This window comes from Arvicanthis niloticus, chromosome 19 (genome assembly GCF_011762505.2).
Source record: "Arvicanthis niloticus isolate mArvNil1 chromosome 19, mArvNil1.pat.X, whole genome shotgun sequence".
In the NCBI taxonomy this organism is placed as follows: Eukaryota; Metazoa; Chordata; class Mammalia; order Rodentia; family Muridae; genus Arvicanthis; species Arvicanthis niloticus.
In genome coordinates, this window is record NC_047676.1 from 6,738,175 (window position 1) to 6,802,363 (window position 64,189).

General features: G+C 40.9%; 3 protein-coding genes across 5 annotated transcripts; all 3 read left to right on the top strand.

Moving 5' to 3' along the window:
* The first annotated feature begins 597 nt into the window (after positions 1-597).
* On the top strand, positions 598-19,596 carry LOC117723897 (uncharacterized). Of its 2 annotated transcripts, none has more exons than XM_034523478.2 (4): positions 598-661; positions 9,060-9,186; positions 9,674-9,769; positions 18,159-19,596. In XM_034523478.2, exons 2-4 carry the CDS (start codon positions 9,063-9,065, stop codon positions 19,526-19,528), a joined length of 1,590 nt encoding a protein of 529 aa, XP_034379369.1. In that variant the 5' UTR covers positions 598-661; positions 9,060-9,062; the 3' UTR covers positions 19,529-19,596. The 2 variants fall into 2 exon arrangements, with proteins under 2 accessions (XP_034379369.1, XP_076772483.1); XM_076916368.1 differs by having other exon boundaries at positions 611-739.
* Positions 19,597-29,932: 10,336 nt separating this feature from the next.
* On the top strand, positions 29,933-40,978 carry LOC117723900 (uncharacterized). Its single transcript, XM_034523483.2, has 4 exons — positions 29,933-30,056; positions 33,914-34,040; positions 34,509-34,604; positions 39,549-40,978. Exons 1-4 carry the CDS (start codon positions 30,051-30,053, stop codon positions 40,556-40,558), a joined length of 1,239 nt encoding a protein of 412 aa, XP_034379374.1. The 5' UTR covers positions 29,933-30,050; the 3' UTR covers positions 40,559-40,978.
* A 4,312-nt stretch (positions 40,979-45,290) lies between these two features.
* Positions 45,291-63,405, top strand: LOC117723899 (uncharacterized). Of its 2 annotated transcripts, XM_076916377.1 has the most exons (5): positions 45,291-45,420; positions 49,157-49,283; positions 49,753-49,848; positions 53,159-54,156; positions 62,717-63,405. In XM_076916377.1, exons 1-5 carry the CDS (start codon positions 45,415-45,417, stop codon positions 63,041-63,043), a joined length of 1,554 nt encoding a protein of 517 aa, XP_076772492.1. In that variant the 5' UTR covers positions 45,291-45,414; the 3' UTR covers positions 63,044-63,405. The 2 variants fall into 2 exon arrangements, with proteins under 2 accessions (XP_076772492.1, XP_034379373.3); XM_034523482.3 differs by lacking the exon at positions 62,717-63,405 and having other exon boundaries at positions 53,159-57,691.
* The last annotated feature ends 784 nt before the right edge of the window (positions 63,406-64,189 follow it).

Below are 64,189 nucleotides of genomic sequence, written 5' to 3' on the forward strand. Positions count from 1 at the left end.
TATCTCCTGTGTGAGATATGTTCCAGCCCAGATAGCCCGTTACTCACTTGGGCTTGCTTGGACTTGTCTGGGCATGCCCTTGTATGCCTTTATTTTTTGTCACCCTGCCCCTGCAGGGGCTTAATATTTTTATTATGACTATATTTAACAAATTGTTGGTGGTCTTTGCTGACCATGAATTTTTGTTATTGTTACAATGCTGCTTTCAAATTTTGTTCTCACAGTCTTGCTTGTTCCTTGACAATTTTCATGAATTGCATTGCTAGTTCCTCAACCTAGAACTGACCTTAATACTTGCATGCAATTAAAATGGTATAAAAACAGATTGAGAAAAAATATAAAAAAAACAAAACAAAACAAAAAAACCTTTTTTAAAATTACAACCTGAAATGACTTGTAAGCCAGAAGTTTCTGTCAAAGGCTCGACTCATATCCATACATCTCCGTTGTGGTTCTGGGGTTGGAAACCAACTTCATTACCCATAACTATTCTGCAGATAAAGCTTAGTTCTCCCACACTCCAATGCGGGTTACTACACCTGGGACAGTATAAATCACCTAATCTGGGTTCAGGAATTTCCTTCGCACAGACTTCTGGGAGATGTAGTCTGCCCCATTGTGACCACATGGAGTCTTCCAGGAAGTTCCATTCTGACTTCAGGTCTGTCCAAGTGGGTCTTCCTCAAAATTGGGCGGAAATCTTGTGCGGCTGTCCATTCCTGTTGTCTGTGGCATGGAGGTTGGTCCAGGGAGCAGCGTAGCCTGGGGTTTCTGTGCGGGAAGCAGGGCTCGGTCTCGGAGGGAGCGGACCTGGGCTATGTGGGACGGGGGAAGAAGCCGCTTGTACTTGCTGTGCTGAACTGGCTGGGACACGTGAGGTTGGAGTTTCGGAGTGAGGGTACAGGGCGTTTGGGATTGCGCCCTGAGAGAAGGTTTCCTTAGGACACTGCGTGCAGCTCGAATCTGCCGTGGTGCTCTGGTCCACCAGGGCAGCTTGGTTGTGGGGGGGTGGATAATAGAGAGAGGACGAGGATTACTAGCTAATGGTCACCGCACTGCCTGCTCCTGAGAGAGAGCAGGGGCTCACAGACCTGCTTTGCTGGGAAGCACAGTCCCCTGGCTGCTCCATCCTCACATGGATGTTGCCAGATTCCTCAGTATCTTTAGAGTAAATGGTGTTTCTGGTCCCTCCTGTACTCTGTAGCCGGCCTGTTGTAACGGTCTTGATTATGTTCATTTTCTCTGCTACTTAAAGAATTAAGAGTGAAAAAAATGTGAGGCGCAACAGGTGGCGTGTTGGGAAATTCTGGAACACAGCAGAAAGATCTGCCAGAAGGAGCCGCTATAGAAAAGCTTTGATCAGGGGGCGAGAGAACACACATAGGCAACACTTGGAGGAAAAACAGGGTACCAACTAGGGAAGATGCATCCTGTTTTACCTTGAGGGCTGGTTTTCTCAAATCTTTGAAAGGTCTTCCATTCCTAATTTAGGGTTGAGTAATTTGGGTCCGGTTGGGGGTGTGGGAATGGGAAGACAGGATGTCTGGTTAGCCCATAATGCTTGCATCAACATCAAATTGTTGAGCAAGTACATGAGCAGGGTGCAAAGCTCCCATGTCTTGTTTTAGGGGAGCAGGCTTTTGTGTCAGGTCAGCAGGGTGAGGAGGTACTCACAGACCTGTGTGCATTCATGTGATTTAAAGTCAGCAGACCTGTTGATGGAAAAGAAACTTGAGCCTAGTCTGAGGTACATCCCTGTCATGTCTGCATTTGTGAGGTGGGGTGGGACCCTTTCTCTGGCCATCTCCTGCTTCATAGCAAATTCAAGGCCAATGTAGGCTACCTCAGTTTGTCAGAAAACATTTAACCATACTTGGTGGACATGAGAAATACTTTTTATGTTTCATTTTCTGTCTTCCAGTGAGCGCCATGGCAAATCCATGTTCTCAGCACTTTGGTGTCTTACAACATGTGCTTCCCTCCTGTTGGCCCATTCCAAGTGTGATTTACACTTTGTTTTCACTAGCTTTGTCTTGATAAAGTCAGTATATTTTGGTTATTAATTACTTGTTGGCACTTACTATGTGTAGAAGAATTCTTTTTCTTGCTTGGATATTTTGCTTATTTGCAGTGAATATTCATTCCTTTTGGGTAGTAGTTTTGTGTTAGATTCTGCTATGTCCTGATGATGCTTTCTTCTGGTTTCTCCTGAATTTTTCCAGTTTGCACCTTTTATATTTAAGCAGAGACTCTATCATGTCTTCATTTCCTTCCTGCAGTTCTTGACTGATGCAGGCTACTGTGGTTTACATCCCTGTGTCTTTTTCTGCCTCATTATCTGGGATACCTCCCCGTGTCCCTGTCCCAGCGATTCAGCTGCTTGCAGATGCTTCTTGCACTTAGCTGGAACAAAACAACTTCCTCCACTGTCCCTCACATGCGTACTACTAAAAGAAAAATTTAAAATAGGCCCAAGACTAATAGAACTAACAAGGCCCTCTGATTCCCGGACCTAAGCAGTTAAAAATGCCTGTCAGCAGGTCTGTTAGGCCAGGGCTCAGTTAATTAGTCACAGAGGATATAGAGTTACAGGACAAAGGCCTGTTGAGTCATCCAAGGAGCTGGCTGGCCTTGAAAGATAAAAAGTATACAAGGACATCCTTGAAAGAACAGAGAATGTCCAAATGAGTAATGGGCCATCTGGTATTCTCCAAACTCCCCCTTTGGGCCCGCTCAGCATTCCAGGAATTGTACGTTTACTCGGCATTCCAGGAATTGTAAGTTTAACTAGATGTCCTGCCAACTTAGATAAGTATCCTCACAGAGGCTATACTCTGCCCTGCTCTGCTTACACAACCTGCTAATGTTTTTTTAAATATATGTATAAAGTGTAAATAGTGTGTAGCCTCGTGAATATCTCCTGCTCCCCCCATCCTTTGTCTATAAAATCCCCAAACTTTTGAACTTCTGGGTCAGCTTCTCTGTCTCCTATGTGAGATAAGTGCTGACCTGGATATTAAACTGCCTCATGTGCTTGCATTAAGCCGGTCTCTCGTGAGTCCTTGGGTGTGTGCCTTCCTGAGAGTAGAGTGAGGGTCTCCCTTTGGGGTCTTTCACTACCATCACCAGTAAAGCAAACTGCAAGTGTGGGATGCTTGCCTCTTGCACAATTAAGCCCAGTTCTCTGTAGTGTGTGGTTCTCTCTCTGTCCCCCCAAGATTTCTTAATTGTATCCTAATGTTAGGATGATGGAAGGAGTTTTTTGTCTTTACTCATGCATGAACCTCTCTGTGTTAGAAAACTGGGAAAGAATTTTACTGTGTGATGACGTTCCAAGTCCTGCTGATGTGATTGTGTCAGAGGCCGTGAAGAGAGCTTACAAAAGATTGGAACAGTTGTCACACACGGATGCAAGGACTAAACCTGAGCACTGCAGAACCTCGTCACACTGTCCTTTTCTGTTATGCAAGTGTCTGTCTTCATAGTGTCCTCCACAGTCATTTCCAAATAAGGTGACATGAGTTAAAAGCTGTGTCTGCTTGCCTGGCTGACTCTTTCATATTCTATAGTCCGTAGTTCTCTTCTTTCGAGGATCTATGTAAAAATGTCATCAGAGTGCAAGTCCCTGCTCTTTACTGAACAAACTCTACTTATGGTGCTTTAAGAAGATTCATAAACAATATACAGACTATTAAAATCCAAAAATATAGCTAGAGGCCTAATGTATGGATAAAATGTGGTAGTTATTTTAAAATTAAAATTCTCATTATATAATCCATATTTTCCAAAGGGGTGGCAAAAAAAAAAAAAAAAAAAAAACTCATTACATTTGGTTTTTCATGTTTTTCACATTTTATTCCATTTTCTGAGTCGTATAATTGCAAGATTTGAAGCAAAAATTAATGATTGTATTATGCTATCTTTATGGAAGTAAAGTTCTGGGAGAAAGACCTAGTATATGTGTGGTGTGGGGGGAGTGGCATTTGCCTGCTTTTCTGAAACAAAGACAGAAGGAGGGAGGGAGGGAGAGAGAGAGAGAGGAAGAGAGAGAGAGAGAGAGAGAGAGAGAGAGAGAGAGAGAGAGAGAGAGAGAGAGAAGAAAATCTGTCTGCCAGGCAGACTCAAGGTAGGTCAGGGCCTGTTGGCAGATTTCCTGGCCTGCTGAGGCTTGGAAGGATAGGAGGAGGTGCACCTGAGTGTCAAGGTGGTGGTGGGGGGGCTGAGCATTGATTGTATTGACCTTGGTAGAAGGAACAGGGAGGCCCCTGGATAAGAACAGATGTCTCCTTGTATATTATTTCTGCAGTTGTTTCTGTTATCTCCTTGCTTTACTTCCCATGGTACTGTGGGGTATAAAAAGACCATGAAAAATAAACTTAATGCTGAAATTTGGAACACTTGGTGCCCCCCCACCCGTGGAAGGGAGAGGCTGATTAACATTCCTGGTCAGCTCAGGAACTTTGGAAATGTCTTGCACACTGGCTGGATGAAGGGAGAAACTGATCAACATTCCTCAGACCACAGGGCAGGGAACACACCTATGCTAGATGCTCAGAGCTCATTGATAAGTTCAACAAGGGAGGTCCTTGCCACCTCATTCCCTAAAGACCAATCAGTTGAAAAGTCACACTGTTTTACCAATCATATTGTGCCTACTCGTTTCTCTAGTCTACACCTTAAACTGTATAAAAACTGAGGAAACAGGCTGTCCGCTGTCACGGCCTCTCCTTTGGGTGCAGGACAACCCCAACGTATTGGAACAATATGTTCCTCTTGCTTTTGCAAGGATCCCCAGCTGTGCGTTCTTCACTCAGGAGGTCCCTGGTGAGCTAATGCTCCTCCAGAGTCTTACACTTCCAAGTCTGTTTCTTGGCTCTGCCTCTTTTTTTTCTGCCTTTCCTATCTTTGATCCTCGCTCCCCCCCTCAAAGACTGTTTGACCCTCAGCACAACCTAAGAGCTGCTGCTTTGTGATCTGTGTTGTATGTCTTTTAAGCACTATGTAGTATAGACAGGCTGGTTGGGAATGGAGAGTCCATATTGTTTGGAACCTGATCAGGAATCCAGTCTTCTCTTTGCATCTCATGTTGACTTCCCACCAATGTTTTGCTAATCTCTAGTTCTGCCAGACTCTCTGAAAAGATATCTCTGAGGGCCACTGGCGGGAGATGCAAGAGTTCCTAATATATCTGCTCTGTGCATTCTGTTGTGGCCTTCCTCTAGGACTGGCTTCCATCCAAGTGGAATGTAAATACCGACCCCGACTTATTGTAAGAATATGTAGCAATTGTTAATGAGTGACCGTGTTCCTGCCTCTGGTCAGATATTCCTTGTATTTCTTCCCCATCGAAAGTGGATTTTGGAAGTCTGTAATTACCCTCAAGTGTTTGCTGTTAATTGTGTTGGCGAAAATCCCTACTAAGTGGTGTCATGTTTGCAGGTCCACCGACCTCCATCCACAGCCTCTCACAGGAGAGTGTCCTCAAGAGAACCATGCAGAAGGGAGGAAGGCAGGGCTGGGCCACACAGGGAAGGTTCCTCGTATTTAATTCTCCATTGTGAACATGCTCTGTTTCTCTCACAGAAAGAAGTTTTCATTTTTGCTCTGCTCTGGCCTCTTGCCATTCTCTACCTTGCCGGTTTCCCCATGCACTTGGTGATCTATGGTTAAAAAGAGTGTCATTTGTTTTTTTCTGACTAACTTGTAAAGACAGAATCCTTCCCTACTAGCTTTCAAGACACTTTCAAGACATTTCCTTTTCTTTTCCCTTGAGAAGCTTCTATTCACCAAAATGCTTCATTCTGCAGGTGTTTTGGAGATGTCCTGGCCTCTTCATCGCTGCTGAACTCTGCTCATTAGGCAAAAGACTATTTTCTCTGCAGTTGTCGTTCTTTAAATATTTCAGTTGTCCTATAGAGTCTTGTGACAGTCGATATTCCCTCCTCCCAGTGGTGAAAGTACCTTGCATTTCAGAGGCAAGACTTGGGGGACTGCAGCTGATCTGACCTGAAGATGTGCAGAAGGACGAGTTGTCCATAGTGACTGAAGGTGCTTTACCGGGTTCCAAGGGAGAGAAGCAATAAATAGTCCTGCTTAGCTCTTACACGGCAGTGGGCCACAGCAATGTCCTGTATGGCATTATATCTCTAAAGATGCCACAATGCCATTCACATCTTCACATTAGCAGAAGCTGTCCAGTGGGACTTAAAGTCTCATCAGTAGAAGTCCTATCATGTTTAGAAGCTGCCACAGGTGACTTGTTTGGTTTATGTCTTAGAGGACATGCTAATGGCGTTTTACTAAAGCACTGTAAGTACTAACTGCATCCTGAAGACTTTTCCTTAGACCTACATGTAAGTGTAGCTCGTACTGTTCAAAGCCCTTCTCGCTGGATCACAGAGAGCATTACAGAAAGCCGAAACTTACCAACATACAGAGAACTGTATATGATCTTGTGATCTGACCCAAGAGGTATGTCTGCGATGCAGGTTCTGCACATAATAACCAGGGGATATTTCTGGAGCAGGAGCAGTTGGAGTATGAGGACCAGAGGACCATGTCAAAACCAGAGGCTTGCTTTGAGTTTGTGCCTCCTGGGAAGGGAAGGGAAGCTGCTTAGGCCAACACCATGACTGCCTGAGCAATGACAATGGCACGTGATGCCCTGCAGGGGGCTCTCCTGGCTAGACAATAGAGTATGGGCATCTAAAACCGGCTGAGAGGGAGAACTGGATTTCCCCAGGGATGAACCAACTCACCATCCAGTACCAAGGGTCAGTCCTGATAACAAATACAGGAGACACTGAAGAGACTCAGCCATTGATATTTGCATAGTTATGTGTAGATGTTTATTATATTTATGTGTGTGTGTGTATATGAAAAAATAGAGAAGAATACAGTATGTAGTTGTGATGGAGTGTTGGGGAACAGGAGAGAAGTTGCAATGAGAAGATGGATGGGAAAATGATGTACTTGTTTTTGTTTATTTGTTTGTTTGTTTTCTTTTTAAAAAATTTTTTTTTCCATTTTTTATTAGATATTTTATTTACACTTCAGATGCCATCCCCTTTCCCCATTCCCCCCTTAGAAAACCCCTATCCCATGCCCCCTTTTCTTTTTTGCAATTATACATTTTTTTAAAAATGTTAATCATAGGCTTTATAAGTTTGGTATTGTTCAATCAGAGGTGTAACCCACTACCCAACCTAGATATATCAACTATCTTTGACTGGTGGAGATACATGAACATCTACCTCCCTGTCTCCCCCCTCTTTCTCTCTTTCATCACCTAGCTTCTCCTTTCCTTCTTCTCCTCCTCTTCTTACTCCTTCTCTTCCTCTCAGTACTCCTCCCACCTTAGCTCCTCCTACATATCACTCTTCCTGTTAAAATGAAACTTTTCTCTCAAAATACAATTAGAGCATAATTATGCCGATTTGTACCAGTGAGGTACAAGATAGTCCTAATACCCAGTCCATCATTTTGTTGACTAACCAGAACCTCTGTCATCTCTCTTAACTAAAACATTTAGTTCTGAACCTAAAACTTCCACCAGAGAACTCCTAAAACCTGATAAACAACTTTAGCAACGTGGCTGGATGTACTTGTTTTTTAATCGATAATGTGTCAGGGAAAATATAGTCTTGTCAATTGTAACCATGTGGGTGAGACTGGAACTATGCTCAGACAGAGGAAGCTAAGGAACACCTGATCTTAGGAGTATGTTCAATGTAAAGAATTGTAGCTCACAGAAGTTGGAGGCCTAGTGGTTTTTCCCATTGACCCATGACACGGGGAAGCCAAGGCTTAGGGGGTTCCTGAACAATGGATGCCCTGGAACAGTGTGAAACTCCCAGTCCTGGTGCCCCAAAGGCCGGAAGTGTGTAAGGATTATGTGGGGTATATTTCAGAAGCCAGGAGGATTGCAGAATATTTGGTCACTTTGTGAACCCCAAGATTGTGTTGTTCACTGGAAACCCCTATTTCCGGTTGTAGGGTGACTCAGCTCTTAACATACACCTTAAATCCCTCTGGCTGGAATACAAACGTGCCCTTAGTCCCTTTAATCCTAAACAATGAAGGTAAAGTTAGCTTGTGGAAAGCAGCATCCATGTTTGATAGCGATGTCTAATTGGGGGACAGACAAAGTGATAAACCAGAAAGATTCTACGGAATAGGATATCCTCAACTCTCGTGAGAAGAGACAGGTAAGGAAAGCTACTTCAGAGAACAGGGCAGAGAGAAAAAAAAAAAAAAAAAAAGAGGCCATTTTCCTGGGACAGTTGTACAGAGATGGGTTGCAGAGAGAAAACAAGGTAGACACAGATGAGGACAGAACAAGCCAGAGAAAGAAAGTCAGAAGATTAGAACAGATAGAGAGTTAGTATGTGGCCAAGCAGAGTAATGCGGGAGAAGCTGACAGAAGCCAGACTGAATCAGTCAGCCTGGAGAGGAGTTTGATCCACAAGACTTGAGTTGAACCAGCCAGCCAGAGTTCAGAAAGAACTAGAAAGGGTGAGAATATTCAGTAGCAGGTTTCAGAGGCTGAAGATGTTCTAGGCCTAGATAAGCTTGTACAGAGGCTAGAACCTTCCAGTACTACGCCTAGGTTAGCAGTAAGCCTCAGAGACAACAATTACATCAGGCAAATCAAAGTTACTTTTAAGTGCAAGGTAGTGATTGAGGAGGTGAGCTTATCAAAACTGAGAAAAACAATCCAAAAGCTTACTCAGGCAATCATACAAAATTCCCCATTAACACTTAAATTGCTGATATTTTTATATTAATGAAAAGGAAGAACAATGATTTTTTTTTCTCATATGTAATTCTGGAACTGTATTGAATAAGATGAAAAAAAAAAAACCCCAATTCTGACATTAGATACTTTTGAAATACTTAAAATAGCATCAACAATTATATTTTTCAGCGATAGCACACCCAACAGATATTGGTATTTATATTATTAATAGTTTTAATTAATTTTATCAATGGCCTAATTTATATTATTAATGCTTTTAATTAATTAAAGGTGTGATATTATTCATTGGTCATTATTTCAGGAAATGCTGTCCTTCTGGGATGTGGCCATTGATTTCTCTCCAGAAGAGTGGGAATGTCTGGAGCCTGCTCAGTGGAATCTGTACAGGGATGTGATGTTGGAGAATTACAGCAACCTTGCCTTCCTGGGTGAGCATTGCATCTACAGAGAATTTGGATCTCACTGTGAATATGTTGCTTCCTCACTCAGTACAGTGTCTCAGTGCACTGAGTGTGTCAACAGTGAATTTCATGTCCTTCAGTTTAAGAAAAATTCAGGAGGTCACTGTACAGCTAAGACACATTTTATTGTTTCTCCTCCCTGTGTTTGAAATGTCTGTGTTGGAAGCGTGCCTCCTTCACTCCTGTGGGGCTGTTAGAGATACACCGGCCTCAGGCTTGGAGATCACACTTGTCCATGAAATTCTTTCTCAATTCAATTTTAATGATTTCTCTTTAAAGAAACTCAGAATCCGGATATTATACATTCCTTCATGTATTGTACTGTAACGTGTCAGACACCATTTAAGGAACTAATTGTCTGCAATTATTTATTGTATCATCTCTCCTTATAAACACTGTTCTGGAAGAGAGAGTAGAACACTTAAACAATCTTGCCCTTTATTTCTACAAACAGGTCTTGCTCTCTCTAAGCCATTCCTGGTGATGTTTCTGGAGCTAAGACAAGGACCTTGTGATGTGAAGAGCCCTGCAGCAGCCACTGTGTACCCAGGTGTGTAGGAATGAGGGGGTCTGGGGACAGAGTTCAAGTCCAAAGATCCAACAAAAAGCCAGGCTTCCCCATGTGCCTCGACATATGTATTATGAGAAATGATTGTTTAGATCTCTCCACGTCTCTCAGACAGTTATGGTGGTTCAAGTCTCTTAGGATTTATAGTTTGCAGTGACCTGTGCATATATTTACAGGGACTTTTTGTTGGGTCTCTGTTGTCATGTAACACTCAGGGAAATGCAATGGAATACTGGTCAGACTGGGAGTCATTTATTTGCTAGGGTTAAGGGCAGACTCATGCCAGAAAGATCTCTGTACTGAAGTGAGCATGGCTTGGTTTATAAAATCAACACTCCCGTGACACAGGGGCAGGCAGAAGCAGGGGGCTCAACAGTTTCCATTCTGATGATTAGGACAAATTGGGGTGGGGAGCAGTTGGATAAAAGTCAGACTAAAAGGAGTCACTTTGGACAGGTCATTGCTCACTGATCTTAGGGAAGAATCAAAGCATTGACTTATGATATAAGGCGTTGTTTTGGGCCAATAGGGTCAATAATTTAGCAGAGGCTATTTTGTTGATTCAGCAAAGTTTTAGCACCAGTTTATTACTAGGACCAGACCATAAAAGAAAGATGAGAGGTCTTTGAACTCTTTTAGGTGCTCATCCAACGATCCCCATCAAACCAGTTATGAAACCAGGGATTGTGTGACTCTTTCATGGTTCCATTTTTTTTTTTTTTTTTAAGGAAAATATATCATATACAAGGACTAAGTTTTATTTGGATATATACACAGTCATAAACCATTACAAAATATTCAGAAAACTTTATTTCTAAACCTAGTGTTCCCAGATGCATCAGAGCTAGTAGTCTTTTGTTTATAGAGTCCAGTCATGGGTAGCCATTGTGGTTTTCCCTATAGGAACTATTATGGTTAATATTACTATGATCGTCAGGAGGAAGAGCTCTCATGGTCCTTTCTCTATGTCTCCTGTGTGAATATATCCACTGGCTTCCCGGTTTCTAATGGAGCAGGGCTGAGGAGCCGGTCCAGTCGTCTCTGGAAGGTGACTCAGAGAGACTGCTCTGGGTGAGCCTTTACAGTCCACATCTCCTTCTTCTCAGGCCGGATTACTTTCTTTCCCTGGCTGTGGTTGTCCACATGGAGCACATGCACCTTAGTTGAAGTGAGTCCCACAGCTCAGCCTGCTGTGCTGACTGCCCCTGTGGCAGAGCCTCTGTCATATACTGTGTCACACTCTTCTGAGGACTGCTTACAGAGTCAGACACTTGACCTCTCAGCTCAGGGATTAGCATTATTAGGAGGAGGAGAAATGAAAGCCAGGGGACACGGCATGGCCATTTGAACTTGCATGTAGTTCTCAGACCCTTTGGGTGGCAAGTGTTGGTACAAGGTTCCCCTGTACACAGTATCCTTGGTTATCAGTTTAGGAGACATGGAATGCAGAGTAATTGCACTGAGTGCTTCCATTTGAGACATTGACACTGTGGGTGCTGAGTCTAAGATCCTCCTCAGCCTGAGAGGATTTATCCCCCTGTGTTGTGAAACAGGAGGAGTAATTCCTCTTCCCTGCACCTAAGGAGTAGGAGTTCCTGCTCTGGCTTACAGGCCAGAGGGAGACAGGAGCAGCAGATGCTGGCAAGTCCTCTTCCCCATGCATCCTTATCCCGTGATGAGGCGAGCTTGCCTTTTGCTCTCATCCGTGAGTGTCTCACTGGACAGTGTGCTACTGGTAAGCTGCTCATCCCCCCTGGATGTGTCCTACCATGCAAGCTTAGTGTAGTTTTAGCTGTCTTCACTCAGGCATTCGATTTCAATCACCAGTTTTTAAACTACACAGGATATTGATTACTTCATACTGAGCAAACTGTAAGGTGGCTTTAAATTTGTTTGAGTTCCCTGTTTGGGGCTAAACGTTGACATTTACAGAGGACTGTATACTGGAACATAAATATTAGTCACTCGGCCCAATATTGTCTCTATAAATGAATTGCATTTGTATTTAGCATGAATACAAATATAACTTGGGCACATTGATTATATTTAATCACTCATTAGGTGACTCATCATTACCAATTATGGCTTAAATATATTTGCTATGACATTTTACAGTGAATCAAGTGACTCATCAGATTAGGATTGTAATAAATGAAAGTAATTATCTCTATTAAAAATTTCAGTTTTATTTTTATTTATTCTCACATGTGTCTCTAGAAAAGGACAGTCATACTATTGTCTTTTCTGTATTACTTTTTGATGAAATAAAACAAGGAACATAGACCATCTGGGGAACTGATGAAGACTGTGTAAAGGTGCCTCCTTCTTTGAAGGAATGCTAACATTTAACAAAATTTCAATTGCTGAGACTGGAGAGATGCCTCAGTGGTTAAGATCACTGGCTTCTCTTCCAGAGGAAAGTTCACTTGCCAGCACCCACATGGCAGCTCACAACTGTTTGTAACTCGAGTTTCAGGGGATCTGACATCATCACACAGACATATATGCAGACATGCATGCAGGCAAAACACCAATACAAATGAGATAAAAAAAAAAATAAAAAAAAAAAATTAGAGTTTCTGAACTGAAAGTCTTTTATCTCTAAGTAAAGTTTAACAGAAATGCAGCTGGAGGAACTGGGGATGTCACTCTCCTGATCCTTTTGTGCTGCACCTTTACACAGTCTAGATCAGTCCTCCAGATTGTCTTTGTTTCTTGTTTTCTTTCATCAAAAAATAATACAGAAAATACAAAAGTATGGTTGGCCTTTTGAAGAGATGCATTCAAGAATAAAAAGGTGTACAATGATTGTCATTTCTTGGCATGACACCATTTTCCACAAGCCAAAAGTTTAAGAAAGTTAGCAAGGACTAGTGACTAGATAGGAATCTGTAAGTCAGAAGTGTTTGCTAACATCAATGGAATTTCATAGCTTAGGAACAGAAATAAAATTTGAGATTAAATCTCCTTTCCCAACATGCCTATTTTACAAAGTCAGACCTAATATGACTTAGCCCCATGTTGTTGTGCTTCTGTCCTCTCCTTTATTAATATAATTTGTATTATCTAAAATAATTTAATCCTTTTATTAGAGATATAACTTGAAATATGTATACTTTGTATCTTCTTAAAATGGTTACACTCACCTACACAGAGAAAAGTTGTATGTCAGCACGAGGTTTAGAGAGGTCGAGAGACTCGGAAGAGAGGTCACCTTTTGTAAACACAAAACTGGGAAGGAGAGTACAGCAGTTCAGTCTGTAACTGACTGAAGAATCAACTGAGACATCACCCTCCCTTAGGTCCATGCATCTGATCTTTTACATAAACGTCGCTGGGTTAAGCAATTTCAAATGAGACATAAGAAGTTTAACAAGTAAGCTTAACATTTGCTGTCACAAAACTTCCCCCAGAGTTTGGCTGTTGGGCGATATTTGTTTCCACATGGGCCCTCAGGTGGTGTAGATGTCAGTTTTCCCAGGTTCCTGAGCTCAACCCTGCAGCAGTTTTAGGTTTCCTGGTCTGTATACCTTGCTGTCTCTAGGAAACCTTGAAAGCCCATGAGTTAATGCCTCATTCCATACAACTATCTGAGAGGAAGGACTGGGTACCCAGGTGAGGTTTCAGTGACCTTGCCTGTAGCCTCCTGTTTGGAAGGAATGCTAACATTTAATAAGCCCAGCCATTTAGTAAGTGCTTGTGTTTAGCCGGCACAGCTAGACTTATGAAGATGGCAGTTGTTCAGCTTAGGAGATACTGTGCAACATCAGCAAAATAAAAGTAGGTTCCAAGCAAACTACACAGCGAGTGTAATCCGATGAAGTAATATGATGTGTGCACATACTGGTGAAACATCATGCCTTGACAGTTTCCAGGAAAACTTTATAGAAAACCGAAGATGGTCTTTATGATTTAGGTAGCATGTAGACTTACCATAACCACTAAGTTGATGGTTAAAGCCTCTGTCAGAACTTAGCTATGATTTTGGACTTATAACTAAGACACTTTAGCAATGTGTCTCTTCTGTCTGTTTTAAATATGAGTGTTCTACTAGTTGTTCTTTGTATATATATAATATATATATAATATATTAAAATTTTCATATGGAAATATGAAAATAAATATTGCCCAACACCCAAACTTTGGGGGAAATTTTGTGCATCAAATGTTAAGCTTACTTGTTAAACTTCTTATGTCTCATTTGAAATTGCTTAACCCAGCCACATATATGTAAAAGATCAGATGCATGGACCTAAGGGAGGGTGATGTCTCAGTTGATATATTATATATATAATATATATAATATATATCATATATATACTATATATAATATATATATATATATATATATATACAATTTTACATTCACATTTATCTAATACAATTGAAATGCAAGGAAAAAAAGTGTCTTAATGAGTAAAGGACAGAGCTACCTTGTGAGTGAACCTTTTAAACCTTTCAAATTTTACTCTTAAAACTAATGTTATCCAACAACATTTAAATATCACAGTGTTTCCCCATCAACACTGATGGTCAAGTTACATGTCCGTCGGGAAAATCATTTTTTTCCCTAATGACTAATGCTGCAGTCAAAACTGCTAATATCTTTTGCTTAAAGCACTGATGACTTATGTAAGACAGGGTTGCAACCCCAGTCCCTTGGTGTTTTACATTAGGTTGTAAAAGGAAAAAAAAAAAATGGGGGTAGGAATCAGAGTGGAAGAGAACCTCTTTGTCCTAAGGTGTGGATTGTGGAGGGAATAAGGAATTTGGGGCATATGTCAAGATTAAGAGCTCTATGCACACAGATACATATGGGGTTTGGCTTACATTGAGCTCTTGGGGATTTCTGGTAATAAGGCTCTCTTCTAGCCCTAGGCCTTACTGGTGGGTACAAAAACAGACAAGCAGTCTCAGGCAGCCCCTCCACCAGAAAGCTGTTCTTTTCTTCTTTTTAAAACTCCAACAAATGGAGAAGGAAGATGGTTCTCCATTCTGAGGCCTCAAAATGGTCTTAAAAGCATTCCCTTCTGGCAAGAAATAATGATTTAAAACCCAGCACTAGTAGTTAGTATATAGGCTACTTCCCAACCTCCCCCCTTTTCCCACAGCATTCCAGTTTCTGCCCCCAAATCTACTCAGTTAACATCCTTGCAGGTGACTAGGTGGTCCATTGGTTGGAACCTAGGGGGCTGAGGATGGACTTCTGCAGATTGCTGATGTAGAAATTTTTCAAGGATGCAGTTCCTACAGGTTGGAACTGGCCAAGTGGCTGTGGTGCTGGACCACCTGTTCCACTTCACTGAGTGCCAAATGGGGCAGCTGGAAAGCCATACTGCTGTGGGGACACATGGAGTTAGTGCAGTGACCTAGAGAGGGAGCAGATGCTGCAGAGATGGGGTTAGAGCACCCAGGTTTGAGGTCATGGAAATGCACAGTTGCCCAGGAGCACAGAACTTCCTTGCCATTCCAGGGCCCTCAAAATTCATGTGTCCTTTGCTGCCTTTTCTGCCTGAAAGATTCATGGCATTTCAGGCCCAGTTGTCTACCAACTTATGCAGGTCATCTGTGAATGTACCCTTCCTACTGGAAGTTGTGGCAGGAGGCTGAGCCTGGGCATCCTGGACACTCACTGTTCCTCCAATGGTATTTGTACTGCCCATTAGTTGTTCTTATTCGACAGAAATTTCTACCATGAGGTAAATAATAGCAGCCTCTACAGGAAACAGTTCACTTCTTAGCTGTTCTCAAGCACATGGAGTCTTTCCCCGGGCTGTCCTGTTGTTGTCCTTCTGACTGTCACAGATTCACGGAGCCAGTCTGACCCAGGACAGAGGCTATGGGAGAAACCTGAGTCCTTTATGCTTGAGCTTGAGGTGGGTGGGGCACATCCTATCTTCAAAACCAGGTTTTCAATGAGCTTAAATCCAGACAAAAAATACCTTCTTGGAGGACCAGAAGAACTAGGTTGTAGTTTGGTGTCAGCAAATGCATTGGTCACTCCAGTACCCTCTGGCCCTGATTTAATTGATTTTAAAAGCCAAACTCTCAAATCACACAAGAGGCAGGCTAGTGACCTATAGTTTCAAAAGTTTTCATTCTATCTATTCAAACAATTCAAACAGTGGATCTTCTATAGTTCCATGTTTGGAGGCTGCAGGACAACAGTTTCTCAGCAGTATTGCTTAGCTTGGGTGAGCTGTTTGATAAAACTTAGACCAAAGACAGTCACACTGGGTGGTGACAGTGTTTGCACTCTTTGCACACATCTGAATGTGTACATAGTTTTCTACAGACCTAGGTATGAAATCATTGTAAGAAACTAACACCATACTTAAGTATGTCTCAAATCACTTACCCATATGTTAATGAAACTTACCCCAAGACTTTTTTGTGAAGGACAAAAATTTCTAAAATGTTTTCCTATCACATACACAATAATAAGGATTTAAAATGCATGCCTTTAGTTGAAACATAATTCAAAGATTAAACTCTACCACTAGGAGTGTGTGTTTAATACCTCGTCAATAAGCTTTCAGAATTTTTTGGATTCACGATTTTTCCCTTTGTCCTTGGATCTTCTGCATCGTTGTTTCTAAGTGTGCAGTGCCTATCATCACTTGGTATGCTCACCCTGTATATTGTTGAGGACCATTCTGTCAATGTTGAAACCCGCACTGCCAATAGCATTGGGGTCTAAGTGTTAGAGCCCACACTGCCCCAAGCTGCTCCGGTCTACGGGTTGGGGTTCAGCAAGAAAGAGAGTGAGGATGGACACGAAGAATGGAGACCAGACAGAGTGCAATTCAATCCCGTTTATTCTTCAGTCTCTCTTCCTAGTCCAAGTCCGAGGTCTTGAGTTTTTAGTCCCTAGTTCCTAGTCCCTAGTGCCTCTAAGTTCCAAGTACCTAATACCTAATAATCTTCTTCCGAGTTCTCTAGTCCAAGTGTCTTCTTCCTCAAAGCCTAATTCCTAGTTCCAAGTTGTACTCCCAAGTGCCTAATAATCTGTTGCTTTCTTCTGTCTGCCTCTTGCCTTTTATATGTCTCACTTCTAAGCCACATATGTCTCACTTCTAAGCCACGCCTCGAAGTCACGCCTTTAAGTCATACCCTTAGGCCTTGTCTCTAAATCTGATCTCTAAGTCACGCCCTTACGTCTCGGCTCTAAATCACAGCTTTAAGTCTCATACCCAAGGGAAGATCCTGGGTATCTAAAGCAAGATGTTATCAGAGTGTGCTCAGCTGTTGCAGGCTGATGTAATCAAGTCTCTTGTCAGCATATATGGCTCAAGATGGCTGTAAGGATGATAGCCATCTTTTCTCGGCTCCCAACCATATATTTTGGTGGATGTGTAAAATACATTGATAGAACACTTAAGGAGAGTGTAGGATAAAAATATGTATAAGCTTTGTTTCTGTGAATGTTCCCTTCATGGGTAAACAGTGCTCTTCCATTTTCATGTCCTGTTCATTATCACTCTCCACTCAGTCAGTGGCTCAGTGGTTATTTAATCTTGTCAATGAATTAGTCTTAGAAAGAGGTAATTTTATTGCCAAGTCTGGTGCCCCATTCCATTAATTCCAGCACTTGAGAGGAAGAAGCAGGTGGATCTTCAAGTTCAAGGCCAGCCTCATAGACATAGCAATTAACAGGACAGGCAGGGCTACAAAGAAACACTGTGTCAACAAAACCAAAACCAGTGAAACAAAAAAGCTAATAGGAAATTGAGATAATTATTCATTGACATATAGGTTGCCCCAGCAAAATTTCAGTTATTCATGGATGAACTTGATATTATTATGCCTTGATATCTCTCAAGTATGTATTTTCTAGTCATCAATATAAAACACAAAATACTGTCCAAAATCCTTAGGCTATATGGTTTAGTCTTGATGTGGACAGTCTACATGTAATGCGACATATTTTTTTTGCCTTCCAATATAAAGCTTTATACTTAGGATGAATTTGATGTTCATCCAATCTCAGAGTCACAATTAACTTTTTCCTTTTCAGGTTTTACTGCTTTATAATTTCATAGATGTGTGGCCTGATAATATCTATATTACTTGAAAGGCTTGTTTCTGGTAGTAAACTGCCCTTACAACTTACTTAGCTATTTAATTTTGAATAATCTGCCATTATTTCTATGTTCTGTTTGATTGTGCTCTTACTCCATTAAAAGTACACATTCTTTGCACCTATTCTATTTGCAAATTTTGCTCAGTGCTTACAGGCATTGAAATATACTGCAGATTTTTATTTATGGTTAAATAAATATGAGTCAATGTCTTCATTGTAAATAATAAGCCACTTAAATATAAAGAGCATTGCTTAACTTTTGTATATGTCTCACCTTTGGCTCAACAGGAATAACACCCAATGATCCTAACAACTACAGCAAGAACACTGACCATAAATCACTCCTTATTAAACAACAAAGAATTCGTATAGGGGAGAAACTCTACAAGTGTGGAGAATGTGGTAAGGCCCTGAGTTCTCATAAAGCACTTTCCATACACCAGAGACTTCACACTGGAGACAAACCCTACGAGTGTGAAGTGTGTCGTAAGGCCTTTAGTACTCGCTCGTCACGTTTTATACACATGAAAAATCACGCTGACGAAAAACCCTACAAGTGTGAAGACTGTGGCAAATCGTTTTACTATCCTTCAATGCTCAAGCAACATCAGAGAAATCATTCTAGAGAGAAACCCTACAAATGTAAAGAATGTGGAAAATCCTTTCGCTTTTCTTCAATCCTCAAGCACCATCTGAGAATTCATACTAGAGAAAATCCCTCCCGATATGAAGATTGTAACAAAAGATTTTCCTTTTCTCTACACCTTCACAAGCAGGAACAAATCTATACTGGAGAGAAACCCTACAAGTGTGGAGAATGTGAGAGTTGTTTTTCCTCATCTTCATCCCTTAGACGACATCAAACTTTCCATTCTCAGGACAATCCCTATAAATGTGAAGAATGTGGGAAAAGGTTTTCATATTATGGAAGTCTTCAGGAACATCAAAGAATTCACACTGGAGAGAAGCCATACAAGTGTGAAAATTGTCACAAAGCCTTTCGTTATCGCTCATCCCTTAGGAGACATAAGACAGTTCATACTGGAAAGAAACTTTACAAGTGTGAAGAGTGTGGGAGATGTTATTTGTCATCTTTCAACCTTAGAAGACACCAAGTAATTCACTCTGAAGACAATCCACACAAGTGTGTGGAATGTGGCAAAGCCTTTGTTGATGCTTATAACCTTACTCAACACATGTTAGTTCATACTAGAAAGATATCCTACAAGTGTGAAGAGTGTGGGAGATGTTTTTTCTCACCTTTCAAACTTAGAAGACACCAAGTAATTCACTCTGAAGACAATCCACACAAGTGTGTGGAATGTGGCAAAGCCTTTGTTGATGCTTATAACCTTACTCAACACATGACAGTTCATACAGGAGAGAAATCCTACAAGTGTGAAAAGTGTCACAAAGCCTTTCGTTATCGCTCATCTCTTAGGAGACATAAGACAGTTCATACTGGAGAGAAACTTTACAAGTGTGAAGAGTGTGGGAGATGTTTTTCCTCATCTTCCTACTTCAGAAGACACCAAGTAATTCACTCTGAAGACAATCCACACAAGTGTGTGGAATGTGGCAAAGCCTTTGATAATGGATATAGACTTACTCGACACATGACAGTTCATACTGGAGAGAAATCCTACAAAGTTTTTTAAAAGTTTATATTTCTTCAGCCCTTAAAAGGCATCAAATAATTCATACTGAATAAAACTCTATGACTGTGTGGTGTGTGGTAAAAATCATTCCTAATCCTTCAGACCTCACCAACTCAATCCATAGGGTAGACGATTAAGTGAATTTGCCAAAGGGCTGCTGTGAGCACATGAGTAGTAATAATGCAAACAGCCAACTATTTATCATACTCTATATAATTTATGTGTTGATAACTAATAGCTTACTCTACTTTCAGCAAAGCTTTCTCTCCTTTATTAGTTAATTGTCAAGGGGAATTTGGACTTGCATCTCCCTTGAGAATATCAAACAGAGGTCCAAGTTCTATGGTAAGCTTAATATATCTCTTAACAACTTTTGAAAATCATTAAATGCATATCAAATTAAAAGCGAACCATTTTTGGAATGTATACCTGCAAGCCAGAAGATGGCACTAGATCCCACCACAAATGGTTGTGAGCCACCATGTGGTTGCTGGGAATTCAACTCCCTTTTTTAGTTATGAGTCTAGCCTTTAATGGCTGAGCCATCTCTCTAACCCCAACTATCTATTTTTAATGGAATTTTCTGTGCCACAATCTGCTTAGGATATAACTGAGGTCTCAAATATTGAAAAGATACTGCCTTTGAAACTTTTCTGGAGCAACAAGTACTCCAAAATTTTAAAGCTCGCTATATTGGAGCAAAGGCTTGCAGAAAAACTTCAGAGAAATTGATAGATAGAAAAATTTAAGTTGACTCCTGAACCCTACCATTAAAGCAAAGACATAAAACCTGTACGTCAAACACTGGTGCCTCAGTTTCAGGAAATTAGCTGACTATTCAAACAGATAACCCTAACTAAACAGCCCTGAGACAATTGGTGTCAGGATGCTATAAACTTGAGATAAGCCTGACCCCTTTGACCCAGACCTCATGATAAATAGTGTGAAGCTAGTCTGAAATAGCCAATTATAAAGTGACTCACCAACCATCTTAGGAATTTAAGATCAAATGTATCCATGATTTAGTGACCTGTTTTTGCCTCCTTCCCCCTTCCCTAACTCCACCTGGTTTGTGGATTCTTTTTTTTTTTTTTTTTTTTTTGATTTTTGTTTTTTCTTTTTTTTTTTTTTTTTTGGTTTGTTGTGACAGGGTTTCTCTGTGTAGCCCTGGCTGTCCTGGAACTCACTCTGTAGACCAGGGTGGCCTCGAACTCAGAAATCCACCTGCCTCTGCCTCCCAAGTGCTGGGATTAAAGGCGTGCACCACTGCCACCCGGCAGGATTCTTTCTATGTAAGCTGTAAGAACTCGTTGCTAGCTGTGGATTTCCTCAACCCCTGCATGGGTTATGAGAAAAGGATGCCCTAGCATGCTAGTTTTGAATAAACCTCTTGCTATTGCATCAAGCTGTGTTTCTCATGAGTGATTTGGGGTGCATCTGCAGTTCTCCAAGGATTGGGCTTTACAGGATCGTCTAATAAAATATCATATAATGAATAATATACACTAAAAGATTCAAACTCTTAATTTCTTGTATTTAAGCAACAACAAATGTTTTTTTAAATAATGTAAGGCAATTAACCATTCTTTGAGGCAAACCTTTCTAATGATATTGCTTCATGAGCTCTCAAAAATTACAGGCAAATTTACTGACTGCAAACCTCTCACATTTACCAGAAATGTAAAGGAATGGTATAAAAAGTCTTCTAGATCTATAATAATTTCATATGCATTTACTGGAATGGCAGTTGGAGTAAGCAAGTCAGTCTGTAATGCCTCATTAGTTCCATAAATAGTATGTTTGAACTTTGTTTTGGATTAATTCAATAACCAATCTTTTTTACCTGAGCAAGAGTATCAGATAAGGCCAAGCTGAAGGCAATCTTGTCCTCTAATAATTGTTATATAACTTAAGATTAAGTCTCTCGCTAGTAATAGATTGAACCCAATATACATTAGAGGAACCAAAGCCCTCTTGTCCTTTCTCCTTTTTAACAAATGGGGAAGGAAGCAGATACAAAGGAACCTAAACAAATTAAACAATTCTCTTCTCAACAGGTACAGTTATAATGCCATGGGAGACGCAGGCACAATTTTAATTTCTCCCTCATAATCACTATGTATAAATCCTGGCCCATAGACTGCTTGTGGTGAATGTCTTTGGGTCTTAGATTGACCCCTCCCCCACAACAAACAAGGGAAAAAACAAATTCCAGAAAACACCTTTCTAGGGGCTGGTCATGAAGACCCAGGACAAAAGGAATGTTTGTCACCCAAGCTTCTGCTGAGCTCAGTCTTCATTGTCTTAATTCAAAAGTAAATGTTCTTCATTTCGGCCTGTTTTCTGAGGCCTGACCCAAAGACTAGGCCTATACTGCTCTGTAGTTTTGGGGGTTTTGTTCGTTTGTTTGTTTGTTTGTTTTGTTTTTTAAACTTTAATTTAACACTACATGCTGTATCTTTTTCTCTATAAGCATGGGCAGGTCAAAAAAAAATCCCAAACTCACAATTGAACTGCCAACTGCAGCCAATGGAAAAGTGGCAGTTTAACTATATTTTGAAGTTTCTTTTGCAACATTAGAGTATAACCATAATTTTGAGAAACAAAACTTATTTTTAATGATGTAAACTATCTATTTTCTCTAAAATCAACATCAAGTAGATTACCTTTATGTTACAAATATTTGCTGCCAATTCTTATATATGAATGCACGATAGTGCAGCTTTTAATACCTCACTAAAGAGACATTGTTTTTAAATCTTATCTTTATACATCTGGTCTCTGAATGACTTCAACCTTGAGTTACCAGCTTTAAGCCAAATTTCTATTACCAAGGTTACAAATTTTTAATCATGCCCAATAACTTATAGGCCAATAATCTATAACCAAGACATGCAGAACATATTTATACCTTTAAAACCAATCAGAAACAAATTTTTCTAGCTGTAATTTCAAGATAAAAGCAACTTGTCACCGAGATTTTTCTAGGACAAACAACTCATGGCTTCCTTATATAGAATCTAAAAAAAACTGCTGGTCCTTTAAAAGCAGCTTCTACTGACCATCAACTTTTGGAAAGGCTTTTCTAGCTTAGCTCAACTCTTGTAGCAGACTGCTGGACACCAAGGCTGCTGGCAATGCTTCCTAGGTCCTATTGTTTTGGTCTACTGTGGTAAATGACTCCTTAAGTCCTGCTCAAGGCTGGGGGGAGGGCACACATGGGTAATTAAAACATAAAATTTTAATTTTCGTCATGCTAAGAACATGTGAAATTCATTTATGGAGACAAGATAGGATGGAGAGACCAATTTATATTTCTCATTCTATAGGCTTCTGTATATCCTATTGTAGTCCATCCTAAAACCCAGACCTTAATGTAAATGTAAAATATACTTAGTGGCCTTCCAGTCTGGACTGGAACACAGAGCAGATCCCGGGTGGCAGCTCTGTCCCCAATCTCATTGAACCCAGAGGGACCCAGCATTTTGCTGCATACAGGAAACCCGCCTCAGTGACAAAGACAAACTCTACCTTAAAGTGAAAGGCTGGAAAACAATTTTTCAAGCAAATGGTCCTAAGAAACAAGCTGGAGTTGCCATTCTAAAATCTCCAGCCTGATAACACAAAGGGAGGGACTCATGGCTCCACCTGTATATGTAGTTGAGAGTGGCCTTGCCAGGCATTAGTGGAAGTGGATGGCCTTGGTGCCTGAAAGTTTGGATTCCCTAGTGTTGGGGAATTTTGAGAGCAGGGAGGCAGGAATGAGAAAATTGTGGGAGCACACCCTCATAGTAATTAAAAAAGGGGAAATGGGGTAGGGTGGTTAGGGGTAGTGGAAGTGGAGGGCCTTGGTGCCTGAAAGTTTGGATTCCCTAGTGTTAGGGAATTTAAGCGTAGGGAGGCAAAAATGGGAGGATGGTAATAGTACAGCCTCATAGGAACTCCCAGAATTGCATGGATTAGACATGAGAGACGCAGGCTGCCCGAAGACTAGATTCCAGAATTCAAACAAACAATTATCTTAATACTAAAATTTGTTTTGAGAATTGTATATTGCAGAACACATAACCTTGGTGTATCTACTCATCAGGCAAGCTGAGCAGACCTGCTCGAACCTCTGATGTCCTGGAATTTCAGTTGGATGCAATGAAGACACATCAATTTACTCTTCCCCCTGCCTCTCTTCTAATATCTCAATGCCCATACTCAGCTTGAAGACGTTAATGAGGAGTTGGTGCCCCTATTCCCAGGTCTTGGGGACTGAAGTGGTTAATATTGGGCTGTCTTTCTAGGAAAAAGTAGTGGTGTTGTTGGAAGAGGGAGGATTAGCTAGCATTGATTGCATAGCCATAACCTACTGGTAGAGATATGTATAATTGTGATTAAGATGAAGATACAATTTCTTAAATGGTACAAAATTTACTTTAATTTCAAATTTAAGGTTTTCATTGGTATGAGATTCTTATTGATATAAAAGTGAGATGAATATTGTTACTCTCATAGGCATTGTGCCAATATAACACATTTAAAAATACAAGGCTTAGACCCAGTCCTTCTTTAACTTTTTTAACTGATTTGAGATGGATAGACTGTGAGACAAGGGCCTATAGCATATTCATGTCTTTGAGTTTATTGTTAGGGTATTTTTTGAATTTTATTTAGAAATAGCTGAGAGGAGTTAACAGACAAGAGTCCAGATTACCTTACATGGATAGTTGGTTTTCAAAACATCAGAAGTCCAAAGAATTGGCATTACAAACATTTCTGTATTAATGTCGATTTTGATTAGAGACCTGTCTGCTCCTGACAGCTTCCTGCCTTGGATTCTAAGAAAAAATTGAGCATCTTTGGAGTTACTCCAGTTGTGGTGAGACAGCCACTAGACAAGAATTGCCTCTTTTCATCTACAGACAAATATACAGAAAAGGACAAACTTTTGGAATAGTCGATTGATTATATCTGCCAAGACAGAGTAATCAGCCCTTAATAATTCTGCATCACTAGGTCTATCAGATGATCCTGGGCCAGAAGGCTGAAGATCAGATGCTCCAACATTTTGTAGTATAGGGACTGTCCAGGTGTTCAGCAGTCTCTATAAATTGGCTAAGTTTTAGAAGCCATGCTTTGTGCTTCCCACAGTTTTAGTTAACTCAGTCACTCTGGATATTTGACAGGGTTGAAAACTTCTAGTCTCATAGCCAATCCTGGCTATTTACTTTGAGAGAAAAGATTTGAGAGGATGGTTTTCAGCTGACATTCATTTTAAGCCAAAAAACAAACAAACAAACAAACAAACAAACAAACAAACAAAACAAAACCCAGGTGCAGAACTAAGTCTCTTAGTTAGGAGAGATGATACAGGTTCTGGTTAGTCAAGAAAATTATGGTCTGGGTATTAGGTCTATCTTGTACCTTACTGAAACAAATTGATATAGTTTTGCTCTAATGGTATTTTGAGGGAAAAGTTTTATTTTAACAGGAAGGGTGATATGTAAGAGGAGCTAAGGTGGGAGGAGTATGGAGAGGAAGAGGAGGAGTAAGGAAAGGAAGAGGAGGAGTACAGAGAGGAGGAGTAAGGAGAGGAAGAGGAGTAAGGAGAGGAGGAGGAGTATGGAGAGGAAGAGGAGAAGGAGAGGAGGGTCTAGGTGATGAGAAAGAGAAAAAGTCAGGGGGACATGGAGGCCAATGTTCACATCTCTCCACCAGTCAAAGATAGTTTATATGTCTAGGTTGGGTATTGGGTTACACTTCTGATTGATATTGAGCACTACCAAACTTATAAAGTTTTTGGTTAACATTTTTAAAAATGTATAAAAGCAAAAAGGAGAAGGGGGAATGAGATAGGGGTTTTCTAGTGAGGGGAAATGGGGAAAGGGGATGGCATCTGAAATGTAAATAAAATATTGAATAAAAAAATGAAAAAATATACTTAGTGTATTTAATATAATAAAAATTTAAAACAACTTTAATTATATTTTCAAAAATCTTGGTCTGTGAAATAGAATACTGGAGTTAAAGATGTTAAATTTACAATATCCTTGGATGGCAGGACATGCCCAGGCTCAATAGCACCACTCCTCTTGGATGGGAAATAGATCCTATCAGAGTAATTTGTATGGTAGTCACATACCATAACTTACAAAGGATATAAGGGAAAAGACTTTGTGATAGTCTGGTGCTCTTATCTCCAGTGCTACATCTGGTTTCACAACTGGGTCCTGATGAATCAACTGGTTGTTAATCTTGTACAAATGCCAGGTTGCTTCAGAAACAATGAGTCCAAGGACCCAGTCCCCACTTCATAAAATTCAAAGATTTGAAAAGAACCAAAAGAACTGGGTGATGGCATGACTTAGGCCAGGTCAGGTTGTCCTCACACTGTACCTCAGACCCTCTGGAGCCTCCTCAGAGAAGTAAATGGTATTTCCCATCTTCTCAAGAAGGAATCCTTCTATGCTGAGAAAGGATCAATCTACAAAGAGTCGCTCCTGAAAAGTGGCCATTATGTTGTGTTTTATAGGTCCAAGGGTCCTTACTTCCCTGCTGTGGAAGGGTAAGGTGAAAAACACCCAAATAACAACAACAAAAACCAAACAAATATAACAGAACTTTCAGTCTACATCTCTTGTGATGTGGATGCAGCCTTTTGGCTTTGAAATCTCTACCCTCACTTCCTTCCCTATTAAGAGACTTTCTGGATGGAAGCTCAAGCTTGCTTACCTTTAAGTTTATCTTTTAAAAAGATGTTATTTATTTATTTTATGTATTCACCATTGCTCTCTTCAGACACACCAGTAAAAGAGCATCAGATCCCAGTGCAGATGGTTGTGAATCACCATGTTGTTGGAAGGATTTGGACTCAGGACCTCTGGAAGAGCAGTCAGTTCTCTTAACCACTGAGCCATCTCTCCAACCCTCTCACCTATATATATATATATATTTTTAATTTTACTTTACTTATGCAAGTACACTGTAGCTGTCTTCAGACTCACCAGAAGAGGGCATCAGACCCCATTCCAGATGGTTGTGAGCCACCATGTGGTTGCTGCGAATTGAACTCAGGACCTCTGGAAGAGCAGTCAGTGCTCTTAACCACTGAGCCACCTTTCCAGCCCCTCTCACCTATATTCTTAAAGGGCTTGATAATAAGCCATTTAATAACTTTGTCACAGGGGTTATTTAATGTCTCAATTCTCAAGTACAGCTAGAATTCTAGTTTTATGAACAGTGGCTGTTCATTTATACCATCAGGTGGAAACAACTTAGAAGCTTGTTGTCTACTGCTTGGGTTTCATAGTGGAAGCCCAGTGAAGGTATGCCACCTTGGGAGTTCCTGATAAACAGTCTTACACAGCTGTGAACCCAGGAAGTAGAATAAATGGCTGGGCAAATTGATGCACCTGTTGAGCAATAGTGATAGCAATCTTATTGTAATGATCAGTTATTTTCTGGTTGAATTTAAAGTTCATTCAACAGAAAGTAACTAATAACTGGTGATGTTAATCAGATGATAAACCTGTGTGTGTCTAGAGAGTATACCCTAGGGAGAACCTAGTCATGCTATTCTTATGGGTGACCTAAGCTCTTATCTTTGTATCCACAGAGTCAGGCACCTTCTACCACCCATCAGAAAATTTAATACTGTGGTAGATGGAGAATGATCCAGAGACTCACAGTTGGTCAAATTGTGGAGAGCAATATTCTGTAGAAGGCACTGATATAGATGTGATACCTATATCATACCACTAATGAGGGAAGTCATGGATCTCTGAGGGAGAAGAGGTAGAAAGATGGTCAGAGCCAGATATAATGATGTCTACGTTGAAACCATGTTTGCTAGAAATGTGAGGACCATTTCAATCATCACACTGTGGCTCATACTCCTTGGACAACATGTGCATGAGCTAAACCCAGCCATGCAACAAGCATGGTTGCCTAAGGGCCTCATAATGTCTCACCTGGAGAGGAGGGGCTATGGCTCTTGTGGGAGACAGCCATCTGAGAGGGTTCCAGTCTGCAGTCGATGGACCTCCTAGACCCCCCTTCCTGTTCTACATAATGGTGATCACTGTACTTGTGTTACCGGTTATGTATCATTTTTAAAGTTAGCTAAGGAGTATACCAGTCAAATGAAATTGGTTGAGAAAATGTTAAAGACACAACACTTCAGGCACCTTCTATAGTAGATTTTTGTAGAAACAGAGTTTACTAATGTGTAAACAAACAGGATTGACTATAAGTTCCAGCTAATTCTCATTCACTTCAATAGCAAAGAGAGATTTGTGTGTAGAAACGCTGGTTCTGTTTTCTAAAAAGAGTAGTTGCTAAGAAATGGTCAACAAGGTCCCTGGAGCAAAATATTAGGTTTAATATGTGTTTTAGTTAGGGTTTTATTGTCATGAAGAGACACCAAGACTGAGACACCTTTTCTAAAAGAAAACATCTCATTGGGGCAGGCTTATACTTTCATAGGTTTAGTCCATTTTCATCTTGGCAGGACACATGGCAGTGTGTAGTCAGATGAGGCTCTGGAAGAAGGTAGAGCTCTACACCTTGATCTGAAGGCAACCAGGGGACTAGATTCCACACCAGGGAGAGCTTGAGCACATGAATATCCTCAAAGTCCACAGAGCTAGATTGACTCTAACCAGACCACACCTCCTAATATGCATATGTGGTCATAGTATTCTTCATGCTTGGGAGATTGTGTAGACCTTATTAGGTCAGTTTCCTCAGGAAAACAGAGGGAGATGTCATTACACATGGAAATATCCTTTATGAATATACATTCGTACTACAAGAGAATTATTATTCAGAGTTACTGTATGTTTAGGAAGATTCTGCCTTGAGGTGTGACATAGGTGCAGGGGTGACACACCCTCATGACCTGTGACAGTTAGGAGAGCTGGCACTGATGTCATGGCATATGCATATGTTTGGGTCTGACATGGAAATGCCAAATTCTCATTTCAAAGCCACCCTTCTCAGTTTCCCAAAACAGCATATGTTGCCAGATGTGTATGTAATATTATTCATAAAAAAAAGACTTCATGCAACATGCAGTTGACCGCTACGTGGACTTGGAACCCTACCATAGACTCATGTTAGAACCTTAGCAACATGTAGACAGGGGCTGTCTGTGCTTCAGCCCACACAGATTCTGTTTAGATTGACACTGTTCTTTGGCATCCAAATGATTCTTTCAGCATCCACAGACCCAACGCATGTGATGTTACAGAAGCTGCGTTCTCACAGGCCATTTCTATCGAACTTGTTCTTGTCCTTCCTTGCCAGGTGCCTAGTCCTCTCCTTTGGAATAGGCAGGTTTCCACTGGTCCATGGAGTGTGGAAGGAGTAACCCTGTAAGCAGTTTGAGAATAGCAATTGATTGAATTACAACATTTAGAGACTTTGGGCTTTGAGTGTCTTGGGACTATTAAAGTCTATGGGCGTGTTGAGAAATGAATTGTCTTTTTAAAAATCAGATGACAGTGAAACTCTCAGAGGCTTACAGGTTAGAGATTATGGGTTATTTTAAGGTATTTGGTTGTCAAAAAATCCAAGAAACTTATTTGATATTTGTGGTTTCGTTTTCTCCTCTACCTCTTCCTCCTCCTCTTCCTCCTCCTCTTCCTCCTCCTCCTCCTCCTCCTCCTCCTCTTCCTCCTCCTCTTCCTCCTCCTCCTCTTCCTTTTCTTCTTCGAATTGTTTCTTCACCCTGATTTTGAAGAACTGAGGTAAGTTCAAGGCAGATGCTTTGATTTCCAAAGTACTGTCACATAGAAATACTTGCAGATGAGAGAAGGGAAAGGAAACTGAGTAAGATCAGATGTCTGCAGAGAGAATTCCAACAATGGGTAAAGGGCCAGTGTCCAGTGCATATACCAGTGTGATCTCAGGAGCTGTGTCCCTCCATGTTTATCAGAGCAGGAAGTAACAACAACAACAGCAACAACAAACCATACCCAGTGGTGTATATGTACCTGTGTTTGTAAGCAACCAGATGGAGACCAGTAAAATTCTAGTAGAGCTCACACTAAAACGGTATTTCTAACAACGTTGGAAGGTTTTAACTTTGATAAATGATCTATACCCTCTTTGTGTCCCTGGCCAATTTACCCGAGTGTATAGATCCAAATAGTCACATAAAAACTATTTATCAAGAGATGGAATCTGATCCATGTATGTCTCATGCAGAGTCTCAGTACACAGGGACACGTATTATTTATTGGCAATACTGAGTATTAAGACACAGGCTATGTTAGAGTCGAGAGCTCTAACATAGGCTAAGTAGCCCAGTAAAGACAACAGACAGAAGGAAACAAATGTAAGAACCAGGTAAAGAACACACTCATTCCCAGGAACACCTTCGCACAGACTTCTGGGATATGTAGTCCACGCTACTGAGCCATCGCGAGGAGCCATCCAGGCAATCCCAATTTAGCTTCCGTTTTCTGCAAGTGTGTCTTCCTCAAAGTTTTGCCAGAGTCCTTCGCGGCTGTACATTGGTGTTGTCTCCGTCATGAAGGTTGGTCCAGGAAACAGCACAGCCTGGGGGTCTGTGCAAGCAGCAGGAAAGGGGGGAGGGGGTGTTTGGGGGATGGGGGTGGGGGAAGGATTCGGAGGGGGGAAAGGAAGTGGAGTGCTGCGGCTGTGAGTGAGCATACCTGGGCTGGGTGGGAGGGCAGCAAGAAGCTGCTGGGGTGGTTGTGCACAACTGGCTGGGTCACGTGAGGTTGCAGTTGCGAACTGGGAACAGGGCGATTGGGATTGAGTCCTGGGTGATTTCTTTACTTAAGACCCCGGGTGCAGTCGGAGTTCGCCTTGGGCTTCTGGGACTTGGAGCAGTCTGGGAGCGCGGGAGTAGACGCCAGGATTGCAAGCTAATGATGGTGAGATGACTACTTGTACCTGAGGCAGTGAAGGGACCTCACTGAACAGCTTTGCTGGGAAGCACCCTCCACTAGCTGCCCCATTCTCACATGGACGCTGTCAGATTCCTCAGTCAGTACCTTTAGAGCAAATGGTGTTTCAGGTCCCCCTATACTCTGTACCCGGCCTATTGCATCCGTCTTGATTATATTCGTTTTATGTTCATTTTCTCTGTCAGTTAAAGAATTAAGAGAGGAAAAAAATCCAAGGCACAACAGGTCATAGGTGGGAAATTCTGGAACACAGCAGTGAGGTCTGGCAGAATCGGAGGCCACAGAAAATCTTTGACTGTGGGTGAGGAAGCACATGGAGTGGACACACAGAGGGAAATCTGCAAAGCAGGGAAACCTGACACCTGGTTTCACCTTGAAGGCTGGGTTTCCTTAAACCTTTGACAGGTCTCCTGTTTCTAACTTAGGGTCGGGGTAATTGTAAAAAAGACTGGTTGCCTGCTTGGCACACTCTCATTACATCAAGGTGACTTGCTCAGGCCTTGAACCTGAGAAAGGTTCTGAGCAGGTCCCTAGGAGGAGGTGCAAAGCTCACATGACCTTGTTTTAGGGGCCAGGCTTTTCTATCAGGTCAGCAGGGTGAGGAGGAGCTCACAGACCTGGGATAGAGAAGAAACTTGGTGCTACTCTGAGGCACATTTCCATCATCTCTGCATTTGGGAGGAAGAAAAGGGTAGCCCATATGCTTGTCCCCTGCTTCATAGCCAGTTCAAGGCTACACCAGACTACTTGAGACTGTGCCAGAAAACATTTAAACATACATGAGAAATACTTTCTATGGTTCATTTCCTGACTTCAGGGGAGCGCTATGGCAAATCCATGCACTCAGCCCTTTGGTGTCTTACAAACTACATGTGCTTCCCTTCTGTTGGCCCATTCCACGTGTGATTTACACTTTGTTTTCACTAGCTTTGTCTTGATCAAGTCTCTATATTTTGGTGATTAAATACTTGTGGGCACTTGGTATGAAAGGAAGAATTTGCCTCTTTTTCTTGCTTGAATGTCCTTTCATTTGTAATGAATGTTCATTCCTTTTGGATGGTAGTTTGTGTTAGATTCTGCCATGACCTGAGGATGGTTTCCTCTGGTCTTCCCTGAATCCTTCCAGTTTCCTCCTTTCATATCTAAGCAGAAATCCATCATTTCCTTTCTGTGGTTCCTGACTGATGCAGGCTACTGTGGTTTATATTCCTATGCCTTTTTCTGCAGCTGCATCTGACAAGACTGCCGTGTCCAGGCCCCAGAGGTTCAGCTATGTGCAGATGCTTCTTACAGTTAGCTGGAAGACAACCACTTCTCCACTGTCCCTCACATGATTCCTGAGTGGCTCTTGCCACTCTCTATGGTGATCAATTTCCTCTGCTTTTGGAGGTCTCATATTTTAGAACAAGGGCGAGTGGAATATGTGGGTTTCTTTTCTTCACTCACTTGTAAAGGTGGAAGTGTGGTATGTTAGCTACAAAGATGTTTCAACACAGTTCAGTTGTTTTTCCCTTGAAGAATTAATGGGTGTTTTATTCACCAAATTTCTGTAGTATGCTTGTGATTTGAAGATGTGTTGGCCTCCTCTGTGCTGCTTAAGCCTGTCCTTTATTAAAAGACACTTTTACTGCAATTATTCTTACAGAGTATATATTTCCCCAACACCAGAAGCCTTGGGAGCATGGCTCCTCCTTTTTCCTAGTGCTGAGAACACCTTGCAATTCAGCCCCAGTCCTGTGAATCTGACCTAAAATCCTCTTCCCTAAGGACAAGTTTTCATAGCCCTGGAGGGTGATTTGCAAGCTTCTAAGAGAGAAGGGATAACCCACATATAGGACTGCCTGAACAATGACATTAATGTGCATAATACCCTGTGGGTGGGAATCTCATATGACCTCATCCCTAAATGCCTCAGTCATAGCTGGAGTGTCTCTAAGACCTGCTGAGAGATGAAGAATTGGTCTGTCCTAAGGATGAAGTCATCACTGTTCATCTGGTGCAAAGGGTCAGTCCTCAAAATATACGTACAGCAAACCTGAACAGAATCAGCTGTTCCTATTTATATAGTTATGCATATATATATATATATATATATATATATATATACACATATATATGGAATAAGATGACATTTATTTAAGATGGAGTAATAGAGAGATATGAAAGGAGTTTGAAGGAGGAGGGCAAGGATGTAATTCTACTTTAATGATTTCTCAGAGAAACCTACCAGTCTTGTCAGTTGTGATAATCTGTGTAAAGCTGGAAATTATTTCAGCAGAGAGACCTTATGATTGCATTCATCTGTTAGATATAAGGAGTTGTGATTCCCATCACCCACCAACAGGACACTGAGCCTGGGTCCATACTGGACACTAGTAGGTGCTGTGGAACACTGTGATGTAAGGGTTTCTGTGTGCACAATACTGTTGTCCGGATGCTGGATGTGTGCAAGCATCATGCAGTGCACATTTCAGAAGCCTGGAACATGGAGTTTGAGAAGATAAGCATTCAGAAGCTGAGAAAGACAATCCAAAGTTGACCTATGAAATTACTACAGAATACCCCATTCATACCTAAATTGCTGCAAAATATCATGTAGTAAAAAAGGAAAAATGATGTAGGACTGTTCTCATAGGTCATCTTGTGATTTTTCTCAGTATGATATTTAAAAAATAAATTCTTAAATTAACAGTTATTGAAGGAATAAAATGTTAACATCCGCAAATACATTTCTCAGCTGCTACACGTTAATACTCAGGTGTCACATGTACAAACCATGATATAGGAACATCATGACCTTATCAATCAATATCTGTGGCAGAAAAGGTAGAAAGGAAAAATGACCAAAGAGCAGAGTGATACCTGTTCCACTTTAAATTCTCATTTTTCATGTGTTCGCATACTTACATTTGGTCAGTAAGTTCTTCCTTTACTGTCCTAACCCTTGCTTGCTCCAGCTCCTGTTTTTCGTCACAGTGCTTTGTGTCACTGCTGTACTCTGAACAAATTCAGAAACCCAGACGACAGGGAGAGCCACATCATTGTTGTCTGTATTTTCACTTCATTTCACATTCATGACTGTGCATGTTTGGTGTTGACAAGTAACTTTTTTTTCACCAGGACTCTCTTCTCTGTGTGTGTGTGTGTGTGTGTATGTGCACTCGCATGTGTGTGTTTATTTGTGTATAATATATGTGAACCACCTTCCCAGAATGAGCACCACCCATTATGCTATGTGCAGTGTCATTATCAGTCACTAATTAAGAAAATACCATTGGCCTCCCTACAGGACAGTCTCATGGAGACATTTTCTTAACTATACTTCTCTTTTCTCAAATGACCTCAGCTAGACAAAAGTTCACAGGAGAACAAGCCAGCTCAATGCATCTTGTCACTTATATGCTTATTCTAGGTTTTAATTAAAAGTATGATATCATTTGCTCATTGGTCTGTATTTCAGGAAGTGCTGTCCTTCTGGGATGTGGCCATTGATTTCTCTCCAGAAGAGTGGGAATGCCTGGAGCCTGCTCAGTGGAATCTGTACAGGGATGTGATGTTGGAGAATTACAGCAACCTTGTGTTCCTGGGTGAGTATTGCATCTACAGAGAATTCATATGTCCGTTCCTCAGTCAGTACAGTGTATCATGGAAGATGGTATTTTTTGCCAGCGATGTTCATATTCTTCATTTGCAGAAAAATTGGAGAGGTTATCCAAGCTAAGATAGATTTCATTTTTCTCTGTGTTTAACCTGTCTGTGTTGGAAGCAGGCACCCTGTAGTCTAGTGGGCCTGTTAGAAATGCAGTGTCGTGAGGCATGGACCACAATTGTGAAAGGCTTCCACAATTCAGTTTTAATGGTATTCCCTTTAAGTTAAACTCAGAATCTGGACACTGTAAATTCCTTCACATATTATAATGATCCTGTCAGAAACCATTTAAAAAGTAATTGTCTGCAATCATTTACTACATCATCTTTTATAAACACTGTCTTGGAAGGGGCATGTCAGTTGCCAGTAAAGAACTTTTAACCTTGTTCCCTTTGTCTACAAACAGGTCTTGCTGTCTGTAAGCCACATCTGGTAACATTTCTGGAGCAAAGACAAGAGCCTATGGGTGTGAAGATACAAGAGGTAGCTACTGTGTATTCAGGTGTGTAAGGCTGAGGTAGATAACAGCAGCCTCTCCTGGAGACAGTTCCCCACTTAGCTGTTCTTAAGCACATGGTGTCTTTCCCTTGGCTGCCCAGTTGTCCCTCTACCTGTCACAGACTCAGGGAGCCAGTCTGACCCAGGACAGAGGCTGTGGGAGAAACTCTTGAGTCAGTTATGGTTGAGCTTGAAGTGGGTGAGGCACATCCTATCTCCAGAACTAGGTTTTCAATGAGCTAAAACAGCATATGACGTTTACAAAGGCATTCTCTGTATTGACAAGGCATTGTTTCTCTGCAAGACTGAACCCAGTCATGTACCTAAGCATAACTTTTTTTCAGTGTCTTCAGACGTGGGCAGACAAGCTGAGAACTCAGTATGTATGTTCCTCTTATAAAGATCCAGTGTTAAGGATAATGTACTGATTCTATGAGACACAGATCTGTTGGCGTCATTGGGATCAGTGTCTAAGCTTTACATACACAAGTACCTGTAGCCTGGAGAAGAGACATTTAAAGAGAGAAAGTGTGAAAACTAGACATTTGTGGAACTCTTAAAGTTCTAGAAATGAAAGGAAGGGTATCTGGCCTTGGTGGAGCAGAAACAAAGCTGACTTCAGTCATAAGGCAAAGGAGTCCCAAAACCACAATAAAATGTTCTATCTCAGAGGTTTGTGAACCCAGTATAAAGGACCCAATCTTGCTTTCATCTCTAGTTTCACACAGAAGCAGTGTAGCTGAAGGATTCTCCCCACAGGAACATTGGCTTCAACACTTTGTCTACTGTTACCTTGAGTACTGGTCTGACAGGATGGCTAGTCCCTTGGGTTGCACTGGTCCCTGCCCACTGTGCAGCCCCTGGTCTGGTGCCTACTTATGTTCTGCAGTAGAGGTGGTCCTGGCAGTACTTGACCTTCCTGTGCATGGATGGGTCAGTGAGATTGTATAGGTCCATCCCATCAGCCAAAGGAACCCTTTGGGTGAGGGTGTGTGGAAGTTACTAGATTTAGTCTTTGACAAGACTGGGAGGTGGAGCTCAGTGCTGAGGATGAGTCACTTGAGGAGGAGTAGACATGGACTTTCTGAGAACCACTAAAGCAACCTTAGAAAGAAGTTTGCCTTCTCCCCTGGAGCACAGACAAGAGGATAGAGGACCCCATCTTCCATTTGCCCTGATTCCAAAATATGCTCATGCTGTGGCCTGACTCCCTGTTCCACCATGAGGGTCACTGAGTGGGACAAAGCGGAAGATACATAGCATAGCTGAGACAGCATATGTTAAGTGGACCATTCACGCATTCCTTCAGTGTCCAGAGAAATGACTTAACACACTCGTTTAACTGAAAATTGTTATCCATGACTTCTTCACTCAACATCTTTACTGTTAGGAGACCCAGGGAAGGAGTTCCTGTCAGGAATCTTTTTACTTACTTGAGCAGACAAACATTACCTCCTAGGAGGACCAGAAGAACAGGGTCACATTTTGGTGTCAGTGAATACTTTGGTCACTCCAGCATCCTCTGCCCCTGATTTAATTGCCTTTGAAAGCCAAACCCACAATTGCACCATACCAGAGTGGTGTAAAATGTCAAAAGTTTTTATTCTATGTATTCCAATATTTCAAACAGTGGATCTTCCCCAGGTCCACATTTGGAGGACAACAGTTTTTCAGCAGTATTGCTTAGTTTAGGTGACCAGTTTGATAAAACTCAGGCCAGAGGTAGTCACACTGGGTGGTGACAGTCTTTGCACACCTGTGAATGTTTGCATACTTTTCTGCAGACCTTGGTATAAAATCATTGTAAGAAACTAACACCATACTTAAGTATATCTCAAATCACTTATGTTCATGCTAGTGAAATTCATTATGTGACTTCTTTGTGAAGGACAACATTTTTTTAATATGTTTTCCTATCACATACTCAATAATATGGATTTACAATGTATGCCATTTTTGGATATATCATTCAAAAATTAACCTGTGCTGCCAGAAGTATGTGTTTAACATAATATCTCATCAATAAGCTTTCCGAATTTTGTGGATTCATGATTTTTCCCTCTGTCCTTGGATCTGCTGCATCGTTATTTCTAAGTGTGCAGTGCCTATTGTCACCTTGTATGCTCACCCTGTATATTTTGGTGGATGTATAAAATACATTGATAGAACATTTAAGGAGAGTGTAAGTTAAAAATATGTATAAGCTTTGCTTCTGTGGAAGTTCCCTTTACGTGTAAACAGGGCTCTTCCATTTTCATGTTCTTTTCATTATCACTCTCCACTCGTTGCTCAGTGGTTATTTAATCTTGTTAATGAATTAGTCTTAGAAATAGGTAATTTTATTGCCAAGTTTGTTGCCCCATTCTATTAATTCCAGCACTTGAAAGGCTGAAGCAGGTGGATCTCTGAGTTCAAGGCCAGCCTCATATACATTGTAGCTGCCTGCAGCTACAGGTAACCAGGTTCACACTGGAAAGGAAACCGACAACTGCAGCCAATGGAACAATGGCAGTTTAAGTATATTTTTAAGCTTCATTTGCAACATTAGAGTATAACCACAATGTTGAGAAACAAAACCAATTTTTAACGATGTAAACAATCTATTTTCTCTAAAATCAACATCAAGTAGATTACCTTTCTGTTACAAAGTTTTGCTGCCAATTCCTATATATGAATGCACAATAGTGCACCTTTTAATATCTCACTAAAGAGACATTGTTTTTAAATCTTATCTTTATACATCTGGTCTCTGAATGACTCCAACCCTGAGTTACCAGTTTTAAGCCAACTTTCTGTTACCAAGGCTGAAAATTTTAATCAAACTCAATAACTTATAGACCAGTAATCTATAACCAAGACATGCAGAACATATTTATACCTTTAAAACCAATCAGAAACAAAAATGAAGTGACAACACATCTTATATATTTAGAGCAAACAAAATTTCTTTATTTTTCTAGCTATAATTTCAAGATAAAAGCACCTTGTCACAGAGATTTTTCTAGGACCAACAACTCTTAGCTTTCTTATAGAATCTAAAAAACTCCTGGTCCCTTTAAAAGCAGTTTATACTGGCAATCAACTTTTGAAAAGGCTTTTCCAGCTCAGCTTGACTCTTCCCTAAAGATGTTGAGAAAACTTATGAGCTTCTGCTCTGCATATTAAGACTTAAACCCAAGTTAAACTAGACCAAGTGTTGGATGCATAGCAGCTTTAAGCATTTTTGTCTTTTGAACATGAAACAGAACACCATTCATTCAGACAACAAAACAGAAAGTAGCCAATTTACACACGTTGACATTGGCACGCCAAGGACAAACAATAAACAAGGCAGAATTATGGATTTCTCTTCTTCTAGGAAAGCTCTGAAGCAGCCTTTTCCTTCTTTTGCTAACACAACCCAGAGAGGACAACTGCTTTTCTGAAGCCCTTTCTCTCTGTCTCAAATACAAGATCTAACTCTTCATCTCGTTCTTTAGGAGATGTATTGGCGGCTACTGATATTTACCACTCGGTGCCCTGCCTTTTTCAGTTTTTCAATTCTTTCTAACCCTGCTCCTCTCACCTGAGGCAGATCTTGGGCTTCAAGCGGATGCCTATTAGTATTCTATTCTCCAAATTCACTGTCACCTCCAAGATGAGATTGCATCGGGTCAACACTTACTCAATCTAGAAGGTTAAACACACTTCTTGCAAACACAGCCATAACTTAGCTAGCATCAATGCTGTTCCTTGCTCACCAAGTGCCCAGGATACTCTTCTTTTTCCATTTTCCATGGAGCTCCACCCAAGACAATGTTTCTCAGGTGGTCTTCCATTCTCAGGTCTCATGATTCGGGCAGGCGCCATTCTGTAGCCATCTGGAGCTACGGGTAACCGGGTTCACACCTGAAAGGAAGGCTGGAAATGAAAGGGGAATGGAGGGTGAGAGAAAACATGGGGCCAAGATAATGTATTCTGATCAAGGCCAGATGTTTAATATTTCCTTTCACATATAAAGGGGGAAGCCACACCCCCAGAGTCTCTTCTCTTTTCAGCTCAGTGGCTGGGTGAGGGGATAGCAGCCCAGAGGTGTCAAGGCAAGCTCAGCAGGTGGTCCATTCTTCTCACTCCTGTAGCAGACTGCAGGTCACCAAGGCAATGCCTCCTATGTCCTGTTGTTTTGGTCTACTGCAGTAAAGAGCTCATTCAGCCCAGCTCAAGGCTGGGGGGGGGGGGGGGAGGGCTCACAGGACAGCCAGGGCTACAAAGAACCCTGTCTCAACAGAACCAAAACCAGTCAAACAAAAAAACTAATAGGAAATTGAGATATATATTCATTGACACTTACATTGCCCCACTAAAATTCTGTTATTCATGGATGAACTTCATATTTATTATTATGCCTTGATATCTCTTAAGTATATATTTTACAGTCATCAGTATAAACATAAAATACTGTCCAAAATCCTTAGGCTATATGGTTTAGTCTTGATGTGGACAGTCTACATGTAATGCGACATATGTTTTGTGCTTTCCAAAATAAAACTTTATACTTAAGACAAATTTGGTGTTCATCCAATCTCAGAGTCACAATTAACTTTTCTTTTTCAGGTTTGGGTACTTTATAATTTCATAGATGTGTGGCCTTCATAATATCTATATTGCTTGAAAGGCTTATTTCTAGTAGTAAACTGCCCTTACAACTTACTTAGCTATTTAACTTTGAATAATCTGCCATTATTTCTATGTTCTGTTTGATTGTGCTCTTACTCCAGTAAAAGTACACATTCTTTGCACCTATTCTATTTGTGAATTTTGCTCAGTGCTTACAGGCATTGAAATATACTGCAGATTTTTATTTATGGTTAAATAAATATGAGTCAGTGTCTTCATTTTAAATAGTAAGCCACTTAAATATAAAGAGCATTGCTTAACTTTTGTTCATGTCTCAACTTTGGCTCAACAGGAATAACACCCAATGATCCCAATGACTACAGCAAGACCGATGATTGTAAATCACTCCTTATTAAACGACAAAGAATCCGTATAGGGGAGAAACTCTACAAGTGTGGAGAATGTGGTAAGGCCCTGAGTTCTCATAAAGCACTTTCCATACACCAGAGACTTCACACTGGAGACAAACCCTACGAGTGTGAAGTGTGTCGTAAGGCCTTTAGTACTCGCTCGTCACATTTTATACACATGAAAAATCACGCTGACGAAAAACCCTACAAGTGTGAAGACTGTGGCAAATCGTTTTACTATCCTTCAATGCTCAAGCAACATCAGAGAAATCATTCTAGAGAGAAAACCTACAAGTGTGAAGAATGTGAAAAGTCCTTTCGCTATCCTTCATTCCTCAAGCAACATCAGAGAATTCATAGTAGAGAAAATCCCTCCCAGTATGAAGAATGTGTCAAAAGATTTTCCCCTCCTCTACATCTTCAGGAACAGGAACAAATCTATACTGGAGAGAAACCCTACAAGTGTGGAGAATGTTATAAAGCCTTTCGTTGTCTCTCAGCCCTTAGGATACACAAGACAGTTCATACTGGAGAGAAACCTTACAAGTGTGGAGAGTGTGGCAGATGTTTTTCCTCATCTTCCTGCCTTAGAAGACATCAAACCATTCACTCTGCAGACAACCGTTACAAGTGTGAAGAATGTGGGAGATGGTTTTCCTCATCTTCATCCCTTAGAAGACATCAAATATTTCACTCTGAAGACAACCCCTACAAGTGTGAAGACTGCGGCAGATGTTTCCGATTCTCTTCATCTTTTACAAGACATCAAACATTTCATTTTGAGGACAATCCCTATAAATGTGAACAATGTGGGAAAAGGTTTTCATATTATGGAAGTCTTCAGGAACATCAAACAATTCATACTGGAGAGAAGCCATACAAGTGTGAAAATTGTCACAAAGCCTTTCGTTATCGCTCATCCCTTAGGAGACATAAGACACTTCATACCTGAGAGAAATGCTACAAGTGTGACAAATCCTCATGTCCTGTACAACACCAAGCAATTCACTCTGAAGACAATCCACACAAGTGTGTGGAATGTGGCAAAGCCTTTGTTAATGTTTATAGCCTTAGTCGACACATGACAGTTCATGCTGCAGAGAAATCCTACAGAGGTCTTAAATTAAAAAGTTTATACTTCTTCAGCCCCTAAAAGACATCAACAAATTCATACTGAATAAAACTCTTTGACTGTGTAGATTGTCGTAAAAATTGTCCCTAAGTCTTCAAACCTTACCCAACTCAATCCAAAGGTTAGACTATTAAGTGAATTAGTCTGGAATGTCAACACCAACATGTTACATCCATCAGTACAAATAGTACAAAAAAAAAAAAAAAAAAAAAATCAGACAACAGTGGCTGTTCATTTATACCATCAGGTGGAACCAAATTAGAAGCTTCCTGTCTACTGCTTGGGTTTCATAGTGGAAACACAGTGAAGGTACGCCACCTTGGGAGTACCTGATAAACAGTCTTACACAGCTGTGAACCCAGGGAGTAGAATAAATGGCTGGGCAAATTGATGTACCCATGGAGCAGTAGTGACAGCAATCTTGTTGTAATGACCAGTTATTTTCAGGTTGAATTTAAAGTTTATTCAAGAGAAAGAAACAAATAACTGATGATGTTAATCAGATGATAAACCTGTGTGGGTCTAGGGAGTATACCCTAGGGAGAACCTAGTCATGCTATTCTTATGGGTGACCTAAGCTCTTATCTTTGTATCCACAGAGTCAGGCACCTTCTACCACCCATCAGAAAATTTAATACTGTGGTAGATGGGGAGTGATCCAGAGACTCACAGTTGGTCAAAGTGTGGAGAACAATACTCTGTAGAGGGCACCGATCTAGATGTGATACCTATATCATACCACTAATGAGGGAAGTCATGGATCTCTGAGGGAGAAGAGGTAAAAAGATGGTCAGAGCCAGATATAATGATGTCTACAGTGAAACCATGTTTGCTAGAAATGTGAGGACCATTTCAATCATGATCATACTGTGGCTCATACTCCTTGGACAACATGTGCATGAGCTAAACCCAGCCATGCAACAAGCATGGTTGCCTAAGGGCCTCATAGTGTCTCACCTGGAGAGGAGAGGCTATGGCTCTTGTGGGAGACAGCCATCTGAGAGGGTTCCAGTCTCCAGTTGATGGACCTCCATTCTTAAAAAAAAGATGGAACACTGAGTGGAAACAAATTAATAAAGTTACAGCAAAGACATTGGAGTGTAAATTGTTAATAAAGGGTAAAAAGTAATTTGAGCTGAAGGGATGTGGAGGATATTTGAATAAAACACATTATACAAGCACTAAATTCTCCCACAATAAGTATTTTTTAAAACCCTGTTGGTTTGGGACATATCTAAACTTGACCTATTTCAGCAGTGGTTATAGCACATGACTCTGGGTGTAAACACATTTGCAGATTGGTTAGAAGTCTCCCAGAAAGGCTCAAATGCTGAGGAGTAAGGAGTCCTTCATCATTGTAACACAGGGAAGATGGGGGTGGTTACCCAGAGATGAGATGCACCACACTCACCTTGTACTTCCAAGTGGCTTTGCCATGAGAACAACAGCAAAATGTTGAACAGTGGCTTCCCTGCTTTCCCTTCCCTTCCTGTTCTACGTAAAGGCGATCACTGTACTTGGGTTACTGGTTATGTATCATTTTTAAAGTTAGCTAAGGAGTATACCAGTCAAATGAAATTGGTGGAGAAAATGTTAAAGACACAACACTTCAGGCACCTTCTATAGTAGATTTTTGTAGAAACAGAGTTTACTAATATGTAAACAAACAGGATTGACTATAAGTCCCAGCTAATTCTCATTCACTTCAATAGCAAAGAGAGGCTTGTGTGTAGAAACTCTGGCTCTGTTTTTATAAAAGTAGTTGGTAAGAAATGGTCAATAAGGTCCCTGGAGCGAAATATTAGGTTTAATATGTGTTTTAGTTAGGGTTTTATTGTCATGAAGAGACACCAAAAGTGAGACACCTTTTCTAAAAGAAAACATCTCATTGGGGCTGGCTTATACTTTCAGAGGTTTAGTCCATTTTCATCATGGCAGGACACATGGCAGTATGTAGTCAGATGAGGCTCTAGAAGAAGGTAGAGCTCTACACCTTGATCTGAAGGCAACCAGGGGACTAGATTCCACACCAGGAAGAGCTTGAGCACATGAATATCCTCAAAGTCCACAGAGCTAGATTGACTCTAACCAGACCACACCTCCTAATATGCATATGTGGTCATAGTATTCTTCATGCTTGGGAGATTGTGTAGACCTTATTAGGTCAGTTTCCTCAGGAATATAGAGGGAGATGTCATTACACATGGAAATATCCTTTATGAATATACATTCGTACTACAAGAGAATTATTATTCAGAGTTACTGTCTGTTTAGGAAGATTCTGCCTTGAAGTGTGACATGGGTACAGGGGTGATACATGTTAGTATTCTGTCTAAACTCCACCTCCACAGTTACTTGGCAATGGCCAAGTGTGCTCCTCCCCACAGTTACCTAGCAACAGCCAGGTAGGCCTGGTCCACTATAAAAGGGGCTGCTTGCCCCCTCCCCTTCTCTTACCCTCTCTTTCTTAATCTCTTACTCTCTTAATCACTTACCCTCTTACCCTCTTGCCTCTCTGTCCCCTCCCACCCTTCTTCCTCTCTCTCTCTCCACATCATCATGGCCTGCCTCTACTTCTTCCCTCTTCTTCCATCTTCTTCCCCACCTTTGCCCTATCTCTTGAATAAACCTCCCACCACCCCCAACCATGTGGTCTGGAGTGGTCTGTTCTGAAATGCGGTCAGACATCTAACAACTAAAAATACACCCTCACCACTTTTGACAGGAGAGCTGGCACTGATGTCATGGCATACGCATATGCTTGGGTCTGACATGGAAATGCCAAATTCTAGTTTCAAAGCCATCCTTCTCTGTTTCCCAAAACAGCATATATTGACAGATGTGTATGTAATATTATTCATACCAAAACGACTTCATGAAACATGCAGGTAAACACTATGTGGACTTGGAACCCCAACATAGAGTCATGTTAAAAGCTTAGTGTAGCCACCAGTGGCTATGGATAATTGGGTTCACCTGAAAGGAAGGCTGGAAATGAAAAAAGAATGGAGGGCGAGAGAAAACATGGGGCCAAGACAAAGTATTCTTATCAAAGCCTGAAGTTTAATATTCTGCTTTCAAATATAAAGGGGAAGCCCCACCCCCACCACCAGAACTCCTCACCTCAACCTGTATTGGTGAGAGGATTGAAGCCTGGGGGTATCTCAATGGAAGCTTAACAGGCAGTCTATTCTTCTTAGATCCTGTAAGGGACTGCAGGCCACCAAGCCTCCTGGGTCCTATAGCTTGGTCTACCATGGTACACAACTCCATCAAGGCTGTTCAAGGCTGGGGGAAAGGGCATACCTTAGCAACATGTAGACAGGGGCTGTCTGTGCTTCAGCCCACACAGATTCAGTTTAGATTGACACTGTTCTTTGGCATCCAAATGATTCTTTCAGCATCCACAGACCCAAGGCATGTGATGTTACAGGAGCTGTGTTCTCACAGGCCATTTCTATCGAACTTGTTCTTGTCCTTCCTTGCCAGGTGCCTAGTCCTCTCCTTTGGGATAGGCAGGTTTCCACTGGTCCATGGAGTGTGGAAGGAGTAACCCTGTAAGCAGTTTGAGAATAGCAATTGATTGAATTACAACATTTAGAGACTTTGGGCTTTGAGTGTCTTGGGACTACTAAAGTCTATGGGCATGTTGAGAAATGAATTGTCTTTTAAAAAATCAGATGACAGTGAAATTCTCAGAGGCTCCCAGGTTAGAGATTATGGGGTATTTTTTTTTTTGTCAAAAATCCAAGAAATTTATTTGATATTTGTGGTTTCGTTTTCTCTTCCTCCTCCTCCTCCTCCTCCTCCTCCTCCTCCTCTTCCTCCTCCTCCTCCTCCTCCTTGAATCGTTTCTTCAACCTGATTTTGAAGAACTGAGGTATGTTCAAGGCAGATGCTTTGATTTCCAAAGTACTGTCACATAGAAATACTTGCAGATCAGAGAAGGGAAAGAAAACTGAGAAAGATCAGATGTCTGCAGAGAGAATTCCAACAATGGGTAAAGGGCCAGTGTCCAGTGCATATACCAGTGTGATCTCAGGAGCTGTGTCCCTCCATGTGTATCAGAGTAGGGGAAGTAACAACAACAACACCAACAACAACAACAACAAACCATACCCAGTGGTGTATATGTACCTGTGTTTGTAAGCAACCAGATGGAGACCAGTAAAATTCTAGTAGAGCTCACACTAAAACGGTATTTCTAACAACGTTGGAAGGTTTCAACTTTGATAAATGATCTATACCCTCTTTGTGTCCCTGGCCAACTTACCCGAGTGTATGAATCCAAATAGTCACATAAAAACTATTTATCAAGAGATGGAATCTGATCCATGTATGTCTCATGCAGAGTCTCAGTACACAGGGACACGTGTTATTTATTGGCAATACTGAGTATTAAGACACAGGCTATATTAGAGTCGAGAGCTCTAACATAGGCTAAGTACCACAGTAAAGACAACAGACAGAAGGAAACAACTGTAAGAACCAGGTAAAGAACACACTCATTCCCAGGAACACCTTCGCACAGACTTCTGGGATATGTAGTCGACGCTACTGAGCCATCGCGAGGAGCCCTCCAGGAAATCCCTATTTAGCTTTCATTTTGTACAAGTGTGTTTTCCTCAAAGTTTTGCCAGAGTCCTTCGCGGCTGTACATTGGTGTTGTCTCCGTCATGAAGGTTGGTCCAGGAAACAGCACAGCCTGGGGGTCTGTGCAAGCAGCAGGAAAGGGGGGAGGGGGTGTTTGGAGGTGGGGTGGGGGTGGGGGAAGGATTCGGAGGGGGGAAAGGAAGTGGAGTGCTGCGGCTCTGAGTGAGCTGGGTGGGAGGGCAGCAAGAAGCTGCTGGGGTGGCTGTGCACAACTGGCTGGGTCAGGTGAGGTTGCAGTTGCGAACTGGGAACAGGGCGATTGGGATTGAGTCCTGGGTGATTTCTTTACTTAAGACCCCGGGTGCAGTCGGAGTTCGCCTTGGGCTTCTGGGACTCGGAGCAGTCTGGGAGCGCGGGAGTAGACGCCAGGATTGCAAGCTAATGATGGTGAGATGACTACTTGTACCTGAGGCAGTGAAGGGACCTCACTGAACAGCTTTGCTGGGAAGCACCCTCCACTAGCTGCCCCATTCTCACATGGACGCTGTCAGATTCCTCAGTCAGTACCTTTAGAGCAAATGGTGTTTCAGGTCCCCCTATACTCTGTACCCGGCCTATTGCATCCGTCTTGATTATGTTCGTTTTATGTTCATTTTCTCTGTCAGTTAAAGAATTAAGAGAGGAAAAAAATCCAAGGCACAACAGGTCATAGGTGGGAAATTCTGGAACACAGCAGTGAGGTCTGGCAGAATCGGAGGCCACAGAAAATCTTTGACTGTGGGTGAGGAAACACATGGAGCAGACACACAGAGGGAACTCTGCAAAGCAGGGAAACCTGACACCTGGTTTCACCTTGAGGGCTGGGTTTCCTTAAACCTTTGACAGGTCTCCTGTTTCTAACTTAGGGTCGGGGTAATTGTAAAAAAGACTGGTTGCCTGCTTGGCACACTCTCATTACATCAAGGTGACTTGCTCAGGCCTTGAACCTGAGAAAGGTTCTGAGCAGGTCCCTAGGAGGAGGTGCAAAGCTCACATGACCTTGTTTTAGGGGCCAGGCTTTTCTATCAGGTCAGCAGGGTGAGGAGGAGCTCACAGACCTGGGATAGAGAAGAAACTTGGTGCTACTCTGAGGCACATTTCCATCATCTCTGCATTTGGGAGGAAGAAAAGGGTAGCCCATATGCTTGTCCCCTGCTTCATAGCCAGTTCAAGGCTACACCAGACTACTTGAGGCTGTGCCAGAAAACATTTAAACATACATGAGAAATACTTTCTATGGTTCATCTCCTGACTTCAGGGGAGCGCCATGGCAAATCCATGCACTCAGCCCTTTGGTGTCTTACAAACTACATGTGCTTCCCTTCTGTTGGCCCATTCCACGTGTGATTTACACTTTGTTTTCACTAGCTTTGTCTTGATCAAGTCTCTATATTTTGGTGATTAAATACTTGTGGGCACTTGGTATGAGAGGAAGAATTTGCCTCTTTTTCTTGCTTGAATGTTCTGTTCATTTGTAATGAATGTTCATTCCTTTTGGATGGTAGTTTGTGTTAGATTCTGCCATGACCTGAGGATGGTTTCCTCTGGTCTTCCCTGAATCCTTCCAGTTTCTTCCTTTCATATCTAAGCAGAAATCCATCATTTCCTTTCTGTGGTTCCTGACTGATGCAGGCTACTGTGGTTTATATTCCTATGCCTTTTAATGTAGCTGCATCTGACAAGACTGCCGTGTCCCGGCCCCAAAGGTTCAGCTATGTGCAGATGCTTCTTACAGTTAGCTGGAAGACAACCACTTCTCCACTGTCCCTCACATGATTCCTGAGTGGCTCTTGCCACTCTCCATGGTGATCAATTTCCTCTGCTTTTGGAGGTCTCATATTTTAGAACAAGGGCGAGTGGAATATGTGGGTTTCTTTTCTTCACTCACTTGTAAAGGTGGAAGTGTGGTATGTTAGCTACAAAGATGTTTCAACACAGATCAGTTGTTTTTCCCTTGAAGAATTAATGGGTGTTTTATTCACCAACTTTCTCTAGTATGCTTGTGATTTGAAGATGTGTTGGCCTCCTCTGTGCTGCTTAAGCCTGTCCTTTATTAAAAGACACTTTTACTGCAATTATTCTTACAGAGTATATATTTCCCCAACACCAGAAGCCTTGGGAGCATGGCTCCTTCTTTTTCCTAGTGCTGAAGGACAAGTTTTCATAGCCCTGGAGGGTGGTTTGCAAACTTCCAAGAGAGAAGAGATAACCCACATATAGGACTGCCTGAACAATTCGGACATTAATATACCTAATACCCTGTGGGTGGGAATCTCATGTGACCTCATCCATAAATACCCCAGTCGTAGCTGAAGTGTCTGTAAGACCTGCTGTGAGATGGAGAATTGGTCTGCCCTAAGGATGAAGCCATCACTGTTCATCTGGTGCAAAGGGTCAGTCCTCAAAATATACGTACAGCAAACCTGAACAGAATCAGCTGTTCCTATTTATATAGTTATGCATATATAATTAAGGAATAAGATGTCATTTATTTAAGATGGAGTAATAGAGAAATATGAAAGGAGTTTGAAGGAGGAGGACAAGGATGTAATTCTACTTTAACTTCACAATTTCTCAGAAAAACCTACCAGTCTTATCAGTTGTGATAATCTGTGTAAACCTGGAAATTATTTCAGCAGAGAGACCTTATGATTGCATTCATCTGTTAGATATAAGGAGTTGTAATTCCCATCACCCACCAACAGGACGCTGAGCCTGGGTCCATACTGGACACTAGTAGGTGCTGTGGAACACTGTGATGTAAGGGTTTCTGTGTGCACAGTACTGTTGTCCGGATGCTGGATGTGTGCAAGCATCATGCAGTGCACATTTCAGAAGCCTGGAACATGGAGTTTGAGAAGATAAGCATTCAGAAGCTGAGAAAGACAATCCAAAGTTGACCTATGAAATTACTACAGAATACCCCATTCATACCTAAATTGCTGCAAAATATCATGTAGTAAAAAAGGAAATATGATGTAGGACCGTTCTCATAGGTCATCTTGTGATTTTTCTCAGGATGATATTTAAAACATAAATTCTTGTATTAAAAATTATTGAAGAAAGAAAATGGTTACATCAGCAAATACCTTTCCCAGATGCTACACGTTAATACTCAGGTGTCACATGTACAAACCATGATATAGGAACATCATGACCTTATCAATCAATATCTGTGGCAGAAAAGGTAGAAAGGAAAAATGACCAAAGAGCAGAGTGATACCTGTTCCACTTTAAATTCTCATTTTTCATGTGTTCGCATACTTACATTTGGTCAGTAAGTTCTTCCTTTACTGTCCTACCCCTTGCTTGCTCCAGCTCCTGTCCCTTGTCACTGTGCTTTGTGTTACTGCTGAACTCTGAACAAATTCATTTCACATTCATGACTGTGCATGTTTGGTATTGATAAGTAACTTTTTTTTTTTCACCAGGACACTCTCCTGTGTGTGTGTGTGTATGTGTGTGTGTGTGTGTGCGCGCCCGCTTGCTCACACGTGTGTGTTATTTGCCTACAATATAGGTGAACCACCTGCCCAGGATGAGCACTACCCATTATGCTGTGTGCCATGTCATTATCAGTCACTAATTAAGAAAATGCCATATGCCTCCCCACAGGACAGTCTCATGGAGACATTTTCTTAACTATACTTCTCTTTTCTCAAATGACCTCAGCTAGACAAAAGTTGACAGGAGAACAAGCCCGCATAGTGCATCTCAATACTTATATGATTATTCTAGGTTTTAATTAAAATTATAATATCATTCATTCACTGGTCTGTATTTCAGGAAGTGCTGTCCTTCTGGGATGTGGCCATTGACTTCTCTCCAGAAGAGTGGGAACGTCTGGAGCCTGCTCAGTGGAATCTGTACAGGGACGTGATGTTGGAGAATTACAGCAACCTTGTGTTCCTGGGTGAGCATTGCATCTACAGAGAATTCATATGTCAGTTCCTCAGTCAGTACAGTGTATCCTGGAAGATGGTGCTTTTTTGCCAGTGATGTTCATATTCTTCATTTGCAAAAATTGGAGAGGTTATCCAAGCTAAGATAGATTTCATTTTTCTCTGTGTTTAACCTGTCTTTGTTGGAAGCAGGCACCCTGTAGTCTAGTGGGCCTGTTAGAAATGCAGTGTCATGAGGCATGGGACCACACTTGTGAAAGGCTTCCACAATTCAGTTTTAATGGTATTCCCTTTAAGTTAAACTCAGAATCTGGACACTGTAAATTCCTTCACATATTGTAATGATCCTGTCAGAAACCATTTAAGGAAGTAATTGTCTGCAATCATTTACTGCATCATCTTTTATAAACACTGTCTTGGAAGGGGCATGTCAGTTGCCAGTAAAGAACTTTTAACCTTGTTCCCTTTGTCTACAAACAGGTCTTGCTGTCTGTAAGCCACATCTGGTAACATTTCTGGAGCAAAGACAAGAGCCTATGGGTGTGAAGATACAAGAGGTAGCCACTGTGTATTCAGGTGTGTAAAGCTGAGGTGATAACAGCAGCCTCTCCTGGAGACAGTTCCCCACTTAGCTGTTCTTAAGCACATGGTGTCTTTCCCTTGGCTGCCCAGTTGTCCCTCTACCTGTCACAGACTCAGGGAGCCAGTCTGACCCAGGACAGAGGCTGTGGGAGAAACTCTTGAGTCAGTTATGGTTGAGCTTAAAGTGGGTGAGGCACATCCTATCTCCAGAACTAGGTTTTCAATGAGCTAAAACAGCATATGACGTTTACAAAGGCATTCTCTGTATTGACAAGGCATTGTTTCTCTGCAAGACTGAACCCAGTCATGTACCTAAGCATAACTTTTTTTCAGTGTCTTCAGACGTGGGCAGACAAGCTGAGAACTCAGTATGTATGTTCCTCTTATAAAGATCCAGTGTTAAGGATAATGTACTGATTCTATGAGATACAGATCTGTTGGCGTCATTGGGATCAGTGTCTAAGCTTTACATACACAAGTACCTGTAGTCTGGAGAAGAGACATTTAAAGAGAGAAAGTGTGAAAACTAGACATTTGTGGAACTCTTAAAGTTCTAGAGATGAAAGGAAGGGTATCTGGCCTTGGTGGAGCAGAAACAAAGCTGACTTCAGTCATAAGGCAAAGGAGTCCCAAAACCACAATAAAATGTTCTATCTCAGAGGTTTGTGAACCCAGTATAAAGGACCCAATCTTGCTTTCATCTCTAGTTTCACACAGAAGCAGTGTAGCTGAAGGATTCTCCCCACAGGAACATTGGCTTCAACACTTTGTCTACTGTTACCTTGAGTACTGGTCTGACAGGATGGCTAGTCCCTTGGGTTGCACTGGTCCCTGCCCACTGTGCAGCCCCTGGTCTGGTGCCTACTTATGTTCTGCAGTAGAGGTGGTCCTGGCAGTACTTGACCTTCCTGTGCATGGATGGGTCAGTGAGATTGTATAGGTCCATCCCATCAGCCAAAGGAACCCTTTGGGTGAGGGTGTGTGGAAGTTACTAGATTTAGTCTTTGACAAGACTGGGAGGTGGAGCTCAGTGCTGAGGATGAGTCACTTGAGGAGGAGTAGACATGGACTTTCTGAGAACCACTAAAGCAACCTTAGAAAGAAGTTTGCCTTCTCCCCTGGAGCACAGACAAGAGGATAGAGGACCCCATCTTCCATTTGCCCTGATTCCAAAATATGCTCGTGCTGTGGCCTGACTCCCTGTTCCACCATGAGGGTCACTGAGTGGGACAAAGCGGAAGATATATAGCATAGCTGAGACAGCATATGTTAAGTGGACCATTCACGCATTCCTTCAGTGTCCAGAGAAATGACTTAACACCCTCGTTTAACTGAAAATTGTTATCCATGACTTCTTCACTCAACATCTTTACTGTTAGAAGGAGACCCAGGGAAGGAGTTCCTGTCAGGAATCTTTTTACTTACTTGAGCAGACAAACATTACCTCCTAGGAGGACCAGAAGAACAGGGTCACATTTTGGTGTCAGTGAATACTTTGGTCACTCCAGCATCCTCTGCCCCTGATTTAATTGCCTTTGAAAGCCAAACCCACAATTGCACCATACCAGAGTGGTGTAAAATGTCAAAAGTTTTTATTCTATGTATTCCAATATTTCAAACAGTGGATCTTCCCCAGGTCCACATTTGGAGGCTGCAGGACAACAGTTTCTCAGCAGTATTGCTTAGTTTGGGTGACCAGTTTGATAAAACATAGGCCAGAGGTAGTCACACTGGGTGGTGACAGTCTTTGTACTCTTTGCACACCTGTGAATGTTTGCATTCTTTTGTAGACCTAGGTATGAAATCATTGTAAGGAACTAACACCATACTTTAGTATATCTCAAATCACCTATGCTAGTGAAATTCATTTTGAGACTTCTTTGTGAAATATGAAAAATTTCTAAAATGTTTTCCTATCACATACTCAGTAATAAGGATTTAAAATGCATGCCTTTTGTGGATATATTATTCAAAAATTTACAGCCAGGCAGTGGTGGCACACGCCTTTAATCCCAGTACTTGGGAGGCCAAGGCAGGCGGATTTTTGAGTTCGAGGCCAGCCTGGTCTACAGAGTGAGTTCCAGGAAACCCAGGGCTACACAGAGAAACCCTGTCTTGAAAAACCAAAAGAAAAAAAGAGTGTGTGTTTAATATAATATCTCATCAATAAGCTTTCAGAATTTTGTGGATTCCCGATTTTTCTCTTTGTCCTTGTATCTTCTGCATCATTGTTTCTAAGTGTGCAGTGCCTATCATCACCTGGTATGCTCACCCTATATATTTTGGTGGATGTGTAAAATACATTGATAGAACATTTAAGGAGAGTGTAAGATAAAAATATCTATAAGCTTTGCTTCTGTGAATGTTCCCTTCATGGGTAAACAGGGCTCTTCCATTTTCATGTCCTGTTCATTATCACTCTCCACTCAGTGCTCAGTGGTTATTTAATCTTGTCAATGAATTAGTCTTAGAAAGAGGTAATTTTATTGCCAAGTCTGGTGCCCCATTCCATTAATTCCAGCACTTGAGAGGAGGAAGCAGGTGGATCTCTGAGTTCAAGGCCAGCCTCATATACATAGCAATTAACAGTGAGGGCTACAAAGAAACCCTGTCTCAACAAAACAAAACCAGTCAAACAATAAAGCTAATTTGAAATTGAGATATTTATTCATTGACATATACGTTGATCCAGCAAAATTTCAGTTAATCAATGAACTTGATATTTATTATTATGCCTTTATATCTCTCAAGTATATATTTTGCAGTCATCAATACAAAACACAAAATAATGTCCAAGATCCTTAGGCTATATGGTTTAGTCTTGATGTGGACAGTCTACATGTTATGTGACATATTTTTTGTGACTTCCAAAATAAAACTTTATACTTAGGATAAATTTGATGTTCATCCAATTTCACAATCACAGTCACAATTAACTTTTCTTTTTCAGGTTTGGGTACTTTATAATTTCATAGATGTGTGGCATTATTATATCTATATTGCTTGAAAGGCTTGTTTCTGGTAGTAAACTGCCCTTACAACTAACTTAGCTATTTAATTTTGAATAATCTGCCATTATTTCTATGTTCTGCTTGATTGTGCTTTTACTCCAGTAAAAGTACACATTCTTTGCACCTATTCTATTTGTGAATTTTGCTCAGTGCTTACATGCATTGAAATATACTGCAGATTTTTATTTATGCTTAAATAAATATGAGTCAATGTCTTCATTTTAAATAATAAGCCACTTAAATATAAAGAGCATTGCTTAACTTTTGTTCATGTCTCAACTTTGGCTCAACAGGAGTAACACCCAATGATCCTAATGACTACAGCAAGACCACTAATTGTAAATCACTCCTCATGAAACGACAAAGAATTCATATAGGGGAGAAACGCTACAAGTGTGAAAAATGTGGTAAGGCCCTGAGTTCTCATAAAGCACTATCCATACACCAGAAACTTCACACTGGAGACAAACCCTACGAGTGTGAAGTGTGTCGTAAGGCCTTTAGTACTCGCTCGTCACGTTTTATACACATGAAAAACCACACCGATGAAAAACCCTACAAGTGTGAAGACTGTGACAAATCATTTTACTATCCTTCAATGCTCAAGCAACATCAAAGAATTCATAGTAGAGAAAATCCCTCTCAGTATGAAGAATGTGTCAAAAGATTTTCCCCTCCTCTACATCTTCAGGAACAGGAACAAATCTATACTAGAGAGAAACCCTACAAGTGTGGAGAATGTTATAAAGCCTTTCGTTATCACTCAGCCCTTAGGATACACAAGACAGTTCATACTGGAGAGAAACCTTACAAGTGTGGAGAGTGTGGGAGATGTTTTTCCTCATCTTCCTGCCTTAGAAGACATCAAACAATTCACTCTCCAGACAACCCCTACAAGTGTCAAGACTGTGGCAGATGTTTCTGCTCATCTTCATCCTTTAGACGACATCAAACATTCCATTCTCAGGACAATCCTTATAAATGTGAAGAATGTGACAAAAGGTTTTCATGTTCTGCAAGTCTTCATGAACATCAAACAATTCATACTGGAGAGAAACCTTACAAATGTGAAAATTGTCACAAAGCCTTTCGTTATCACTCCTCCTTCAGGAGACATAAGACAGTTCATACTAAAGTGAAATTCTACAAGTGTGAAAAGTGTCCTAGGTGCTTTTCCTCATCTTCATGCCTTGTACGACACCAAGTAATTCACTCTGAAGACAATCCACACAAGTGTGTGGAATGTGGCAAAGCCTTTGTTAATGTTTATAGCCTTAGTCGACACATGACAGTTCATACTGAAGATAAATCCTGCAAAGGTCTTAAAAAGTTTATATTTCTTCAGTCATTAAAAGGCATCAAATAATTCATACTGACTAAAACTCTGTGACTCTGTGAAGTGTGGTAAAAATAGTTCCTAGTCCTTCCAACCTTACCCAACTCAATCCAAAGGTTAGACTATTAAGTGAATTAGTCTGGAATGTCAACACCAACATGTTACATCCATCAGTACAAATATAGAGAATAACATCAGAGAACAGTACAGACTTTTCTTTGCTATAACCTCCCTACCAGTGTGTTCTGTAGTGTGCTTGAATATTGTATGGCTTGATGAGTTTCTTCTATACTTATAGATACAAACAAAACTGTTATTTCATTTTTTTGAGATCTAAGCCATGGTATAGTTACTGTCGTTTTTCTCAGTGGGGTCACCCAAGCTTCTCCGATACTGTTTCTCTTGGGCATGTAGAAAGGTTGATAAACTCACATGTCTCACCTTTTATAAAATAGTCTGCATTCGTTCTAACCTAGGCTGAATGGGCATTAGTGTTTCTCTCTCTGGGAAAATCTAACAGAACACACTGAAGTCATGTTTAGTTCCAGAATAACAGAGGTAGCCCTGGTAACCATGTGCTGTTGGATTTTATGGCGAGTTAGACAAGGTCTCTTACCCTCATTATGAATCACTGAGCCGGGTGGTGGCGCATGCCTTTAATCCCAGCACTTGGGAGGCAGAGGCAGGCAGATTTCTGAGTTTGAGGCCAGCCTGGTCTACAGAGTGAGTTCCAGGACACCCAGGGCTACACAGAGAAACCCTGTCTTGAAAAACCAACCAACAACCAACCAACCAAACAACCAAACAAACAAACAAAAGAATCACTGGATTTGCCTTTTTGTTTTGTTTTGTTTTAAATCTATTTTCTTTCAGAGTCAGGGGCACTGTTCCTAGACAGGAGATTCAGTGTTCCACACCCCTTCTGAATCCCCTCGCCTGCAAGAGAGACATGGGAGGCAGTGTTCGGGTAGTTACTACAGCGAGGCTTTATTCTTGTATCAGCTGAAGCGGAAGACCCCAAGCCCGGAAAAGGCACTGCTTATATGCACCCTAGAGTGGCGTGTTCACTTCTGATTGGCTGTTCACTCATCACCCCATATTACGCCCCAGGATGGGCAGTGACTTGGCACACTTTCGAGTCTTGCACCTGCGCAGTTTAGTTGTTTACTTGTGGGAGCACCGGATGCCAGCGCCATCTTGTAATGGCGAATGTTGTCACCGTTTGCCGGTACAACATTAATTGTTGGCTTCTCTTTCATGCCAGTTAATAGATTTAGTTTTTTTACAGAGCTGTAAGGCATATTCCTTTTTTTCTTCTCTCTCTCTCTCTCTCTCTCTCTCTCTCTCTCTCTCTCTCTCTCTCTCTCTCTCTCTCTCTCTTTGATACAGGGTTTCTCTGTGTAGCCCTGGCTGTCCTGGTACTCACTCTGTAGACCAGGCATGTAGACCAGGCATATTCCTTTTTCCAGGAAAGTATACAATCTACATGGACTAACTGTTCCTTAGATAGACCCCAGGGTAAGTAAGTCTTTCAAGAATTCAGGTATATGTCTTTATAAACTTGACGTTTACAGATATGTCTGTGAAGTTCTTTTGTTTTAGGGTCTAATTCTGGTTACCATTGTGACTAGCCCTGAAGGAAGCATTATGGTTAATATTACTTGGAGTCAAAATGGAATAAGGAAACTCATGGTTTCTTCTTCTAAATGTCCGCTGTTAATTCTTTAAACTTCCTCCATGTGTGTTTAGACCCATTGTTTTCCCAATTTGTAAAAGGAGTTGGTCTGAAGAAAATCCCAGTTGTCTCTGGAAGGTGACTCAGAACGACTGCTCTGGGTGAGCCTTTACAGTCCACATCTCCTCCTCCTCAGGCGGGATTGCTTTCTTTCCCTGGCTGTGGTTGTCCACATGGGGCACATGCACCTTAGTTGAAGTGAGTCCCACAGCTCAGCCTGCTGTGCTGACTGGCCCCTGTGGCAGAGCCTCTGTCATATACTGTGTCACACTCTGCTGAGGACTGCTTACAGAGTCAGACACTTGACCTCTCAGCTCAGGGATTAGCATTGTTAGGAGGAGGAGAAATGAAAGCCAGGGGACATGGCATGGCCATTTGAACTTGCATGTAGTTCCCAGACCCTTTGGGTGGCAAGTGTTGGTACAAGGTTCCCCTGTACACAGTATCCTTGGTTATCTGTTTAGGAGACATGGAATGCAGAGTAATTGCACTGAGTGCATCCATTTGAGACATTAAGACTGTGGGTGCCGAGTCTAAGATCCTCCTCAGCCTGAGAGGATCCATCCCCCTGTGTTGTGAAACAGGAGGAGTAATTCCTCTTCCCTGCACTTAAGGAGTAGGAGTTCCTGCTCTGGCTTACAGGCCAGAGGGAGACAGGAGCAGCAGATGCTGGCAAGTCCTCTTCCCCATGCATTGTTATCCCGTGATGAGACGAGCTTACCCTTTACTCTTTAGGTCTGTGTCCCGTCAGAGGGCAAGCGTGCTCATCTACCCTGGATGACTCCTACCATGCAAGTGTACTGTACATGTAACCATTTTTACTCAAGTACTCAATTTTAATAGCCTGTTTATTTAAGTTTAGTTGATTTTAAAATATTATTCCATAATATCAAACTTTAAGTTATCTTTAAATTTTTCTGAGTTACCTGCTTTAGGAAAACAGGTACAGAAGCCCATGTAATAGAAGATACAGATTGATCTCCCCCTCCAATACTGTCCCTTCAAATGAATTACATTTGTGTTCAGCATGACTACAAATAGATATTTGACCACATTAAGGATATTTAAGCACTTACTAGGTAACTCATTATTAACTATTATGTCTTAATTATCTTTGTTGCAACAGTTTACAATAAATTAGTGACTCTTATAAGATAGGGATTGTATAAATAGAAATAATTTATCCCTGTTAAAAATTTGAATCCTAAAAATTACAATTTTTGTTTTGAAGATGTTTTACAAAAAAAATAACTGAGACATAAATTCAGTCCTTGGCAAACTTGTAACTTTACTCTCTACATTTCTTTTTGGTGTACCTTAAAAAATCTCAATTAATTCAGCAGATAATCTTCTTTAAGTAGCTTGTTTTATCACAAAGAATTCAACCAGAGGAGAGAATAATAAGGTTGACCTTTATGTGAGGACATCTGTATGAACAAGAAGGTGTGTAGTTAATTATCCACACAGTTCTTGCCATGACCTCGTTTCTTCAAATTGGTAAAGTTGAACAAAGTCAGCAAAGACATGAGTGACTAGATAGTCATCTTTAAGTCAGTTTTTGTTAATATGAATAGACCTTCAGAGTCTTAGGGACTTTTGACTGTTAAGTATATTATCTTTAAGTGTCATCACCATAAGGCCTATATGTCATAGTCAGACCTCCTGTCACTTAACTTAAAGACTTCTGGCTTTGCTCCATTTTTTATTTATATAATTTACCTTATCTAAAATAAATGAACGGTTTTTCTTTTTAGAGTTATAACCTCACGTTTATGCTTTATTTTCAATTGTTTTTACTGATCCTGAGATAGAAATTTTACACATCCTAAAGAGCTGAGAGATGCCAGTTGCCCAAGTGGAGAGAACACAGTTTGCAAACAAGAGCCAATAAGGGGCAGCATAGAACAGGAGTTTAGTCTCTGATGGAAGAGTCAATTGAGTCAGCTCATTCCCTTTGGACCAGACATCTAAACCTTTCCATATACACGCCTTGATTAAACAATTTCAAATGAGACATGATAACATTAACAAGTAAATTGATCATGTGTTCTAAGAAAATTTCACAAATGGGAAGGGTATTATACAATATATTTTTGATGGACTTTCTTTTCTAGTACATAAAGCAGTTTTCTCATCACTGCATACATAGGTACCTCCACCCCAGGTTTAATTGTTCTGGCCTGTATACCCTATGTGTCTTCAATAAATCTTGAGATCCCATGGAAATAATGCCTCATTCCTTGCAGCTATCTGGAAGGAGTGACTGGATACTCAGGCAAGGGTTTGATGACCTTGCTGGTAGCCTCCCTTTTTGAAGAAACATTTAACAAGCCCAGGAGTGGTTATTTTTAGCAGGCACATCTAGATTTATGAAAATTGTAATTGTTCAGCTTAAAAGGTACTGAGTATCATCAGCTTGATAAAGGAAGGTTGAGTCTGAACTACCCACAGAGGGTCATTGTTGCAGTCTGAGCTGCCCCACGTTGGGTGCCAAAAATGTCGTGGGCCGAGCTGCCCATGTTTGGGGGCCAAAATGTTGCAGACCACTCTATCAATATTGGAACCCACACTGCCAAAAGCCTTGGGGGCTAAACTGTTAGAGCCTGCACTGCCCCAAGCTGCTCCAGTTTGCGGGTTGGGGTTCAGCAAGAGAGAGAGAGTGAGGATGTGCGTGAAGAATGGAGACCAGACAGAGTGTGATTCAATCTTGTTTATTCTTCGGTCTCTCTTCTTCTCTCTTTCCAAATTCCTAGTTCCTATTACCAAGTCTCAGGTCCTAATTCCTACTTCCTCTGTAATAAATCTCAAGTCCTAATCTCTATTCCAAGTTGCTAGTCTCTTTCCCAGTTCCAAATTCTCTTCCAAGTGCTTGTCTCAAGTACAAGTGTCTAATACTAATTCTCTTTCCAAGTCTTGAGTGTCTAATGCCTACTACTACTTCTTCCAAGTTCTCTAGTCCAAGTGTCTTCTACCTAATGTCAAGCAAGTTCTTCTGTTTGCCTCTTGCCTTTTATATGTCTCACTTCTAAGCCACGCCTTTAAGTCATGCCCTTAGGTCTTATCTCTAAATCTGATCTCTGAGTCATGCCCTTAAGTCACACACCTTTAAGTCTCACACACTCAAGGGAAAATCCTGGGTATCTAAAACAAGATGTTATCAGAGTGTGCTCAGCTGTTGTAGGCTATTGTAATCAAGTCTCTTGTCAGGTTATATGGCTCAAGATGGCTGCAAGGATAATAGCCGCCTTCTCTTGGCTCCCCACAGGCAATGTGATAAATTAACACTACCTGTGCACATACTATTAAATCATTACGACTTGACCATTTCCAGGTAAATCTTATAGAAAACATAAGACAGTTTTTATATAGATAGCACGTAGATTTATTGTGATCATCATTAAATTGATTAAACACTAAACATCTAAAGAACTTAGCTATGATTTTGCAGTTATGATTGAAAGATTTTAGACAGAGTGTCTCTTTTATCCTTTGTAAGGATGAGGATTCCATTAGTTGTTCTTATTCTACACAGCTCTCTACCATGAGGTAAATAATAGCAGCCTCTACTGGAAACAGTTCACCTCTTAGCTGTTCTCAAGTGCATGGTGTCCTTTTATGGCTGTTCTGTGGTTGTCCTTCTGCCTGTCACAGGGTCAGGGAGCCAGCCTGATCCAGGACTGCAGGACCAGGCTGCGAAAGAAATCCAGAGACAGTTTTCACATGGGTTTGAAGTGGGTGGGGCAAATCCTTGTTCCAGAGCCAGCTTTTCAGTGAGCAAAACAGTGTATTATGATTTCAAAAATATTATCTATATTCTAAATGCATTTGCCTCTTTATAAGACTTAACCCAGTGATTTACACATCTGTATCTGGTTTGTGTGTCTGCAGATGTTGGCAAACAACACAATAATTCTATACTGTATTTTTTCGTCTTATAAAGATACCAAGCTTTAGGATAATCATATGGATTCTATGAGACAGGAACATATAGCTCTTTTGTGGGTTAAACCTCTACCTTTTAAACCTGTAACCTAAAGACAGTTAAGAAAAAAAAAAACCAAACCCATAAAATCTAGAACTATAAAGAACTCACAAAGTGCTTGAAATGAAAGCAAGAGTATCTAGGCTTTGTGAGGCATAAACAAAGGTTGACCTTAGCCATCAGTCAACGAAATCCCATGAACAGACAGAATGTCAGGAGATGCAGTGCTGGGAACACAGTAGAAGGAACCTAGTATACTCCCATTACCCCGATGACCCCCATTACCAGAAACTAGACCACACAGAGAAATACAAAAGGACAAAGATTTGACCAAAAGTCTCTAAGTAGTTCTTCACCCATTAGTGTTTTCACTCTCTGTGGAGGAATCCAGGAAGTATAGTCCTCATCATATCCTTTACCAGGAACGACACCAGACAGAAATATCTATACCCATCTCCTTGGAAAAACGTCTTCTTTATTAGGAAACACAGTGGACATTTTGGGAATCCAGTCCTGGTGTGAGAGTTACGGTGCCTTGGAACATATCAGGAGGCAACTTTGCTATGTCAATCCACTAAGCGTGGCTGACTCAGACAGAGTATGGGTCCCTTGATTGGCAGACTCTTGTAAATGCCTTCAAATGTCACATCTGCAGGAGATACAGGGAATACTACTCAATGACAGTCTGAGAGTCACGTGTTTGCTGGCTTTGAAGAGAAGGTTCACACCAGAAAGAAGTCTTTTCCCTGAAATGAGGCATGATTGTATTATAAGGCCTAACTCCAAATTACACCACACTAGAGGCAGGCCAGAAGCCTGAGATTTCACAAGTTTCAGTTCCCCATTTGTTTTATGTTGTAAAACAGTGGATATTCTAAAGTTGAAGGTGAGAACATTTTCTCAGCAGGATTGGTGAACTGGGGCTGCAGTTGGATAAAACTCAGGCAAAATGGAGTCATATTTGGCAGTTCAGTAACAGACTTTGCACTCTTACTATGCCTCAGAAAATTGTATACATTTCTAAACAGCAAAGTGTGAAACCATTGTAAAACAGTAACTTCACACATATGTTTCTTTCATATCACTTGCATTCATTTTAACATGAGTCACCCCATTTGAGTTCCTTATGAATGATGAAAATAACTTCTCATTTTCTTCCTTTCACACACACAATAATAATGATTTCAAATGCATGTACTTTGAGGAGAATAGTCAAAAATAAAACTCTGCTTAACTAGGAGAATGTGTTTAATAGTTCATCAATAAGCTTTCAGAATTCTGCAGTTTCAAGATCATTTTTGCTTTACTTTGCAGTTTGATATCCTGTCTTAAAATTTGACAGGGAGCATTGCCTATAAGCCTTTGTCTACATGTAGTCTATATATTTTATAAAACACATCTGGACAGTGTAAGATAAGACTTTCTATGAAGTCTAGTTCTGTGACCGTGAGAACGGATGTTTCCACTTCATGTGAATCTCAAATCTTGAATGTCTGCCTTGTACACTGTCTCTCTCATTCATCACTCAACGTTATTTAATATTATAAATGAGTAATTCTTAGAAATTACGTTACTGCTGCTCATGAACAGATATGTTGCCTTCAGGGACAGTTGTTGGGGGCAACCTTCCTCACATTGTATTAAGTGTGCCTCTGTATTTTCAGTGGTTAATTCTGTACCAGCAGAGACCTAAGAACTGGCAGGATTTTGGTATTGTCATTTCTATGGTCTATCACTGTGTTTCCTGTATTGTAAATGTTTGTCCTTCTTCATTTGCCTAAAGGGAGTTTAAGAGGTGTTGTCTCGCTGCTGATTGGTGATAATAGAGAGCTGATGGACAATAGGCTGGGACAGGAAATACAAGGGCAGAACTTTTGGTCAGAGAGAGTGTTGAGGGAAAGTCAAGAGAAGCTGGAGATTCAGAGGCAGACAGGAAGGGAAGAGACATAGACAAGAGAGGAGCAGGGACGTATAGAGCTAGCCATGTGACCAGTTGTAGACTTGAATAGTCAGATTAAGTAAGCAGTAGTTGAGAGGCTAGGCTTTGAACTATATTAAAGTCTCTGTGTCATTATTTAAATTTCTGACAGGATCTGAGAAAGCCTAGCAATAGAAAATTCTGTTAGTCACAGGTAAATGTGAAATTTTTTTTTAAAACTTCATAACCTGTGGGAATATATTTTTATATCATTAAAATAAAATGTAAAATACTATCCTAAATCCTTGAGTTGTATTATTTAATATTTGTGGATATTTAATAGTTCTTTTGTTGCATATCTTTTTTGCCTTCCAAAATAAAACTCTATACTTAAGATAAAGATTGTATATTTCTATTGAACATGTATCATAAAGTCACAATAAAGTTACTCTTTTCCAAGTGTGGTTATTTTGTAATTTCATGTCTGTCTGGCCATATAACACCTATATTATTTAACAGGCTCATTTCTGTTAGCAAAATGCCTTTAAGATTAATGTAATTTTAAATGTTACAACTTATTTAGCTATATAATTGAAAATACTCCATTATCCATTTTTTCTGTGTTCTATTTAGTTGTGCTCTTATTACAGTTGATTTCAGCTTTTTCTGAATTATGCTCATTGCCTATAGGTATTAAAATGTATTGTAGTTTCTGATTTAAGGTTAATTTTATATGAGTAAATATCCTCATTTATATGTATGAAAAATATTGCCAAGCTTTTGCTCATATCTCAGCTTTTGCTCAAAAGAAACAACACCTACTGATTTTAATGGTTGCAACAAGATCTTTGATGGTAACTGACTGTTTATTCAACACCAGAGAATTCATACAAGGGAGAAAACATACAAATGTGAGGAATGTGGTAAGGCTTTTAGTTCTCACTCGACACTTTCTTTACACCAGAGACTTCATACTGGAGAAAAACTCTACAAGTGTGAAGATTGTGGTAATACGTTCAATACTCTTTCTAAACTTTCTATACACCAGAGACTTCATATCGAAGACAAACCCTACAAGCGTGAAGAGTGTCGTAGGGCTTTTTGTACTAGTTCAACACTTTTTATATATCAGAAAAATCATACTAGAAAAAAAACCCCCACAAGTGTGAAGACTGTGGTAGATCATCTTACTATCCTTCAATGCTGAAGCAACATCAAAGAATTCATTCTGGAGAGATATGCTACAAGTGTGAAGACTGTGGCAAAGCTTTTTATGAATCTTTGTTCCTTAAGAAACATCAAAATGTTCATCGTGGAGAGAAACTGCACAGGTGTGACAAGGGTGGGAAACATTTTTCTATTCTTCAGACCTTAAAATACACCAAAGAATCCACTCTGAAGACATTCCTAATCATAGGGAATGTGGAAGAGTCTTTTCTAAGCTTTCTACCCTTGCTAAGCACAAGTCTGTTCATTCTAGAGAGAAACCATACAAGTGTAAAGAATGTGGGAAAGCATTTGCTTTCAAATTTTCATTGCTTCGGCATAAGTTAGCTCACATTGGAGAGAAATCTTACCAGTGTGAAGGATGTGGCCAAGTGTGTTATTCTACCTCTGACCTAAAGAAACATAAAAGAATTCATTGTCAAGAGAAACCTTACAAGTGTGGAGTCTGTGGGAAAGCCTTTTCTACTAATTCTTCCTTGTCTCAACACAAAATAGTTCACACTGGAGAGAAACCACACAAACGTGAAGAGTGTGGCAAAAGGTTTGCCTATCCTTTAAAGCTAAAGAGACATGAAAGAATCCATACTGGAGCAAAATCCTACTTATGTAGTGTGTGTGGTAAGATCATTTGTACTCATGCAGAACTTTCTGTACACAAGAGATCTCACACTGGAGAGAAACCATGCAAATGTGAGGAATGTGGAAAACCCTTTTGTTTGCCCTCATACCTTCCTCTGCACAAATTAAGGCATACTGGTGAGAAATCTTACAAATGTGAAAAATGTGGCAAAATGTTTTTTTCTACTTTAGACCTTAAAAAAACACCAAATCATTCATACTGGAGACAAACCATACAAGTGTCAAGAATGTCACAAAGCCTTTTGTAACCAACCAGCTCTTAATAGACACAAGGCAGTTCACACAGGAGAGAAACTCTACACATGTCAAGAATGTGGCAAAGTCTTTACCTATTCTTAAGACCTTAAAAGACATCAAAATATTCATTCTGAAGACAATCCACACACGTGTTGTTGGCACGTTAAGCCTTTGTTAATCTTTATAGCCTTACTCGACACAAGACAGTTCATACTGGAAAGAAGTCCTACAAATGTACTAAAAAGTTTAA

Excerpts from the sequence above, each read along its gene's own strand:
- LOC117723900 (XM_034523483.2), top strand. Across the intron at positions 34,041-34,508 it reads CAGCAACCTTGTGTTCCTGG|GTCTTGCTGTCTGTAAGCCA; the intron begins GTGAGTATTGCA and ends GTCTACAAACAG. Across the intron at positions 34,605-39,548 it reads GGTAGCTACTGTGTATTCAG|GAATAACACCCAATGATCCC; the intron begins GTGTGTAAGGCT and ends TTGGCTCAACAG.
- LOC117723897 (XM_076916368.1), top strand. Across the intron at positions 9,187-9,673 it reads CAGCAACCTTGCCTTCCTGG|GTCTTGCTCTCTCTAAGCCA; the intron begins GTGAGCATTGCA and ends TTCTACAAACAG. Across the intron at positions 9,770-18,158 it reads AGCAGCCACTGTGTACCCAG|GAATAACACCCAATGATCCT; the intron begins GTGTGTAGGAAT and ends TTGGCTCAACAG.
- LOC117723899 (XM_076916377.1), top strand. Across the intron at positions 49,849-53,158 it reads GGTAGCCACTGTGTATTCAG|GAGTAACACCCAATGATCCT; the intron begins GTGTGTAAAGCT and ends TTGGCTCAACAG. Across the intron at positions 54,157-62,716 it reads GCCTTAGTCGACACATGACA|AGAATTCATACAAGGGAGAA; the intron begins GTTCATACTGAA and ends ATTCAACACCAG.